This window comes from Emydura macquarii, unplaced genomic scaffold (genome assembly GCF_026122565.2).
Source record: "Emydura macquarii macquarii isolate MOO-44397 ecotype Brisbane River unplaced genomic scaffold, CSIRO-AGI_Emac_v2 contig_705, whole genome shotgun sequence".
Lineage (NCBI taxonomy): Eukaryota > Metazoa > Chordata > Testudines > Chelidae > Emydura > Emydura macquarii.
The window spans coordinates 17,432,390-17,504,478 of NW_027130842.1; the positions used below are offsets into that span (position 1 = coordinate 17,432,390).

The 72,089-nt window shown below is 41.7% G+C and overlaps 1 long non-coding RNA gene across 1 annotated transcript; it reads left to right on the forward strand.

Moving 5' to 3' along the window:
- The first annotated feature begins 6,016 nt into the window (after window positions 1-6,016).
- LOC137149009 (uncharacterized) lies at window positions 6,017-27,529 on the forward strand. The gene is made up of 3 exons (XR_010918647.1): window positions 6,017-6,106; window positions 13,525-13,552; window positions 27,425-27,529. It is a non-coding gene; the product is annotated as an uncharacterized lncRNA (long non-coding RNA).
- Window positions 27,530-72,089: the final 44,560 nt, after the last annotated feature.

Genomic DNA, 72,089 nt, shown 5'->3' on the forward strand with positions numbered 1-72,089 from the left:
AGGCCAATATGTCAGTTTTGAAAGTCATTACTGCTGTGTTACATGCCCGTCAGCACCACATCAAGATGGCAAGGGTTCGCCGTGCAGTCACCTCAATGCCTGACCCTGGCCCCTGCACTCCATCTCTCACTCAGAGTAGAATTCTGAAGACCCAGACCAGGAAGGGACCTCCCTCCCCCATTAGGAAAAAAACCTTGGGATCATTCTGGCAGCCCCTTTGAAAGGTATGATAGTATTATTAAGTCAATGGGAAGAAGGCTCCAGTTAAAGGTCTCTCAGCAAGATCATTAAAAGCCCTGATTTTCAGTGGTTTATAACACAGCCATTTCAAATCTTATGGGTAGAAACATGTTTTTAACATCGTGAATCATTGCAAATGGTCTGAATGACACAGAGAAGCAGTTTCAGATGTTTTAGAAGAAAATTTGGAAACAGACAACGTAAGAATATTCAGTCATAATCCACTGGTATTTTCATAGTTTTTTTGGTTGTTTTTTATCATTCATAATCTTAGTAGGCAACTACGATTTTAATGGACCATTTCTACTTCTTGTTTTCTGGGGGTTGATATTTATGTCATGTTAAAGCATTTTAGGTTGAAACTAGATCTGAATTTGGCAGAAGCTAGAGCTGAATGATTATTTCTGTAAATGTGGCCTATTCTAAATCAAATTTGATTGTATTACATTTGCCAATTTTTTTATCCATTTTGATCCATTTTCCACATATATTTTCCATATATATTCTTGTGATTATTTATTTATTTACAATTTGCAAGCCAGCCATAGACAGAAGTTTGTTTGCACAAAATAGTCAATTAACTTCAAATAGTGAGTAGTTTTGTAAAAATCACAGTCTGTTCAAAGGGAATTTCTGATAAGCAAAAAATGGTTACACTCTGATAAGCAAGAAAGGGTTACATTCATTAAATAAAATGTTCACTTGGAATTCATCACCAACTCTAGTTGAAACCATGAGAAAATTGCTAGTCTTCTAGTATTTTTATACAAAAAAAGTAACCCATAAGCCTACTACAGATTAATTAATAATTGTGCATGAGGCTGTCTAATTTTGTAATGACACATATGGGTGTATGCAATGTTGTTGTAACGTGTGGGTCCCAAGATATTAGAGAGACTAGGTGGATGAGGTAATATCTTTTGCTGGACCAATTTCTGTTGGTGAGAGAGACACTATGGGTGTGGTAAGAATGCTACTTTTGTTGCTCTAAACTTCTGTCCTTGCTGTCAGCTTTTTGGTGAAGTCTCTGATCCTGCCATTTAAAAACAGAGAAAATTAACTGATACAGGAAATTACAGTATGTGCAAAGAATGCTAGTGTTCTGGCATAAGCTCATCAAATTAAGGAAGTTCACAGCTGGGAACGAAGTGGTACTTTGTCAGACATGCCTTGGACAAGGGATGATTTTATTCTGTTCTAAACTCACCCTGTTGCATTTACCTGTTGGCTGATTCAGTTTAGAGATTGAGGGAGAGGAGTTTTATAGCTAATCAAAGGTTTTCATCACCCCTATTGTTCCTAACTGACAGCTCTATAGGCTGGGACCCACATAGGCAGGGAGACCATATATCCCCTGGCATCACTACCCCAAAGTTGCCAGGGCTGTTGTTTGTGTGAGCTACATTAAATAAAGGATCCAGTTTGATCCTACTGACTGCTTGTCAAGATGCAACAAGAGGGACTACTGAGAAATGTTTTACAGTGTTCCCTCATTTCAGTAAAGCACGCAACAGAATAGTGACTGGCAGCCAATTCCCACAGCAAGCTGCTTGCTCACAAATTTTCTGAAGCATTGTGAGTTTGGGGTGGTTTTGTTTCCTGTCATCAAAACCCAACCATCGTATTATTCAAATGTACTGTCATTTGAATAAATTACATTTTTATACAGTGCTCATAGTCCAACTTACAGTAGGCCAAGACTATAAGCACTGTATAAAAATGTAAATTAGATGGTTAAATATATTTGATTGTGACTATGGATACAATTTGCTAAAGAATGAGCTAAAATGGTTTACAGTCAGAGTTTAACACAGAAAGTATATATGTGCTACACAGTTAATCTGGACTCTTACCTGGTTTTAGCCTTAACCCCCTTCCCATCCACACTGAAACTCTGACCCAAGTTTGGATGTGCTTTAAGCCAGGCTGGTTTACCCAGATAGGCCGGTAAATTACAACCCACCTTCTGCTTTAACTCAGGCTGGAACCCGCCAGTGAGGATGCAGGCTAAATCATTTGAGAACTGACAGCCTTCCATGCCCTTCCCACAATTCCCTCTGAAGGACAGACAAGTTCTCCTTCAATAGACACAACTGCCTGGGAAATAATCCTGGAGTGTCTCAGCACAAAGAACCATGGGATATGCCCCCAGACACACCTGGGTGAGTGCAGGAACAGTGAAGACACAGCAACGCAGATAGGACTTTGCAGTGGAGATGCTTAGACCCAGGCTAGGCTTTCCCAGGTGCCGCCACCTGGCTTTACTGTGCAGTATGGATATAGCCAGAGTGTGAGGCTGAATCTCAATTACTCTTTTGGTTTATTTAGTATTACAAACTGGGAAGGAGAAGAGTGGAGATACCAAAAGTAAATGTAGCCATCAACCCTAATATTTTCCTTTCAGAGCACACACAGCTAGGCTCCCGTGCATGTCAGTTCTGTTCCATAGCTGTCTGAAGATGATCTATTTTTCAGTCTGTAGAGAGGTAGGATGGTCCAGAGGTCAAAGTGCCCACCTTGGAGCCCCAAATTCAATTGCCTCCTTGAACACAGAGTCTGTGTGTGTCCTTGGGTAAGTCACGTCAGTTCCCAATGCCTCAATTTCCCATCTGCAAAATGGGGCTAGAAGCACTGCCCTACCTCACCAGAGTGTTGTGAGGATAACTGTGTTACAGACGGTGAATTGCTCAGATATATGGTAATGCAGGGTGAGTAGCAGGGCATAGAACAACCATAGCTAGATCTCTTGTTATTTTGTTGGTGGTTGCACTCATGATATGTTCTGCACCTTCCAGACATACAAGAATAGATGGTCTTTGCTACAAGGATCTAACATTTCTGTTCTGAAATAACACCATCAGCCATTTTGTGTCTGTAGTAGGAATGAGATGCACTATCATTTGGTTTTACTGATGTTCTTAGCAACCGGGGAAATATATTCAGAATGCTCCATTACTAAATACCAAATGTTACAGTTCATTTCTAATCAAGATCATTGTTTCAACCTGTATTTTATATCGGAGTGAACAAGACATTTGAAAACTGCCACATTTAATTGCAGTTTATATAATCTTTGGAAGCATCAACACTAAAAAAAAAAAAAATCCAAATGTTAAAAGTTTAAATGCATGTAGAACCAGAGAGACAGTGACTGGAGCCAAGCAAGAAAAATAGCATTTCCACTACGAGAGGATTAAACTCATTTGGGAATCTGGGGTGTTGACCAGACAGTAAAGAGCACTGGAACATTAGAGTTTGATGTGTTTTTGTACAGCCATGAACGCTCTAACATCTTATACAATAAAAATTAATTGGTGTTCTCTTTATGGGTAAATTTATTACTGGAATGTTGGAAATGTCTTCTTCTTTCATTTTAATAGAAGAAGTAACACGCAGTGAATTAAAGAGATTTGCCTGGACATAGACCTTGCTATGAACTAGATTAAGGAACACACTTTGTGTGAACTTTATTCAGGGTTGCTGTTGCACTAATGAAAAAAATATGAGAGCCTTCTAGTGGCCAGTATAACACACATATAAACTTCCACAGACAATTCCCTCTGCTTCACAGAGTGAAGTAACAGAGATCAAACTTAGTGCTATTAATTCTCTTGATTTTATTATGAGTCTTGCAATATTTGGTGTAATTTCCTAAATGCCTAGCTCCTGAAATCCTGGGATGAGGTGAGAATTTTAGCTTTTGTTTGTTTTGTTTTGTTTTAAGTTTCTAGCTCGCCTGGCTGTGGAGAAGATTTGAAAACATGAGCCGCTAAAGGCTCAAAAACCAGAAGGCAAATAAAGTGAATCAAACATTTGTTGTTTTTAAAATCCCATGACTTCATAAACTAATCTGATTTATGATTTTTGAACATTTGGGTTTGGAACAAAAACTACAAACTGTGAAAAGCCACAAACTATTTGCGGAGAGGGAGAGAAACCAAATGCCTGGTCCAGTCAAAGCCAGTAAAATCCATTTGCTGACAATGGGTATCACCAGGAGTGCAGCTGAGCTGGCGCTGACTATAGTGCAAGTGAGGACGGAAGAGTGTGTTTGTTCCTCTTTGTTCCTGAACCTGTGGCAGCTCAGTGGAAGTTGTGGCTTTGTGAGGTCAGGTGCACATGGCTGGGTGGAGAGTAAAGTTGTCATTTCCATGCAGCCGCAATATAGAATTTTCACTGGAAAATCTTGCAAGAGTCTGTCAGCCTTAACAGACTGGGGGTAGGACACCACCATGGGCAGGGACAAATGGAGCCTGTGCAGACTTCCGCTCCAATCCAGCAGTGAGATGCAGGCAGGTAACACTCTGCACCCACACAGAGCCCCAGTGAATCTCACTGCAGGATTGGGGTCTCATACATATATTAATCAGACATCAACATCATCCCTATGTATTGGTTCATGTAGCCATCAGAACAGTCAGGTGATATATAGGTTATGTCTACACTAGAGCTGGCGCTGGAATTTCCAGCTCAGGTGGACATACCTACACTAGCTTTGATCAAACTAGTGTGCTAAAAATAATAGTGTAGCGGCAGCAGGATGGGTTAGCGTCACTGAGTTCAATCCCATCTGAGACCCTACGTATGTACTCAGGACGGCTAGCCCACCTTTCCAGCTGTGCAGCTGCAACTATACTGCTATCTATAGCACACTATCTCAATCAGACCTAGTGCGGATAGTTCTCCTCGAGCTGGAAATTGCACCTCCAGCTCCAGGGTAGACATCCCCATGCACAGACAGTATGACTTAGCCAATTTGAAAGCAGTTCCAGGAGAGGCAGTTCCCAGCTAAGAGAGAAGAATGAAACGTCAGCACTTGGAAAACAGATTAACATTTTTCAGTCTGTCCACAAGCCTCTGAAACAAAAAGTCCCCAGTCAAAATTCCGACAAACAATAGCATCTAAATGATATAAAATAATTGAGAGAATGGAGACTCGTGCCAAACGTGTAGCTGCACAGAGCTGTTTCCCAGACAGTTGGAATAGTGTGTGCGGGTATGTTATATGCTTTCATCCTCTTTACTGCCCAGCACCTGCTTCCGTCTCCATGTCTTTAGGGAGAAGAGAAAAGGAGTGAGCTGCACTCATGGTACATTCCGTACCCTTAAAGAGACATACAGCAACTGTACATTCCATGGGAGAGTGTTCATAAATGCAGCACGTCCCATGTGCGCTCCCATTTGGCACTGAAGTCCTTCATTAGTTTGAGTGACGGGGGCAATACTGCCAAAAAGAGATTATTTAATTATTCCCCCCCCCCCCCACAACATGGCTGTGAAGCGACTCATTGCAGTTGCTAAAACCAAGCCATCCCAAGAAACTGAGTGACTTAAATATTAAAGACAGTTATTTACTTAGGCATCAGTCCCAGTATGCTTTCTTCATGCATATCTTCACAGCTATGGAGTCAGCAAAGATTTATGTACATAGTTGGGAGAAAGTACCAGGATTATTCAGATCATTTTTGTTCTCTGTCTGTCTGAACCTTGTCAAATCATTATTATATCTCAAATCCCCCTTTTCCAGTTGATGCATCCAGAACGCCAAGTAGAACCAAAAACAAAACCACAGGGACAGATTCAACTCAAGGGACTAGAATGCATATCTTCCTATAATAGGAAGGCATTTAGATTAGAAGTTCTGGTTTTTGCCCATCTCTAATGTAGCAACCTACATGGAACTTGGAGGGAGGAGCACAGATTGCAGGAGGGAGGAGTTTGGAGGAATCACCAGGAAGTCAGTCTGCATGCACATAGCTAGAATGCTAGCAAGTACTAGAGACCTCTTGTGGTTTGTTCCTGAGTCTGTGGGAGCTCAGTGGTAATCGCGCTCTGGGAGTTCAGGTACACATGGCTGGGTGGAGAGGTGAGTGTGGCTTTTCTGTGCAGCACTAATGTAGAATGTATAAATGCAGCATCTCTAAATAGTTCTCTTAATAAAGGGACAGTTTAGTTTTACAGGCTTGGAGTCCTTTCATGTTCTTACCCAGCAAATGTTACATGAACTATCTAATATTAATATTTATTACAGCTGGATCAGTTAAGGTTCTCTAATCTTTTTCCATTCTAATCAGCTTTATTTGGTTGCTTATAATTTTCTCAAGTGATCATCTTTCAGGATGAGAAGTTGCAGGTCTGCACTATCACAAAGCGTGAACTTTTGGGGACATGTTTAAGCAAAAACAGGTCAACTGTTTTTGAGGACCAGAGCAGTGAAAAAAGGGCATTTCCACTGCTATAAAAGCACTAGGGGCCCTTTTTGACCAGATCTAGCACCTCAGTGGGAAGAAGTAGATTCTTAAAATTTGTCAGGAAGATGGGCCTTAGGTGAAAATCCATTTTTATTTGGCTAAATTACCATGTACATATGCTCTTATTTTTAATTAGCATTGAGGGTGGTTTTATTTTAAAGAACAATTTCCCAACATTCCAGTAGCATGGTGCACACGTGTAAGTACTACATTGCTCAAAGCATCTTTTGGAACTCTTGTTTCCTTTCCTTCAGAAGTCTGCTGGAGTCAGCTGAGCCCATATGTGTTTAAAATTGTGAACGTTCGGTTTTGAGTTTGTACTGTGACCAAACAAATTTCATGCAGTTTAGTTTCTACTCTTACTGGCTCCTAAATAGAAATATTAGCAAGAGTTAATGAACTTCATCTGGGGCATGTTTCTACCCTTATATAGAACAAGGAATAGAAACGTATTGGCTGGTTCTTCTCTGAATAGTTTCTGCACATAACTGAATTGTGCTTGCTGCTAAAAGATTACAGAGAGTGTTTAAAGTGATTGGGGTCTCTGGGCCCAGACACGTTTTTTCCAGAAAGATCAGCACACCCAAGAAGTTCAAATAAAAACTGCTTTCACTTGAACAAGAAGAAAATGGTGCAACAGTTGAAACAATAAAATGGATGGCTGGATAAAATAAAACTTTGAAAAGAGAGAGAGAGAGAGAGCATGTTGACAGAGCAGCCCTTGTCCCCTGTTCTATAATGGTCATGCTGATTTTACTATGCCAGAACAGTGCTTAAGCATCATTGGCCTGATCTAATGCCAACTGAAATCAATGAAAAGATCTCACAGATTTCAGTGGGTTTTGGATCAGGCCTCAGAGAAATATAAGAATTCATTCATATGTCTTTTCTTATCTGAGCACTGGTTCCAGATGTAATCTGATTCATTATTGGTAGAGTCTGATTCCTTCCCATGTGCTTAAATTTTTTAATCCTCTTAGAAAGTTCCAAATGGACTTGTTTGTTTCAGGTTTATTTAAAATTGCTCTAAAACTAAGGGGCAGAAATTTCTGTCTATCAATGTGCATCCTGCATGGAACTTTTGCCTTCAAAGCGTTTACAACCCAAATCCCTAGATTTTTTCCCATGGAAAATAACTCAGTAGAGGTTTCCCTAATTTTGGTGACTGAATTGTGGGTCAGATGGTTCCTCCCACATTCAAAGTAGGATGCTCCCTGGGAGGGCAATCTCAATGAGTCCCTCTTCACCGAACACCCTCTAGCAACACCACTGCCACCACATCATGTCTGTCAAAACCCAGAGGAGCCCGTTTGAGCCCCTACAGAAGGGTCTGGCACCCATTGCCATACTTGATGCTTCCCCTATGGTCTGCAGGAAGGAAGTATGGAAGGCATCAGTATGGATGCCTTGTGCCACCAAATTGGCTATGGCCTCAGGTAAGGCTTCCCTTTATATGAGCGCCATATCGAAAGTGGTATGTGTAAGTATGTGGGTGTGTAGATAGCAAAGCCATACAAAGAGCACCGTCTACTGGCAAATGAGAGTAAGGTAATAAAGTTATTACCCTGCAAGTGGCTCCCTAGCTGAGCAGCATTTAACATCCCCCAGCTCCTATCAGTGCAAATCCACTATACCTGCCCCGGTTCTCTGTTGTGCCTGGGTTATAACAGTAAGAGATCAGAGAGATACTTAAGTACTGCACGAAGTTTGGGTCATTTTCAAGTGTTAATAAGGTGCTTTATGAGTGTTACACACTGAAGGAACAAATGTGCTAGTCAAGAGGGCAGGAACCGTGGTGTGCAGGACCAAAATGGAGACGGTCACTGAACAGCATGGCACATACAAAGGGAAAGGGTATTCCAGGCAGCGGGACGGTGTGGAGGAAAGGTGCTGCGTCACTTATGGGACAAGAAGACTGAGCTACAATACAGCACACCAAGATGGCAGAGTTCAGGGTACAAGAAGAGGAAGTAAAATGTCTTGTTTTGCGGCCTAGGATGCAGGAAACCTGGGTTCTGTTCCTGGCTCTGCCAGACTTGCTGTGGGACCTTGGTCAAGTCACTTTGGGTATGGCTACACTGCAATGTAAGCTCAGGGCAAGGAGAACACCCGTGAGCAGACCTTGGCTTTAATTGAAGGATTGAGCATATACACAGGCCTGAGTCCAACCACCCCTATCCCAGACTTCCTAGCACACTCCCAAAATGTGGCCACTCTAGCCTTTTGTTCACGGTGAATATGGGAAAACCTGACTGTGCCCCAATCTTGAATGTGCAGAGGACAAAAGTCAGCTTTTGGCAGATTCCCAGAGCACTAGTCTAGTGGGGCTGCATCTACACTACAATAGGGCTTGGACCCTGGGTCCCAGCTTGCCTCAGGCTTGGCCCCTCCACCATCACCCTGGGGTCCTGGGACCAAGCCCTGGGTTAGTGTGAGTGGTGTGTAAACAGAAGGGGGGGTTAGGCTTGAGCCTGAGTTCAAAACCTGGGCTGACAGTGGTGATATACCCATATGCTCTCCGTGCCTTAGTTCCAAGAGAAATCCACAGGCGTTCCTAACAGATTTATCAGCATTTGAATCTTAAGCTCAACCTACAAAAATCTTGTGATTTGATACCCCCGAGGTTCTGAATGACCTCAACTTCTATGGACGTCAATGGGAAGGGAAAGACACTCAACACCTCAAGGCACTGAGCCATTCCAGACGCTAGTCTATAGAAATAGGCTAATATCACATTAGTTTGCGAGCCCCCTAGTGGCACTCACTGCATTCTATGATGTCGAAGCCTCCCACAGCTGTTGTATGTATATGTACAGAGGAGAAAACACAGTAATTTGGACACCGCTCTACTTATGTGGTTTCTACACGTTACTTTGTTGTGTAAAGTGCTGCTGATATCACAGAAAAATCCAGCTTTATTTAGTTTAGCAGACAAAAATTTCTAACCCAATGGGTAGGAAGAAAAATATTAGCTTAGGATCCCGTCACTGATGGGCAGCAACTCTCAGCCTAGCCTGTAATTCCTTGACATCTGATAATGTGAGTTAGGCAATGGTTTTCTAGATGACTTCACTTCGTTAAAATGAAAATAGTTATGGAATGGTGGTTGTTGGTTTTGGTAATAGTCTGTCTCATGATAAAAGGAAGCTCCACTTAATGCTCCTGCTTCATTACTTTCAAATAATCATGCCCCTAGGTAGCCAGCAAAGTGCAGAAAGGTTTTCAGCAATCAGCATGCAAGATGCACGCTAGTGTACAGTCTATTGTTAACTCCATACAGTCTGTGGTTATCTCCGTAGTACTGTAAAGACTTCCCAAGCAGATGTGAAGCCATCTCACTGAAGCAGGCATGTGCATAAAAGAGGGGGCTCTGAATGAGAGATCTGAGCTTTTCCCTTTTATAAACTATGATGTTCCACCCACTGTTTGGGGTTTCTTTGTTTTCACATCTTTGTGACAAAACCACACATGATGAAACTTAGAGACACGCAAAATTAGGCCCCCTAGGTCCAGGAGACATTGCCGTGAATCATTTGCCAATGATTTGTTGAAGGAACCTTGTGGGTAGTATGAAGCATTCAGAGCAGCATATCAGCTTTCCACCTCTTGGCTCCAGATGTAGGCATGTAACCCATCCCCCAAGCTGTAGCTGAAGCCTCACCCGTGGTGCTTGCTACTTGAAGTGGCTTCTCCCCATGTGGGTGGGGGCCTGGGTTCTTTTTTTGTGACACCTAGTGTTTCCACCCAAGACCCAGAGGGTGCTGTCCCTTGGAAAAATGACTCATACTACCACTACTGACAAGGCGTATGAAATCCAATACACAAGAAATAATAAAGTGAATCAGCACAAAAAGTGACACACCCAAAAACAACAATATAACAAAGGGGGACTTTATTGGGAGCAGGAAAATAGGCTCTGGGGAAGGAAAAGGTTAGGGCTAACAAATATAAATGCCTCAACACATTTTCCACATCCCAACACTTCATTTATACCCCCCCTCCCAGCTCCCTCGCTTGCATCTTCCCAGGCAGTACAGACAGGCTGAATCTGGAGATAAGTGCTGTGAATGTTGGCAGTTTAAACAAGAAGGAGTCCTCTTACAGTATCTTTACCTCTGGGTGGCATGGGATAGTGCCCTGGAGTCTTGTGAGGGTCATGTTTGTCTCTCAGTAGCCAGTACCAGATGAGGTCTCTGCCTCCCTGGATGCTGGCCTCCACAAGGGTGGAGCTGCCTGACCCATACACTAGATCCTACAGCAGATCAAAGACTCCCTTTGGGGAGAGGGAGAGTTAATGAGAGAGTCCTTGCACTGCTCTGCTCTGCTTCTCTCTCAGCTCCCACATTCAGAACAGAAACTAAAACGAGTCTTTGTGTTCTTGAGTCAGGCTGCCCTCTCCCATTGAAGGCCCGGCTCATCAGTGACCCAGCAAAATACCTGTCTATATCACCCCAGGTGGACGCCTCCCTGCTGGCCTCAGCAGTAACAAGCCCTCTGCTCACTGCAGCTCCAATTACATATTGCAGAACAGAGGTGGTTAAGAAGGGCTGAGCCTAATTGGGGGGTGAAGGAGAGCTGGAAGGCTAATTAAGCCATTAGGCAGAGGCTACAAAAGGCACAGGAGGAAAGTGGGATGAGTGTGAATGATTGCATTAGGAACTTCCCTCTGGAACTAGGTACCATAAAACAATAGGAGTAAGGCTGTACAGCATGCAAGGGTGGTGGGAACCAACACTGTAAATAAACTGGACCCGGTGTTTTAACAGCATAAAGGTATCTGAGCTGTTTGTGGACCTGGGCAGAGGCAGGAGTGAGTGGGCCCTCCCAGACCACCACTAAAGGTTCAATCCAGAGTTCCAGGGCCTGGCAAACTCCACCCATCTCTCTCACACATTATGAAGTAGGATTTTTTTTTAAGATGCTATGTGTGTAATGAGTGATCCTGTCACCTGGTGCAGTTACAGCAGTGCAACCAATGAGAAGAGCCTATGTCAGTGCAAAAGGATTTGCTACTCTACTACCATGAGTAGTAGAAGTCAGTGGAACTATTTGCAGTGTGTAAGTGGGACCCAAGTCCATATTTAAGCATTTAAATAAGGAACTCCACCCAGGGGGTTGTATAAATCCTAGCAGAAGACCAGATTGCTTTGATTTAGTTTATCTCTATGCTCAGAGAAAAGCCTAATTGCATTTTCTCATCAGCCATAATAGCTGGAGTATAAAGTTGGCTCCCAAGAGGGATGAATGAAAACACATTTTTATTATCACATGGACATACTGTCCTTTTAATTAATAAATGCATATATGGTATCACCCATTCATTGTTTTGAGTACATTTTATGTTAGTTCCCCTTTCAGAGGGGATCAATTATCAGTGATAATATTTTGAGTTGAGATGGGCCAGTTTTTGAGAGAGAGGTTTTTTAACTCTGGATTGTGTTTAGGATAGGCTCCAGGGATTGGAGCTGAGGTTGAACTAGGCCTACTGCTCTCATTTAAATCACATGAGATGGGGCAGTGAGATCTTTAGCCCAAAACAGAAGAAATTGCAAAAGGTGAGTGACAACCATTAACAGTTCATCTTAAAACCAGAGTTATCTCTAGAGACTTCCTCCATTTTGCTTTGAAATCTCACTAGAATGGCTGCTGTTCTGAGGTTTCAGCTGCACCTCAGCCAGAATGGAGGATCAAGCATCTTTGATTTTAGATCCAACCCAAAACCAGAACTATAGGGGTAGGGTTGGATCTGGGGATTTGAATATGACCCCCACAGACCATGAATATGGTTTCAGAATGGAAAGTCATTTTAGTACATCTTTAGTCTTGTGGTATATGCTTGGGACCAAGCATACTCTAATTTTGACATTGTCTGCTATTCTCTGTAACCTGTATCTGTAGTGCTTGGGCTATGCAAGATGCATGCCTTACTCTTCCTATACCATCCACAGTAGTCTAATTCACAACAAACAGCCTGTCTGTAATAAAGTACTGCAGCATCTCCCTCTGTTTTACCCCAGGATCACAGAAAATCATGCACCTTTCTTGTTGTTTTTAATTCAAACGTTTCCAGTTGTGCAAATTATGACTAAAATTACTCCACCAGCAAAAGCTTTGACACTTGTCAGACCATGTGGCTGCTCTGACCACATTAACCATCCTGGCTGCTTTACATGGGAAAAGAAGGCTACGCAAGATAGGTACAAATAGGGGGTGCAATCCAGGCCCTCTTGAAGTCAATGGGAATTTTGCCATTGACTTGAATGGGGCCAGGATTTCACCCAGCTACTCTTCGCAGCCTCCCTGACTTCAGTGGAAATGCAGGAGATGTAAATTCGCACAGAAGACAGCCCTTGTTTTCCAAAATAATATGTAAACTTTGCGCAAGAAGTCTGGTTTGCAACATCCCATCACTGTGGAACTGTGAACATGTTGTTTACGTACGTTTACAAGACAGCTATAAACTCTAACACTACATTTGCAGCTGGAACCACAATTGTTTGGGGGCAGTGTCTACTATCAATATTATGCCAGCCAACAGTTACCATCCGGGCTGTGTGAGTTGTGTTGGAATTAGTGGGCATCTTGCCAGTTGCAAATGTTATAGCCTCTACTAACATGACTTTTTAAATTTTTAAATAAATCTATAAACATCTTCCCCAAATATTTACTGTAGCATGTTTTACGAGATGTGTTTTTTAAATATTAATTAATCCCCAAGTCTATTTCACGAATAGTAAAGTTCATCGAGCTATTTGTTTTCATGAAAAGCACACAGGCAACAGGCACAAATGCTTTGCTGATTCAAACAAGGCTTAACGCTCTGAGAACCTTTTAAACGCCATGACCAATGGCTCAAAACCAGGCACTTACAGATGCTTCTGATTGAGAGGAAAGAAGGAAGCGAGACCCAAGTCGTATGCCAGGGTCTATTTCTATTAAACCTCTGTTAAACAACTGCATGGTTTGGCTATTGGAAACTAGACACAAACTGAGGAATGTAGTTTACAATACATATAATTCTCTTGTTTTTCAGGAAAATATGCAGCTACTTATGGAAAGGAGTAAGTATAGCAAGCGTTCACTCTAGTGATTTTGTAAATTAAGTTCCAGCATGCTTTTAGGTAAAAGTTATTAAAATTTGAATTCTTCTGTGCAGCATATTCGCAAATTATCTTGTACCTGAAATGACACTGTTTAGTTTTCCATTCTTCTGTGTTTACAAGTTTACAAAGCTTAGATTTTAAAGTGGCTGTGAATAACAAGGGGCAGGGACTGTGTGTATGTTACAGTTGGGCACAGGAGTGGCAGGGGGCAAGCTGCACATTTACAGAAACATGTTGGGGTTGGCATTTGTTTAAAAGAATTACCATTTTTTGCAAGTTATGATGAAGGGTCCTCATAACATACAGCACGTGAGGTGTAAATTAAGACTCAGGGACCCTGATTAATGAAGCAGAGCTGCACTGAATTCTGTGAAAGACTGAGACTAATGTGGCAGTGAAAAAATTATTACAAAACCTTCAGCCAAATTTTTCAAAAATGGATGCTAAAAGTTGGACTCCTAAGGCCCCGATCCTGCAAAGACATACACACGTGCTTCAGCACTCAGGAGTAGGAGAAGCCAATGGAACTATTTACAGTGAGTAAGCGGGAACCAAGTCCATATTTAAGCATCTAAATAAGGAACTCCTTTTCATAAGTGCTAAGTATTCCACAGCTTCTGTTGTACTCACTGAGTCCTAGCATTGCCTTCAGTAATGCAGGACTTACAGGAACATAGGACTCTGAGTCCAGTCTCCTGCTATTATAGACAGCCCTATCACGTGATGCCATTCATAAATGTATCAAGATACATCTTAAGACCAAGTTAGGTTGTCTTTCCACACTACTCCTACTGGAAGGCTCTTCCAGAACCTCACGCCTTGGATGGTTGGAAATCTTCTAATTTCATGATCAGTTTGTTCTAGGGTCAGTAGGAAGAGTGCTGCAGAGGTGGAATTCCCTCCTTATACAGACACAGACAAAGAGAGGAGCCTGAGACCATTATTAATTTCATTGGGCACAGGGAGCACATACTATAATTAATGTTTTGTGCCAAATTCCATTTCCTTTTCCGAGAACTTTCTCAGACAAATTCCTTTGGGATGAAATTTTCCATGCTTGGAGTTGGCTCAGAGAGAGGCCATTTTTTTCCCTCCTGAAAAGTTTGAGCAAAATTGCTGGAGATGATTTTGAGTAATGCATGCATGAAAAAAACCAGTCTCCCTCCAATGTTGAAATCAAGAGTTTTGCACATTGATCATTCAAAACCATCTAGAGGAAGATAAAAGAACCATCATATTTGGCTAGGGTTGTATATTTCATTGAGATTCAGAAATGAACCAAGTTTGGAGAAAATAGGCTCAAAAAGTTAAAGATATGAATATGCAAAACAGGAATTTTCTAGCATGCAGGTAAAATTTGCTATATGTTGGGGATGAGGTGTTAAATTGATCTTGTAATATAACAGGTATCTAATGAACAACCATAAACTAATTTTCACTTGTAATCTACAATGGATTTTAACATAAGCCTCCCTGGAAGTGAAAGGCTAGTGTGCTAATGCCAATGCACTACGCAACCAAGTCCTCCAAATTGAGACTCCTACTGTTTCAAAGAGTGCTTCTGAGCAACGACATATATAAGTGGGACAGGAGCGATAGAGGCAGGCGATGCATGCAGATTTCTTTCTCAGCACCCAAGGCATGCTAGAGTGGTTAAGCTTCTTCACAACTGATACCACCCTGTTTGTGCCTTGGAAATGCCTATATAACAAATCTCTGATTTGAAGGAGGAAAAGAAGTTTCCAGACTGGTCTAAATTTCTTTTTCTTCAGTTCTCCTGAAGATACATTTGTGCTGGACTGAAAGTAGAAGACTGACAAGACTAACACGGTTCATTTAATTTTGTACGTTTTTCTGTTTGGTTGGTTGGTTGTTTTGCGGGAGGAGGATGGGGAAGATATTTGTTTGGGTTTTGGGGGAGTTATTTTGGTTAATTGGACACCTTTACATTTTTCAGGCTTGTTCTTTGAACTGTTTAAAAATAATTCGAAATGAGCTCAAGGAAAAAGTCCAGATAAACAACTTTGTGTAAAATAGCCATGTCACAGCATGACTGGTCCCTGTAGAAGGGACCAGGGCCAGTATGCCTGGGGGTGGTCAGTTGATCCCAATTAGGTTTAAAAGATGGCAACTGGGTGATAGGGGAAGGAGTAGGAGTAGTCAGAGTTACAAGAAGTTCCCTACGAGGGGAGGCAGTGAGAACCTGCTGGGGAAGAAGAGCCTCAGGGAAATCCCTGAGTGATGGTGCTCAGAGAATGGAAGACTCCTGTGGGAAGCCCTGAAGCAGGAAGGACTGAGAGGTAAAGGGGAAAACTCCCTGGGAGCTGTAGCCCAGGGTGAGCTGAGGAACTGGATGTTTTAAATTTTGCCTATATGTAGAGAATAAAACTGCCTGGAAAGACGCTCTGGATATGGCAGAGAGTCCTTTATGAACTGGGGAGAAGGCCAATTTATTACAAGCTGTAATTCAAGAAAGAAAATTTCTTGATTTAAAAATTCACTAATATTAACAGCTAGTATTTATTTGATGGTTCAAATATTTGGGTTTGACACTCAGGTAATCAGTTGGATAAAACCTATATGCTGATACCTCTATTTTAAAGAATTGAATTCTTTTAGGTGAGATGTAAATCCAAGTTGCTTATCCTACTTGTGGTTATTTAAATTCCCCTGGCAGTTTTCATAAGAATGTTTGATTAAATCAAGTCACATCTTTAACTAGCAATTGACGAAAGGAAGTCCACTGTGGACAAATGGAAAGTTACCTCTTATTATCTCTCTAGGACAAGGTCAGTCTAATACAAATGAAAATTCCTCCTGGAATCTTATGAACATTAAGTTCTACACCAATTAGAATCCTAATGTCAAATTTTACTAAAATGAGCATGTTATTTTTCAAATTGTAGCTGAAAGCTTGTGTTGTCGCATGGCTGTAATTCATATGTGTGTGGGGAGGGGAAAGGAAAACCAAAATTAACTGAGAACTTAAACATTAACTGGTAATAGACCTCAATTCCACTATTGACAAAACCTACTGATATTCTAAACAAAAAGAGCTTTCAGACATTCTTGTAGTGGTTTCCATTGTTTCATACTGACTCAAAAAACATTCTAGGCTTCACAGTGATGTTTGGAGTTCCTCTGTGTGGGTGACTTTGAAAAGATGTAGCAGTTGGGCCATGTAATCCACCATCTGTGCAGACAACTTTATACAGCCAATGACATTTTTGTATGCAAATTAGCTTTATTGTGAGGTGGTGATTGGTTGTGTTACCTCTCACAATGGTCTAGATTCTTGGCACAGCCTAGATACATGCCTTTTTGATGCACAGGTGTAATTTGTAAAGTCAAAGTCTCTGAAAATTGAAATTGGACAGTAACAGACTGTGAATCAGGTGATAAATCAACCTGATCATATTCTGGACAAAATGATCTCTCATCTGTTTGTAGCTGTTCCCATTGCTTCACACTAACTCAGCATTCAGTCTAGGCTTCTGAGGGAGATACATAGTGACAGCTCTAGAATTTTATTATGTAGATGAGTGTTGTGTGTATGTGACGTGGGGGATAATGAAGCAGCCCCAAATATCCTAAAAATATTCTATCTAACAACCACATCAAAATCAAAAGGTTTCAAGGCTGTTATGATGATATGGATCCTTTTCCTTCCCTCCAGAAGAGTGTAGGTTGAAAAGAGTGACATAAATTTTCAGTTGCTCAGGACGCATGTCACACAAGTCTAAGTAGCTTCTATTTCTCTCTGATTAAGAATATGAATTCCAGACCTGTGCAACACAAATAAAATATATTGCACCACAGCTTGCTTTGGATTTGCAGAACCAGAATCTGATAAGGCTTGACAAACCAAAAATCCAAACCACTTGGCTTGATCATTATAGATATAGAACAAAACCAAAATCTTTTATCCAAACGCCGTGAATTTTGGTGTTTCATGTGAATTAAAATATGCATCCAAATTGCCCAAGAGCTGGATTTTGCAAAGCCAAAGCATGGCTGAGTTTTTGCAAAAATTTCACATAGGGCCCTTGGCCCATCTCACAGTTCAGGGGTGAGCTGTAGTTTTGGCCTTTTTCTCTGTGGGCACCCTTTTCACCAGACAGGCCCACACCTGCACTTCACTCAGAGTGTAATCCTATGATTCATCCCACTTTTAGACTGGATCACCCGGCTACAGCATCCTCTGCTTACTAACAGTCTCCCCTTAGCATGTCCTATTGGGTTTGGGCCCTGCTATAGATTTCTCTCTGGGAGCTTGTGACCAGGGTGAAAAATACAGTGACACAGGGCAGCTTCTTCAAAACAAGTTAGTTATTTGTCCACAGGAACATAAAGAGTGAAAGGGGTTAAAATAACAAAAGCCTACACGCACATTGTCTTACCTAAATTTTGTCTTTAACGATTTTAAGTAGATTCCCAAGAATCCCTGGCATTGGAGGATTTTGAAAGACAAAGCTGCACCCCGACAGCTGAAACTTCTCTGATCCCTCCTGTCAATGTGTGTCAGCATCCCTGAGGTTGCATGCTGTCTTATTTAAAAGTCCCTTTGTTCAAGAATTCTCAACCAAAGACCTTCTGAGGTTTCAAGCGGGGGCTTCTACACCTGAGCAAACTGGTTTATGCATCTCTCCAGGTACATATGAGGCAGGCTTTCAGCAGAGGATTCATTGTATCATATATTTGAGAGCCAGGCAATTTAATTCAAATTTATGCTGAGTTTTTGGGGAGATCTGCAGCTGGATTTGGCCCTTCAGCTTCCATTGAACCAACCACCACCACAATAACCAAGTTCACAGATAACATTCATACAATTAATACAGATATCTCCAAGAGGTGGTGTTAGATTCTCCCAGTTCTGTTTTGTATTGTTAAGAGGAAATCCTAAATATTGAACCTGGCGCTGTTGCTGCCAACTCTACCTGGCAGAAAGGTTAAATTTTGGGGGGGAGGGAGAGGTTTGTCAATCTTCTGTTGCTGCACGCTACTGTCTGTAGTATTTTAACAAGAGGTGACCTACTACTTGGACTGGCAAGGAAGAGTGATATGTTGCTCTCTCTCTATACCCACTTGCTCCACCCAGCAGGCAGTGCTGAGTGTGAAGATATGACATAATCACATAGAACCTCTCTAGCCAGCACTTAAGTATGTGCTTATTGGTATGCACGTGGGAGTCAGTGGGATCATTCACTTGGTTAAAAGTAAGAATGTGCTTAAGTGCTTTGCTGGACCTAAGCCTTGCACCCCTCCCACCCTCTAATTTAAGCACAGAGATGACTACAGAGAATTGCAGTAATCAACAGCTGTTGTACTCTACAGAGAGTATCAGCTTTATAAATGGATAGTCCCCTTTGGCAGGTGCAGCTGGGTGCAGTCCCTGGACTAAATACATCTTGCCTGGTTAAGAGGCCATTGCATTGCCACTGTGCCTCCAGAACCATTTGGCAGGACACTCAGTGAAATTTCCATTAAGAATAACATTCACCATGAAACACTCCTAATTTATCTGACTGCCTTTAAGCCAGTGGTTCCCAAACTCTACCATGTTGCATACCACCAACATAAAATGCCACCACCTGTAGTGCCACCCCCCTTTTTGGGGGGGGCAGGGGCCAGCACCAGAGCGGCGCCTGGCCAGCCATTGTGAGTGTGTTCAGGGAGGGATGGGGGGCAGAACGGCCAGGCCGTCATGCTGCTTGGGGGCAGGGCCAGTGCCAGAGTGGCTCCTAGCCAGCTGTTGTGAGTGTGTCTGGGGAGGAGTAGGGGGGCAGAATGGCCGGGCCATCATGGGCGCTGGGGGCCGCTGCACTCTGCCCCTGCACAGCCGAGTGCCACTGGAGGCTCCGCGGTCAGCCCCTCCAGCAGCAGGTGGATGCATACCATTGGGAGGTGGCCTGTGTATCACCAGTGGTATGAGTATCTCAGTTTGGGAACCACTGCTTTAAGCCATACGGTTGTCTTGATGCTCCCCCCAGTTGCAATACCACTGTATCTCTTTGCAGTAAAACTGTACATGTGATCTAACCCACTGTGGTGTTTGCCTTTGTTCACCCTCTTTTAATGAAAAGCCGAACACATAGGTTATTCACTCGGGATGAAAGCCTCTTTCAGTCTTCTATTATTTAGTAATACAATGCTAAAGACAGAAATTAACTGCTTTTTAGCCCACACAAATGCGCTTTGCACTGCTGTGTTGCAGAAAAGCCAAATTCATCACAGTGATCTCATTGTTGCCGATAGCACCCTCCTGGGGCCTTTCACTTGGGGTGGTAGCTATTATCCTACATAAACATGCAGTAGTTCAGCAAATTTAATAATGCCTTAACGTGTCTGGAAAGAATTGGGGAAACATAAGACACATAGCTCAATCATTGAAGACACACATCCAACCTGATCAGTCAGACTAAGCAAATAAAAATGACACCAGACATGTCAAAAATGCAAGGAATAATTACAATACCTTTAGACTTTTGTTAGTAAAATGTCACTCTGGTCTACTTGCCACCAAGGCAAGCCTGCCTTTGTGATAGATCGTCCTTTATACCAAAAACCACAGTAATGTTTGTTACTCCTAGTCCCAAAGGACCAGTTGCTTACCCCAGTTGCACTTCAAATCACACACCAAAGACAATGCTTGTAGCCAATCATGTAATAAACCAACTAAATATTTATTAACTAAGAAAAGGAAACGAGTTTTATGTACAAAGTTAAAGCAGGTAAACAGACACATACAGTCTTAGGTTTCAAAAAGTAGTAGTAACTTCTGTAATGTTAAAGCTCTATATGTCCATTAGTGCTAACCAAAGCTAAGTAGCTTGGGGATCCCTTGCTTATGCTTAGAAATATTGCCCTTTCCAAATTTGAAACAAAATAGTGATATAGTTCCTTCTGGTCAGGGATTTTTATTCCCTTTCCCCAGTGTTCAAGCTGTGATGGGATGAGCGTTTGTGGATTGTCCCCTCTGCAGGGGTGTGGGAAAAACAACCAATGAAGCCTTTGTCCACTGATGGTTTTTCTGGTGCCTATAGGCCTTTTTTTGTTGGTCAGGAGATGACAAGTCTTGTGGTAAACTAGTATTTCACACTTGGTAATACTTTTCTCCTAACTGGGGGTGTTACATTTTCACAACAAACACTTTTGTAGTTACAGAGCAAACGCTTAAACATTATAACATGAGACACAAATATTATAAATGAGATAAATGCATGCAGTAACTCACAAGCATTTCATAAAGTCCAAACACTAAACACACCTCTATAAATATAATACATATTTTAACACAGGGGAGGCAGACTGGTTTCCAGCTATGCATTTGTCAGTATTCAGTGAGACCTACGGCCCTAGGCATGAGCTGACACCTGGTCTGCCAGTGTCACAAATATTTTCAGACTTTTGTTAATAAAATGTTCCGTGGATACCCATCAAAGAGATGGAGTAGATATATGCATTCTTAAGTCAGTCTTTATTTCCAGGATACGTATTCTCATGCCCTTCACTAAAAACAGATTGTCAGACTGGTATGTGCCGAATCAGAGCCAAAGATGGGTGGAGGGAGGCATCGTGTTTCAGGGAGAGGAGGAGGAGGCTGTTTCAATGCAGTGATGTAATTTGGTACAGAGTAGGAATGAGCAAACCTATTTAGAAAAAATTAGAGCCCCTTCAGTCCCCAGAGACTTGACCCAAGTTCAGTCAACCCTTTTATGTGTACTGATCTTTGATAAAGGAAACCTTGGGCTAGATCTTCAGCTGATGTAAATCAGCGTAGCTCCATAGACTTTATTAAGATCCACAGATTTACATTAGCTGAGAATCTGGCTGTCTGTAGCTAAGCCAACGTTGTGCAGGCACATAGCATGTACAACAGAGATACGTGTATTAAATAGCTATAGAAATCCTCAAGCAAAAGTTTAAAGGAGAGTCCCAATGTTTTTTCCCAGTAATTCAGAACTAATCTTTCTTTAACTTTTAAATAGAAAAAAAACTCCATTATCCTAATTTGCCAATATCTGTTGAGGCAATTCACGTGCTTACACAACTCACATTGTTGAGACACTGAAGGGTTTTAATCCCACAAAGAGTGGGACACACTCAGATATGTCTGTGTAAATTAGACTTCCATACATAAAGACACCTTTAAACAGAGACTCTCTGGGCCCCATCCATATTTTAATTACATGATATTTAATTTACACATTTGGTAAGTGGATGTGAGCATTAAGGGCCAAACTCAGAAGTAAGGTGTAAAGTAGAGAAAAATTGGGCTCCCTTATGCCCGCTCAGACCTACTTATATGCATTCTACTGAGGTGTAAGGGAGTCAAGCTGTTGTAACCTACGTACAGTAAGGATAGAAGGTGAAAGTCCCATTAATTTAGAGGCAGCAGAATTTGGCCCAGAGTATTTTATAGTGCCCTCCTAAATTGTTATGCATAAAACAAATGGGACTATGACAATTTACATGAGTTGAGGATCTGCTCCATAATGATTTGCACTTCTGTACCACCTTCTATCAGAGCACCTTAAAGCACATTATAAACCTGCCTATAATAAGCTGTGAGAGATGCTGCGTTTTTTTTAAATGTTTGTATGTTTTTACAAATAAGACTGTGATGTATCCAAGGTTATACATGCAGTCAGTGTCAGAACCTGGAATAGGAAAATAAATCTTCTTATTTCCACTCCTGTTTTATTCACAAGACTATCTCCCTCCACACCCCATGAATAGTTGATGCTAGTCAATGACACATTTGGCCCAGCTGTTCATACATTAAAGGCACATTGAGTTTAATCTCAAATGACATTTATTCTCTGTACTTTGTCTTACTTTCCATCTGTCTCCTTTTTTTCTCCCCTCCTACTTTTCTCCCTCTTTTTTATTCACTTTTTGTTTTCCCACTGAAAATATGAAAATCAGAAAAAAGTTGGAGTTTCATTTTTCAATGAAAAATGACAGAAATCGTCAAAACTTTCCTGAAGTTTCAAAGAAATTCACAAAACGTAACGTTTTCAACTAGATCTATCATTAATAAAATATTTACATAGCTATGAAGTGTTACTTTGAATTTATTTTTTATTGAATAAGGTTCAATTATAAAAGAAGCCTACCCACATTTGCTCTCTTCTTGGCATGTGACAAATTACACCAGCTGATTGTATTAATAGAGCAGATGATCAGTACCATGATGTATCATCTGACTTTAATGCTCATTCTATCTGGATCCAGTCAGCTTTTTTAGACCAGGAACCTTTATGATTTTGTGTGTGTGCATGTGCATGTGTGAAGAGGAGCAAGGGAGCACCCCTGATGGGTTCCTCAGGGTACAGTTAGTTGATAATGCCCCTCACAAAAGTTATGGAGCATTTGTGGTTGCATGAAAAAAAAAGTTGTTTAATTTGCCTGTTGTACTGCAGCTTTCCCCATGTCTAAGACTTAGAGTAATTGTTGCACTATGACTTTATGAAGGAAAGAGCCAACTGCTGCGCAAACAAGCGCTTAGTGAGAGTTAACTTCACACTAACTGATAACGATCCCAGAAATCAGAGAAATGTAGGGCTGGAAGGGACCTCAAGAAGATAGCAAATCCAGCTCCCTGCATTGTGTGCAGGACCAAGTAAATCTAGACCATCTCTGATAGGTGTTTGTCCAACCGGGTTTTTAAAAACCTCCAATAAGGGTGATGCCACAACCTCCCTATTCCAGACCTTAACTCTCTTATAGATAGTTTTTTCTAATATCTAACTTAAATTGCCTTTGCTGCAGATTAAGCCCATTACTTCTTGCCCAACCTTTGGTGGACATGGAGAACAATTAATCACCATCTGCTTTATAACAGCCCTTAATATATTTGAAGACTGTTACCTGGTCCCCTTCACTTTCCTTTTTCAAGGCTAAACATACCCAGGTTTTTTTTTAATGTTTCCTGATAGGTCAGGCCTTCTAAAAAGTTTATCCTTTCTGTTGCTCTCTTTTGGACACTCTCCAATTTGTCCACATCTTTTCTAAACTGTGGTGCCCAGTTCACCAGCTGAGGCCTCACCAGTGCTGAGTAGAGTGGGACAGTTACCTCCCATGTCTTACATATGACCCTAACCCCTGTCTGCCTACTATAACAGCAAACCTTTGATAATTATTTTCTGAGTATGGTCTTTCAACCAGTTGTGCACACCTACCTTATAGTAATTTCACCTAGATCACATTCACCTAGTTTGCTTATAAGAATGTCATGTGGGGCTGTGTGAAAGACCTTGCTAAAATTAAGATATATATATCACATCTACTGCTTCCCCACATCCGCTAGGCCAGTAACCCTTTCAAAGGAGGAAATTAGGTTGGTTTGATATGATTTGATCAAGACAAATCAATACAGGTTGGTACTTAACACTATTATCCTCCAGGTGTTTACAAATCGATTGTTTAATAACTTGTTCCAGTATCTTTCCAGATATCAAAGTTAGGCTGACTGGTCTATAATTCCCTGGGCCCTCTTTCTTCCCTTTTTAAAGATAGGTGCTACATTTGCCCTTCTCCAGTCTTCTGGGCCATCATCCATCCTCCATGAATTCTCAAAGATAATTGCTAACTGTTCCGAGATTGCTTCAGCTAGTTCCTTAAGTACCCTAGGATAAATTTCATTAGGCCCTGCTGACTTAAATACATCTAACCTTAAATACTCCTTAACCTGATCTTTCCCTGTTTTGACTTGCATTCCTTTCCCCTTGTTAATAGTAATTATGCTGAATATCTAGTCACCATTAACTTGTTTAGTGAAGATGGAAGCAAAATAGACATTAAACACCTCAGCCTTCTTGATGTGAACAGTTTAGTTCTTCTTCCCCACTAAGTAGTGTATTTACACTGTCCTTCATCTTTCTCTTGCTCATAATGTAGTTTAAAAATCTCTTCTTATTGCCTTTTATGTCCCTTGCTAGGTGTAACTCATTTTGTGATTTAGCCTTTATGATTTCATTCCACATGCTTGTGCTAATCTTTTGTACTCCTCCTTCAAAATTTGTCCATGTTTCCAATTTCTGTGGGATTCTTTTTTGATTTTCAGGTCACTAAAGAGCTCCTGATGGAGTCATATTGGCCTCTTACTATCCTTCCTATCCTTTCTTCACATCAGGATAGTTTGCAGTTGTACCTTTAATATTGTCTCTAAGAAACTGCTAGCTCTCCTGAGCTCCTCTAGCCCTTAGATTTTCTTCCCATGGAACCTTACTTACCAGTTCTCTGAGTTTGTTTAAGTCTGCTTTTTGGAAGTCCATTGTCCTTATTCTGCTGCTCTGACTCCTCCCTTTTCCTAGAATTGTGAAATCTGTCATTTGGGTGAACATGATTATGAAATTGCTTTCCACCTTCAGATTTGCTATCAATTCCTCCCTGTTGGTCAAAGTCAAGTCTAAAATGGCTACCCCCTGGCTACTTTAACTGGGAGCTGTGCCACTAGTGAAGGTTAAATGAGACCAGGGGCTTCAGAGAGGCAGGGAGCTATGCCGAAAGCAGGACTATGGAAGCGCAAGAGATGCTAGAGCCACAACCATTGAATTCCATTAAGAAGGGGTAGAGGGTGTCAGTATAGACATCACCTTGTCTAAGCACACAAGTTTTGCTTTATTTTGTTTTTAAAGGTAAGGTTGTGTGATTTTTCTTAGATTCGTCGTAATAGGATAGTGCAGTGGTTCCCACTCTGGGGATCTCAGTCCCTGACAGGTGTCAGGGAGTCACAATTATAGCTGGGCATATAACAAATTTTACAGTTGCTGGCAATTCCAATAAATTAGAGGGGAGGGGAGGATGGGAGGAATTGTCTTGAATCAACCTGAACATGATTTTTTTTCCTTTACATTTTTCGTGACTCAACGTTTGAAAATTTTTTTGTTCAAACAAGACATTTCATTTTACTCCGCCAAAACAAGTTGTTTTGATTTTGACCATTTTAAAATAAAATTAAAGTAAATTTTTGTTCAAAATGACTGTTTAAAAATTTTAACCTTTTGTTAAAAAAATATGAAAATGAAACCGGGGGTGGGGGGGGGGGGTTGACAAACAATTCCATGAAATAGACACATTTGGGAAATGTTTCAGTGTCACTCAATCTGCATTTTTTTGCCCAAAAAAAAGGTTGTGGGGAAAAATGTTGTCCAGCTCTCAGTGTGACCAGCCCGGCCTTCCCATATTCTTGAATGGAACAGGTTTCCAAGCTAGATCCCAGGTAGATGTGATGGAGAGTTCAAGGAAAGGGAGGGCAGGTCTCACTTTTTGGAAATGGGGGACCTCTGGGGGTGTGTGAATCAATGGACTAAATGCCAAGCGTTAATGATGACTTTGTAACATAAGTAAACACATATTCAGTTCTTTTGATTGTCAATCTGTTTGACTTTTTCCTCATAAATTAATCAAAATTCTAGGCGTGAACCTCGTTAAGCAGTAACTTTTAAATTTATTTACGCAGACTATACCTGCTCCTCACAAGTCAGTAGAGCTGCTTATCTGTCTGTCTAGGAATAGACACAGATTTTTGTAAAATAATCCTTCGCTCCATGCAGACTTCTGTTTTGCTATTTCTTGATTTTTTATTTTTTTTTTTTGAGAGGCCTAATTTAAATTTGAGCACAATATTTTAAGTACTGCCTCCTTTGGAGTAATAATAATATGGTCGCTAACCTATTTGTAGTTGAAGCCAGAAAGCTACATATAGTTTTAAAAACTGGCTCTTGGGATATGTGGGCTTTGCCACTGCTCTAGGGCCTAATCCAAAACCCACTGAAATCAGTGGAAAGCCTCCCTCTGACTTTAATGAGCTTTGAATTAGGCCACTGGAGAGACAGGTGTGAAGCAAAGCTTTGAAGTCCTCATTCAATTTGACAGTCTTTGGCACAGCAAATCTCTCCCTGATGTCAGTGACTGGCAGGGCATCGGTTGTCTCCATGCCATCATCCCTCCACTCCCCTCATCCCTGTAAAGAGCCCTTCCTCTGTTTGAGGATCCAAAAGGGAAAGGAGGTTGTAGCCAGCCTCAACGCTGCCCACTAGGTACATCATCCCTCCAGCATTTAACAGACACGCTTCTGAAAAGGCAATATACCCTCAGGACTTACCAGGATTTTCTATGGAGTCTCTCTGTGCCATGAAATTCCCTACCCTCTTTAAGGAAGGTTGCAGGGTTGGCATCCAGAAAGAGAAATCTTATTAGTCTAGCTGCATTAGAGCATCGCTGTTTGGGAACCAGAAGGGGACAGGAGGCCAAATGCCTATGCAGCATTACAGAGAATCCCTGCCGTTGATTCATGCCTCTGGAAGACCTGATGGGACCCACAGGCTGTAAAAGCAGAATGCTCCGTGACAAAAGGATCTGGGGAAAGCTCTGGGAGGAGGACCATGTCAAGGTTATTGTTCCCTTTACATTCCAACTTGGTAGCTCTAGGATGATGAACTTTGGAGCTTCCAGTAATAGACAGGCCAGCCTCAATGTGCTTTGCTCCAACAGCCCAGGCTGTTTTTGAATCGATACCTTATCTCAACTCCATGTCTTAATTTTGATGAACTGCCCCAGCTATTATGGCTTGATTTCCCTGTGGTAACAAGTGTTTGCTATGAGAATCATTCATCTTGGCTAGATTTAAAAATGAGTAGCAAATAGACCCCTACGATACATGGATTTCTACTCCTTACGTGCAGTTTACACACAATAAAGTTAGCTTGACCCTTGCAGTAAAAATATTGTTTCTTTTTTATATATATATATATATATATATATACCTTTTAACTTACTGAAGCTGAGTTTATTATGAAACTGTTCATACATATGTCTCATCAGTAACATCTGCTGCCTCGTGGGGCCTGGCTTAGACGCTACTACTGTCTGATGGCCTCCCAGTTAAATCTTCTGTTGATAATCCTCCAAGTCCAACATCCCTCTGGCAGATTGACACCTCTTTTGTTCCTATTGCGTCCCGTGGTCATATGACCATGGAAGGTGACAAGGGTCATTGGAAACATTCACAAAGCATGCAAACCACTTGGCAAGAAGGTGAGTTTCACACTTAGTGATTACCATTTGTCTTTGTCTTGGAAAGCGAATATGCTTTGCAAAAACAGTGGCCCTATTTTTTTAACTGGCTTTTGGAAGGAATAAAAATGACAGCATCTGTAGCAGTTTGGCACTTTCAAGTTCCAGTGTCGGAGATCACTTTTCAGACACACAGGCTGTGGAAACACTCCATAGCACCACAGTAGCCTGTGTCGCTCTACACTGATTCTCAGTGGCATGGATTCACTTGCCATCTAGTCACAGTTTTGTCTCACTTGGGATTAAAGTTTGGCAGGTGTAATTGTGATTACAAATTAGTTAATACTGAAACTGGAGTCTGTCATGCCACACAGAATAATAAATGTTCTTCTCCACTTGAGGAGAGTTGGGGGCTGGGAGAAGGCCATGACTGTTTTACTGTAGTGATGTCTGCTTAAATCAAGGTGAAATTTCTGTTGAGATCTGCTTGGACAGTAATTGTCAGTCAGCTGATACGATGAATCTCAGGCAGTCCATTAAAGAAATAATATCATCACAATGTACTGAGAATGTATGTTGTTGTGGGATGTTACACTAGAGAAACCTGATAACATTTTTAAGGAATAGGCCAATGAAGAGAAGCCAAGTACAGTATAAATTAAATCATTATATAAAGGAACAATGATAACCATATGGATTTAGCTGATAATGCAGCACATGTAGATTTCTTTTAACTGGACCCAAAACAACACAGTGGCCTCTGTTCCCTTTTCCATTGTAAAACCCTGTTTTCCAGGGGTTCATATTTGACTGTGTCATTTTTTATAAGTCCACCCAGAAGTGAATGTTGATTTCACCATTTATAAATTATGGAAGATAATAATATTGGCTAGAGCCTTTACTTAGGCAAAGTTTTTATCGGGAGTCTTGCCTGAATGAGGGTTGAGGCTATAGGAGTTGGGCACTTTAAGAGAGATGGTAAGAACTTGAGGGGAAAGTGGAAATGAACCATCTGTCCTCATTGGCTAAACCCGGAATCGCCCCCATTAGAAGCATGGAATACTAGTGCTAGTTTTTAAGGAGGGGATGGGTTAGAAGTCTGGGAGTACCTTTACCATGGGAAGATGAAGACTGAAAACCTTTAAAAGGCAATTTTTTAAGGCTTCTGACCAGAGTTGTGAAATGCAAGGAAATATCAAATAATTGCTCCTTATTTCAAATACCCTCTCTGGAAACAGAACACCTCAGTGCATTGAATAAGTGAGCCCAGCATTGTCTCTTTGTGAGTGGAAACATGCCTCGAGCAGCACCAGTGGGAGTATTTGCGAAGACTAGAAAAATCACATTATAGTTTGAGAAAAGAAATCCTTCAGAGCCAGTGTAGTGAGATTCCGCCCCACCCCACTATAGGGGCTTGAGGCTGTTGTCTACAGAGCATAGAAGAAGTCTGTATGCCAGAAGCCCAGAGTTCTAGTCCCTGCTTTGCCCAACTTGTGTGACCTGGGACAAGACAGGTCATTTCTCTTTGTTGGCATATACTCATCAGGAAAATAGGGATGATCATGTGCACCATATTAATTGTAATAAACAATATTTGCTTCACAGGGGAGCTGTATGGCTTAAATAACACTTGTGAGACATATTGAGATCCTTAAATGAAAGGTACAATATATACACTGTAGATGAAAAATAATCATAAAGTCACTAGCTAGAACTGAAGTCTGCATGTTGCACGCAATGTTTGAGTTTTTTTATTCCACTATAAACAGATCTTCACCATAAGAGTTCATTACAAGGGGGGTTCCACTCTGGATCTATGAATCAGGGTAACCAAGAAGCTTTCTTCCGTAGAGAAGGCACAAATCCTAAGAGTTGGCTTATTGTAAAAAGCTCATGTCCCTTTAATAAAGGCAGTGCCAAAGGTTTTTCTGAAATTCACTGCTCTGTCCTATGTATGTATGTAGCATGTGGTTGTACCAGTAGGTAATAACAGTGGGAAATGGTAAGGTTTAACAATCAAAGACTTCAGATTCCTCAGAAGGTTACTACACAGGTGTTAATCTTACTACACATGGGTACACCAATGCATAAGTTATGCATAGCCTTGCGCAACAGACCTGAGTTATGGAGGAGCTAAGCTCCTTTATTAATGCCTCACACCTGCTTTACTATGAGGCTGTGCAGCTGTTCTGAAGCTCCGTGCTGATGGTCAGCAAGTAACTTCTTTTTCTTCAGCTGGAATTCTGATTAACAAATCCAGAGTATCCTCCTCACCCCTTGTGAGTTGATTTGTGATTCCTGAGTATATATTTATTTTTTCTTTACTGTTTTTAAAAGGTGCTGATAAAAAAAATCTGAGTGAATTTGCACATTAATTTATTCTCTCTCATGTCTACTACTAAAGTCAGTGGGAGTCTTTTCATTAACTCCAATGGGCTTTGAATTGGGCCCTCGAAGAGGTACAAGCTGCTATCCTTCCTTTCAGCTAGCTACGAAACCTAATTACAGCATTTTAACTGTCAATATCATTAATTATTTCACTGCTGATCATTTTAGCAGATCATCCAGTTGACGTGCTTGTGGGATACAGCCCATAAACAGCAAAGCTGCCAGTCTCTCTGCAGAAGTGTAAGCAAATCCTGAAGGAAGCAGACACATATATTGAATGTGGCCTATGAACCCTGTAGCCTCTGACGTCATTCCTGTCTTGCATGGGACTGTCGGGGAAGTGGAGGATGAAATAACTGCACTCTCAGGTACTAATACATATCAGTAAGGGATTGCTGAAACCCTTGCAATTTGTAACACAAGGGAGGAATTGGTCTTCGGTATATAGTTATTCCTGCCTGCTTCTTAGAGAAACTAAAAAGCTTTTGTTATAAAAATGCTTTAAAACCCACTTAGAGTCCCTGTTGCCTCTTTGGTCTAAGCAATTACCCCATATTCAGGGCCTTGCAAGGTTATTTCCGTTCGGAAGAGGAATCACTAATACAAGTCTGCAATATTCTTGGTGTTGTCTTGTTTATTTACAAAAAAATGTACACACACTTCTGTTTCACTCATCAGCCTATGTGCAATGTGCCCAGCCATTCGATGGCATCAGCAGCCAGGTGGAGAGCTGGGAGCCCACCGTCAAAATAAGTCAGTGGGCGCTCATCAAGGATGTGCGACATAGTCTTAAGTTGACCGCAGCCGCATCATGTGCCATTAGAAAAACCCCATTTCAAAAGATTGGCTGCACCGTTGCCCAGTCCTGTTCAAAGCCGGTTCTGTTTCACTGAACACCGTAGAAACAAAAAGCAGGGAGTTCCCTTACCCAGCAATCCCCATGTTTGCCACTCTAGCAAGCTCTCTGCACAAGAAGCTCCATCTCTCTGCTTCCTCTCAGAGTCCTTACTTACAACTGCTTCTCCAGACTTTGTGCTTAGGAGGCTGAGGCGAGGCTGCTCCCGCTTCAATTCCTGCACACACACACACCCCGCGTGTCATGGAGGGCCTGCCCGGCCTCTCAGGCCAGAGGGAGAAGATATGAGGCAGCCCCATCTGAGCCAGGGCCGGGCTGGAGCAGCGGATAAGTGCGCTCCAGGTCGGCCCTTCATGATGGGTGGAGGACAAGGGACGCAGGAGGCTCTGCGCCCCTCATAGCCTCTTGTGCCCCCCACACATCATGAAGAGCCAGCCCGGTGCCCCCCCACTGCTTCTCCTGTCCACAGCCTACAAACCCAAACTACTAGCTTCTGCATTTTCCACCAGGCCACCTCAGCCCACCTGACTTTATCCTGCCACATGCTGTCCTTCCATTGTTTCCAGCTGCTTTTATTACATAGAAGGGGGCCAAACTGCTCCTTCCATTGAGCCGGAAAGAGTACTGGGCACACCTATTGGCTTTAAGGGACATCTGGGATTGTGTTAGGATCAAAGAAGCACTTGATGGCAGCCATTAGCACCTTCCAGCAGAACAGCCCCCAAATCAGTGACAGAAGAGGGCTTGATCCTACACCCCTGAGGTCACTGGAAGATTGCCATTGATCCCAATGGGCTTGATACAAAGCTTATTGAAGTCAATAGGCGCCTTCCCATTGAATTCAGTAGGGTTTTGATGAGCCTCAAAGGGAACAAGCGTGATCACAAAAATTAAAAACACATTTCCTGTCCATTTAAAAGCGGTGGGTGTTTTTACAATCGAGTACTTAACTCACAATGCAGGATTTGGTAAGCCAATGAAGAAAGTGTTTCTCCAGCTGCTAGCACAAGCACCTAAAGCAGTGCCAGGAGAACCATTTACTTGTTTCTGCAGTGCTATGAAGCCCCTCTTTGATGGAAGCAAACTCAGACATAGTTGCCATTATACACATCTTTTCTCTGACATGACTTTTCTGTTGAAAAAAAGACCAAAAACTGGCATTGCTTTTTGTGGTACTCCTGAATAAAGTTTGTTTATTTTTAAAAGAAACTGCCTTTGCTCTGTTTCCCACATGACTATCCTCTGCTCAGTCTTATCTTGGAGTGACTCACACCATGGGTCAAATGGTGAAGAGAAACTTTACAGTAACCTTTTTTTAACCCCTTTGTAAACTCTGTTTTCTTTGGACTCTCCACTTGTGTTTGCTGCTCATAGGCAATTTCCCCCTCTTCCAGCTTGAGCTTGAACTTTTCCACTACCCTGCTGAAATGTATATGCAGTGTTTTACCTACACAGCTTGGTTTACTTTTGTACCCAAAGACACCACCCAGGCCTTTTACATTTGACCAGCATCTCCAGCTGTATCCTCGGCGGCTGTAAATTTCCACAGCTTCACTGGCTACCAAAGAATGTTCATTGATTTTAATGGATACATTCCCATGGATACCCGCTGAGCATCTAACCCCTTGTACAGATCAGTGATGTTCTGGAGGAAGTTTGCAGGAGCCCTTTGTTAAAAGGTGCCACCAATCTGAAAATACCATTCGGGTGATTTCCCTGTGCCCACTGGCATTCACCACTGGTGTGCATACTGCAAAATCCTTCCTGCTAGTGATGACTTACTCTGGGAAGCACTGGGAATACTTTTGATGGGTAACTTTTTTGCCTTGGGAATGGAGCAGGTTGCACAAATATTTCCTTGGAGAGGCTACCTCCAGGACTTCTACAAGGTTTTTACCTCCAGCCCGGCTACAAATTACATAAACTGAGCACTGTACTACACCAACGGTTCCCAACCTGGGTGTAAGACCCCGTTGGGGGGCATCAAAGATTACAGGGGGTCCATTAGACTCCTGTGATATTGAGGTCATTTAGCCCCTCTAGCTCTGTGCCGGCCAGGTGCAGTCTCCGTCCCCCGAACCCTACACCTGCTAGAGCAGAGGAGCAGCTCCCACTAGCCCCATGCCGACTGGGTGCTCAGATGGAGCGGAGAAGTGGACCCTCAGGGAGCCACAGCCCCGGGCCCTGCACGGGCCAGAGCAGAGGAGCAGCCCTACGTCTGCTGAACGCCTAGCTAGAGCAGAGAAGCAGCACCCCTTGAAGGAGCAGCCCCCTCCGAACCCCGTGCCCGACCCTGAGCTCTCTGCAGGCCAGAGCAGCCCGGGGCCATCAGGCACCCAACTCGAGCAGTAAAGCAGCCCCCGCGAAGGAGGCACAGCCTTGAGCCCTGCGCTTGCTGGGCGCACACCGAGCCCCACACCAGCCGGAGTGGAGAAGCAGCCCCAAGCTCCACAGCAGCCGGAGCGGAGGAGCACCTCCCCGCCCCCCCCCGAGTCCTTATTATTAATTATTATGTATGTAAGTTAGTAGTATCATCATCATCATCATCATATGTACTTATAGGGGTTATATGTGTTTATGGCTGGTAATGGAGTGTGTTGGAGGGGATGGGGGAACATATGCTTTACCAAGTGGGGCTTTCACTCAAAAAAGTTGGGAATCACTGTACTACACCATCAATTTACTTCATATATTTTTCAGAAACAAAGTATAAACATTTGCCCTTACTATACATGTGGAATAGATTTCCCTTCTTGTTTATAGTTACGACTTTTAAAAGCATTTCTGCTGAAATGAGAAAACAAATTAATCAGTGACCCAATCAGCCCTACTCTTTGTAGTCCTGACTGAAATAATCCCTGTTCAGCAAAACACATAAGCATGCACTTACATATTTAAGCACACATTTCAAGTTAAGTTCCCTCGACTCTAATGTACGTGATAAAAGTTAAGAATACGCTTCAGCACTTTCCTGAACAGACCTGTGAACACACAGGCCCCCCATCGTTATCACAGGCTAAGGAGGAAGTTTTTATGCAGGTCCTTATTTAACTATTGAAAGCACATCACTGTTATATGTAAATCTATCTAGGTACTGTAATAGCTACATACAAAGGTGCAAAAGTGATGTGAAGAGGGAGAGCGCAGCCAAGAAACAATCATAGTGGTCATAATTATTTGCTTGAATTTGCTCAGCAGTCAAACAAATAAGGACACTCACAGTTCTATTCCACAAAGTTCAGAAAAAAGAGGGGAAAGTGGAATAATGGCAGAATAGCAATAGTCTTGTCCTTTTATGTTGTATGCAACAATATACCTTCAGTGTTAGCAACGTGAACTTTTCCATTCCTCATTTGCTAGTGTTCAGTTTCATTCCTACAGTAGTGCAGCATGGAAAAACTGGGGTCATAAATTCCTCTTTTTTTCTTAACTCCTTTGTTTCGCTTTTCACTCACGAAGGAAATGTTTGTTTCTACAGTATATTCATTTCCAGTGGCTTGTTTTCCTTAACACTCCCCCCCCCCGAAAACCCTAGAGATTTTTTTCTGCAGCCCTAATGTCTGATTCACACTCATGAACAGTTTGCAGTACATTTCACTTCAGGACTGTACCTTATTCCAAATGGCATCAGTGCTGATTCAGTGCAGACAGTTTTCTTTTGGGGCCAGTCCGAGGAAACCAAGACGTTAGTTACAAAACAAAAAACAATTCTTTTTGTGTTCTACACACACAACTGCAGCCCTCAACCTACAGACAAACCTTTTGTCAAACTTCTCATTTGTAAAGAAGGTGCTGGACTTAGGAGTAAATCTATGGTAGTTAATTATTTGTTATAAACAATATTTTTGTCAGTTTAGACCTTCTGATTCAGGAAATCCTGGCTATTCAGGATAGTTCTGAAGCTGGGATTTAAGTGGAAGGTTAATGATAAGCCTGCATTAAGTGCTTTTCATGTAGTCTCTGGGTTTTGTTTTGGTTTTTTTCCTATTCGTGAGCTAACGTTTTTTAACAAAATGATTTTCACAAATCTTTCTCTGTGTGTTTATTCAAAGAATTTGTGTGAACAATTTCAAAATATCGATCATCACAAACTGCTCACTTAGGCTATTTATTAGTATGATCATGGTTCGTACTACAGTTTTCAGCAGAGATTGGAGCCCCATTGTTTCAGGCAGTGTATGAACACTTTGTAAGAAATAGGCTGTGTCCCAAAGAGCAGATGCAGGTTTGTCCAATTGCACAGTCTTGCCATGTCAATTTCAAAGCCCCCCACCCCCCGAAAAGATCTAATCAAAGACGGCCATGCATTATGGAGCAGCTTGTAAAGAACCCTGCACTAGCTCCTAAGGGCCACCAGGCGTCTGGACAACAGCCAAGCAGAACATATGCAACAGGTCTCTCCAATAGAAGAAAAGGAGAAAGAACCCGATTTTCCTGTCACCAGGTCCTGATCTCACCAGTCTCACCAGCGGTCCTGTCTCACCTCTGCACTGCTCTATGCTTCGCAGACCTGAAAAGAGCAGTTGGATTTCTCAGTGACATATGGGTCTCCAAAACATTGTCCAGCTAGTTTTAAAATGTGCATTTTCCTGATTTCTTCTTCTTCTTCCCCTTGCCCTATTTTATCTGATTTCCAGATTAATATTCTACACATGGTCCCCATTCACCCTGTAGTTTCAATTGGATAATTTATTCTCTGAAAACTGATCTATTTTCTAGTGCTGCTGTGTGCTCTTCATTTGATGCGATGTTCCATTCAAGAAGCAGCTACTATTTGGTAGTGGATAAAGTGCTCCTTGTATATATGCAGCAGTCTGTATGGCACTTTGGGCTCATTTGGAATGAAAGTTGTTATATAAAATGTAAATGATATTTTAATCGTGCAGAATTAATTCGGTTTGCCTTCACCTAGATCCAGTCTGTTTACCCAAGACAAACATCTAACATCCAGCTTCATTCCACATATTTTTCCTCTGTGGGAGTTGCTACTTTCAATAATTAATAACAAACATAGGTGAGGCGTATCTTTAAAATGCTTTGTGGCACTTCACAAAGAAACAGACATGCTGAAACTTTGTGACCAAGTTTAAGCTCCATAAAAAGCTAGATTCTCCTAAATTATTACACATTTCTAACATGTGTAAACAACAAATAGCCTTTTCAAAAGTATTCGAAGAGCACACTGATCTACAGAGTCAATACATCTGCTGGGTAAATGGAGCTTAAGACCACACAGTGTCTTAGAAATCAAACAAATTAAACAATTTCTTCATCATCACTCATTACCATACCCAGCTGAAGTAATGTGATCTGAACATCTAATCTGGGACAGATCTCTGGGAGCTGAGCTCTGAATCCTTTGGAGCTTGTTTATAAGATGACCAGAGCGAGCAGTAAGTGAAGTCTTGCAAGTATCCATGCAGAAAGACTAAAATGGATGAGACAAACAGGATTTTGGCATCATGGAACAACATGAGCAAATTATGGCATTGTTTGTACAACAATGATCTAAATAGGCTAGTTGACTAAATAATGCATTGTGGTAAAAGGGTAAGCCACACAGATGACAATGAAACTTTTCCACCCCAAGTGGAAGGCATATTTCTTTAACCCATCCTTCACTAATAAAAACAAATAGTACAATATACAAGATATTTTATAATTCTTTTTAACCCTCCAGATCCCCTCATTTTTCCCTTGGAAGGGGAAGGGAAAAAGAAGGAAAGAACCAAATGTGATAGACGCATGTCATATCACTTAAGGTACTTTTAGAAGAGACTCAAGGCTTGCCTCCAGGGTTGAGTAGTGTGGCTCTGTGGGGATGTGATTTCTAACTAGTATATTCTGCATAGACCCTGCTTGTGCACACGAGAAGTTCCCTAGAGCACTTTGAAGGAGAACTGTGTTAAGCGGCACTACATTAACGCACCCCAGCAGGGTCTATACGGACCAACTGGTGAGCAATACATGAGTGTGCTTTAGAAATCATACCCCTTTAGCACACACTATCCCACCATGTAGATAAGCCTTCAGGTACCGTGGTGGTGGTTGTGGCATCTGAATCTGAACAGAATACAAGTCTAGATTCTAACCTTCAGTATTACACTGACGTAAATTGTGAGTAACTATTGACTTCAATAGTGTCACCTCAGATTTAACCTCGTGTACTTTAGGTCTGAATCTTTGAGTAGACATGATAAAATGCCAGACTTGGCAATACCTATAGAAATAGGGAAAAGTTTTTGTAAGCTAATGTTGAGAGCTAATGTTAACAAAGCAGTCCTGGCCTTCCCGGCAATGGCATGACCAATTTTCCAAACATCTAGTTGCTGAAATCCAAAAGAAAGAAAGGAGAAGGAGGATGACAAATCCTAAAGGAGTTGAGACTCAGACTTGAAATGTAATTTGTATAGTGTTGGCATGTGCCTCGGCCCCTATTTCTAAGCATCTTTTCCTTGTACTCCAGCTCTTCTCTGCCAGTCCTAGTGGGATACACTTCCACCAGTACAGTGCATAATGTAATGGAAACAAAGGCTAGAATCTGTAGCAATAAAACATCCTGCACTCAGCAGATGATTATGCACTTGGCAGCATGCGGCAGTGAAGTAATTACAGTAAATATGACGGGAGTGAGCTGGCTCGTATGTATGCATACCGATGCCCTCTAGTGGAGAGAACTGGAGCTGCTCATTACAGCTAGCATACTGGAGCTCACAAGATAGGGTGTGCACTCAGGTGGCAAATGGAATGGAATTTAATCCCTTCTAGTTTTGGGAAACTGCAAGTGGCCGTGACATCTTATGGAGTGATAAATGAGAAGTGTTAGGTGACCACAACTGTGTGACATTATATTTGAGGGGAGGGAGGAGAAGAGGATCATTATATGTGTGAATTAAAATGCATTTATTTCATGATGAATTGAAATACTTGAAATAAAATAATGAATCTCATCCTTTTATAGTCATATAGATCTGATGTCAATGGAGCTATGCTGATATGCACCAGCTGAGGATATGATCCACAGAGTTTACAAGGGTGACCCAGCAGCCCCAGTTATATTATTCACAGCTTTATATATAGTTTTATGTGGATTCTAAAAGTATTTCTCTTTAGTTTTGCCCCACAAGACATTATGAAAACATGTGGGCCACTTATTACACAAGTATCAAAGATCTCACTTGTAAGGAACAGTTGCTCCCTCACTTGAGTATGTGCAGTCTTTCTTACTTTGAAGAATGTGGGCTGGAGAATATGCATAGCTGCACAGGTAAGAAAAAAGAAAAACTACATGTAGGTATATGTTTCTCAAAGAAATAGTCAACACACCCAGGATGGCAGGATGTTATTTTCTGTACTCATAGGCTCTCTCCAAAAGAGAGGCAGGAGAGCATTGTGGTTAAGGCACTGGAATGGAACAGAGGAGATCTGAGTTCAGTTTCTGGCTCTGCTATAGACTTCTTGTGTGGCCTTAGAAAAGTCACTTAATCTCTTTGTCTCAGTTCATCTGTGAAATGGCGATAATAGCCCTTCCTTTCACCTATCCTTCATTTTCTTGTCTCTTTAGATTGTAACTTGTTCAGGACAGGGGCTATCTTACTGTGTGTTTGCACTGTGCTCAACATTATGCATCTCCCAGTCTTGGTTAGGGCCTTCAGGTAGAGCCCTGCAAATCCAGCGCTATCCACTTCATATCCAGGGATCGTTTTTGCAGATCGCGGATCGGATGCGGGTACAAATTTTGTATCCATGCAGGGCTCTACCTTTTAGGCACAATTACAATATAAATAATTATTCATAAAAAATAACCTACCAGGCCCGATCTTCAGAAGGAATTCAATCAGCAGATGTCAGTATGCATGAATTGAGGATTTGGCCAACAGTATTTGCAGTAAGAAGAATACAAATAAAAATGAATTTTATAAACTAGTCCTGTTATACCTGTCCACATGAAATATTTATATGCCACCACATATGGGGACAGGTTAGCCATCACATAAATGCCTACATTTCCCAAACCCCAGTGTAAATTCCAAACTATTATATAAATTGATTTTATACTGCACTTGTAAATGTCACTTTCAGTCTGCTCATACCAAGGACACTGTTATTCAGTGTAAGTGTAAATCAAAGGGGGGAAGCAAAAAGATGTTTAAAAGGATAAAGAGAAAAAGAAAACACATATGTGGCATAAATAAAGTAGGCCAAATACAACCATGGTGTAACTGCAGGAAATATAATTACAGCGTGGATGAATTTGACCCAAAATATGATGATGTGGGATATTATAAGGTTTTTATTGCCACCTGTTTACAAAGATCTGTATAAAACTTTCCTAGCATGGCCATTCATTGGTAGAACTGAGCAAAACTCAACAACTTCTGTTAACAGGGGTTTGTGTCAGCATATAAGCACATACTGAGTGTCTGTGTGGTAAGCAGCCCTGTTTCAGAACTGTGACTCCAGCAGCCTTCTTGTTACATCACAGCCTCAATCTGGTCTCCACCAGCCTTGGTTGCTGCTAGCCAAGTGACCTCAACACACCCTCAGTCTCAAATTTCCCTAAATCCATGTTCCCTGAAATGTCCAGCCCTTTCCTGGACCACTCAGATAAATAATAAGGTTTGTTTGCTCCTTCAAAGAGTCAATACCCATCAGCTTGCCATATTAACTGCAGTTAATTATTTCAATTCAAACACAGCACTGGCATGGCTTAGATTAAAAATAAAACAATTGTATTAACAACGGAACATCGGCTAAGTCATGCCAAGTAAGAGAAAGAGATATAGATGGTTACAAGCAAATAATAATGAAAATATGCATCAAAAAGTCAAACTAAATCTAGAAAGGTAGTTGTCTAAGGTGGTTCCTCTTACCAATTATTCTTTGTCCAGCAGGGCTGATGTTCTCTGTCAGGACCTTCCACAGAAGTATGAGGTGCTGGTTTCCCTTGTCATCTTAGTTGAAAGATAAATATGGAGTCTCTCTCTCCCTTATATTCTCAAAGAATTGTCTTTGTTCTCCAAGTTAGGAAGGTTTCCTGGAGATTTAGTCTCCTGCATAACTCTGGAGTGCAGGAACAAGGTCAATTCTCTGTCTTGAGCCTGCTTGAGACAAAATCCCCACTGGTTTGCTTGATAGCTTTGTTTACAGCTAATATGAAAACCAAGGTAAACCCACATTCCTATGTCTAGAATAGAACTGTTTATCATCTTTGCTTAGGCTAGGTCATCTTCTTAGAGTCATAGAATATTAGGGTTGGAAGGGACCTCAGGAAGTCATCTAGTCCAACCTCATGCTCAAAGCAGGACCAACTCCAACTAAATCATCCTAGCCAGGGCTTTATAAAACTGGGCCTTAAAGACCTCTAAGGATGGAGATTCTACCACGTCCCTAGGTAACCCATTCCAGTGCTTCACCACCCTCCTAGTGAAAATTTTTTCCCCCTAATATCCAACCTACACCTCCCCCACTGCAACTTGAGACCATTGCTCCTTGTTCTGGCATCTGCCACCACTGAGGACAACTTAGCTTCAACCTCCCTGGAATCCCCCTTCAGGTAGTTTAAGGCCATTATCAAATCTCCCCTCATTCTTCTCTTCTGCAGATCAAACTAGCCTAGTTCCCTCAGCCTCTCCTCATAAGTCATGTGCTCCAGCCCCCTAATAATTTTTGTTGCCCTCCGCTGGACTCTCTCCAATGTGTTCACATCCTTCCTGTAGTGGGGGGCCCAAAACAGGACACAATATTTTAAATGAGGCCTCACCAATGCCCAGTAGAGGGGAATAATCACTTCCCTTGATCTGCTGGCAATGCTCCCACTAATGCAGCCCAATATGCCATTAGCCTTCTTGGCAATAAGGGCTCACTATTGACTCATATCTATCTTCTTGTCCACTGTAACCCCCAGGTCCTTTTCTGCCTAGCCAGTTGATCTCCAATCTGCAGCAGTGCATGGGATTCTTCCGTCCTAAGTGCTAGTCCTAAATTCTAGTGACATACAGAGAGAATGCATAACTTCACATATAAGAACAACACATGCATTTTACAATGATGTTAGTCAGTGGGCTATTAGTTTTCAAATGATATCTTACAAGGCATATTTTGTACAATCATCACTGCAGTATTGTGTGGAGTGTGAATATTGGAGTGTTTAGGGTTATACAGGGATTCCACAACCTCTCCTAGAAGCCTTTTCCTCTGCATAATTATCTTCATAGTTAGGTTTTCCTAATATCTAACCTAAATTTCCCATGGCAGATATCTGGAGGTCAAAATAATGGTCTGTATTTAGCCCTGGAATCAATAGATTCAACTCACCTATTGATTTCAATGGGTGATTAGATTTAGTCCAATATCTATACAGTCCCATCAATGATAAGGAGAGATTATCTACCCAAGTGGATATATTGCCTTATGCAGTAAAACCTGCCAAGAGCGATCACTCATGGGAGTTAGCAAAGGTGGTCGCTTGTAAGAGGTGGTCTCTCTTCACAGGTTTGCATGCCCGAGCACCGTGGTGTTCCGTGGCCTCCGCAAGTAGTCGCTTGTGACAGGGGGTCACAAAGGCAGGTGTTACCGTATTTCAGAAGCACTCAGTAGATCTGGTTGGAATTTTTTGAACAAAATGTTTTTATCAAAAAGATAGCTGTGTTCAAAAACAAAGATTTTCCATGAAAAATTCCATGTTTATTTCCTCCCCTCCAAAAAAAAAAAAAAAAAAATCATAATAAAACCATGATTAGCAAATGGTTTCATTTTTGATTAGTGAACAGTGTTGAATTTCAATGGTGTCTGTGATAAAAATGTTGGAAAAATTCTTAGAAGTGGGTCAGCTTTGAAACAAAAAACACTTTCAATTGCTTTGCTAAAATAGGTTTACATTTTTTGATACGCTGTAGAAAGGAATTTAAATGGAGGTGGGATGATGGGCTCAATGCTGCAGACACCTGAGTGAGCACAGGGCTTATGACTGACTAGTAAGTGAGCACTATGCCCAATAGTAAGTCTTTACACCACCAGGCTCTTTATTTTTATGAGAAATTCTTTACCTCTTTTATTTGATGTATGTTAAATGGATTTTTGATAATTAGGGCAGGCAATATTGGCCCTTTAGATGGGTATGGGAGTGACTCTCCTTCAAGTCATTGCACATCCATGCATCCAGAAGCAGAAATTGGTTTAATCAAAAATACTCTAAAATGAACAAAAATATGTCAATTACCCTTTTTGTTCAACGAGCAAAACATATACAGTGTTAAATCTCATTTTTGTGAAAAATTTGCGCACATGTAGATTGGAAACATACTTTCTTTGAACTTTACACGCCACATATTGAGTTTTTTCCTTGTAGTACTGAATGTCATTAACGGGAAAAATATGAGAGCTATAAGTGAATAAAATCATACCACTAAACTCAGGGATGCCAACAAAAGACTGTAGCCTGCTGGATAAATATCTGCATCATATTTCCAAGGCTGTTTGTTTAGATCCTGTTAAGGTTATATTTTTGTTTAACTCTTCTCCTGGTTCTCACCTCTCCCTCTTCTTCTTGCACCTTGGCCAACTTGCCAAAACTATTTGACTAGATGTAGAGATCAGTGAGTAAGCTCTCATTTGTGCCTATGCAAGGAGTAGTTTGAACAGACCTAAGCTTCAGAGGGTCTGGTTCCACCAGGAAACATCAGCATCCGAGATATTTAACGAGTTTCAAATTCCTCAAAAACACGCCTATCGCCTCTGGGACAATGCATTGTAATGTGCCATCAGACACACAAATCAACCGGCAATTCAAAAGTTGGGTCAAATGAAAATTTAATCTGTTTGGGGGGAGAAGTTGGCATATGCGTTTGCAGGGCCACAGCTGCCTAGCCCTTTGCAACAAATGGCTCCAGTTTCTATTATTCTTGCAATAGTGCCTTGAGGCCCCAGTCAGTATTGGTACCCTTTTTGTAGGGCTCTATACAAACATCTAGTGAATGACAGTCCCTGTGCTGAAGAGCTTATGATGGATATGAAATAAATAATGATACAGTTACCCTTTGCCAAGCAGTAGCAGAATTTGGAACCTTGTAGGCCAGTTTCCTTTTTGGAGCAGAAGTCGGTGACACAGGGCTAGGCACCTTCTTCCTGTAATGTGCTTATTTACAAAACATACACAAGTTCTGCTCCTTAGAACAGAAGTGCTAACACACTGTGTACAGGCAACTGCCTGTTCAGGTCAGGCACTGCTACCCTTCTCTCCGAAACAACTGTCTTGCTTCCGATGCTCTGTAGGGCCTCACACAAGTCTCACTGCTTAACACCAGTGTTACCCCGCCCCTTCCTGCCCCAGTCCTGAGTTTTTCCATCTTGGAAACCCATAGTCCAGGATGGCTCGCCAAGAATGCAAGGCCTGGAAAGGTGAACCTGAGCATCTCCCTCCTCCTGTGCTGCACAGCAGCTAAACGAAGGTTTTAACTATCAAACAAAGGAAAGTAGGTAAACCAACACAATAATGACTCTGGATGCGATTACTGTATGGAGACTTCAATGCTTTCTATAGAGAGTTTTATTCCAGGTTCTTCTAAAATCAACAAACCCTCACAGCCAAGCCATAACAATAATAATACATTTTGTTGCTGTAGTGCCCTCCATCTGAGCATCTCAAAGTGCTTTACAAATGTTATAGTTTGCAAACAGTCAAATAAACTTTATTCATTGTGAAATATAGGACTTAATTTTTAAATATGGACACAATACTAAGATTCATCCTTCTGAAATAAATTAGATTAGATTGATCTTCTCTAGGTTTCCTTTGGTGATGAGTTTGTGCCCAAACCAGAGGTCCTGGCTGAGGTAGGATTTTAATGGGGAAAAGCCTGCTGCCGGCAGGGAGGAAAAGTGAAAAATTGTAGCAGAACAATAGGTGGGCATTACCCTGCAACAGCAAGGCCCCTTTATACTTCCAGAGGTAAAGGGACCTTAGTGTAAATGAGAATCAGGGCTAAAACAGACAAACCCTTCAAGAGAACTTTTTTTTATTTACCAGAACTAAATAACTAAAGCTTTAGAGGGTAAGTAACTCTGCGCCCCCATCTGTTAATTTAATACATTTAACACATTTATTTTTCATAACAACACTAAAGGCCCACCCACCAATGAATTCCCAAGATTTAAATAGCTTCCCCAGGGTGGATCTGGATGACGTGTAGGAATCATGACATGAACATCTGAAATTTACACAGATGTTAATAATGCAAAACTGATGGCTCCATCACTTTCCACCCCGGAAGGTCCCTGAATAGTGAGAGAGGAGCAATCAATCAACCACACCAGGATGTTTGGGAAGACCTGCAATGCTCTAGGAATCATCTCTCCTCCTTTAACATTTGTTGTGGCTTGTGTGTTTTCCCCACAAAGCACTACGCTGCAGCAGTTCTCCAAGAATAGCAGATGAAACCAGGATTTCTCTTAAAGATCCACACTCAGACCTGGAAAACTGTAAACAGTATTTCATCAGTAGCCCCATTCACTATCATATTCTGTGCCTGCATTTCCTTCTGAGCCATGGCAGATTGCCAAGATATTTGTGAAGAAACATCTCAAGCCAGATTCACTTTCAGGTCTATTCTGGCTTCAGATGACAGACTCCAATGTGCAGCCCCATGGGGACCACTGGGCATATAAAAGAAGCTGCAATCGCTCGTCCCCCAGAGGGTTCAGGCATGGCATCTTCTACCCAAAAAGTGAGTAGTACTGGCTAGAGGAGTGGGGCTAGGACATCTGGAAAATGACGGAATCTAGTGCATCCTTGGTGTAACATCCATCAGTGGGGCCTTTGCCTGAAAGGAAAGCTGCTGTTCCTAGAAGAACTCCTGAGGGAGCCTGGCAGTGGGTTATGAGAAGAAAAGGGAGCGGGTAACAGGAGATAGAGATGGAGGGGCAAAGAGGTTGAGAGGGAAAGGAGAGAGGGCAGGGGTAGGAGGCTGAGAAGCACAACGGGCAAGGAGAGGGACGTTGTGGAGCTGGGGAGTTGCAGAGGAAGAAGATGGGCAGGATTAAGGGGGATTGGCAACCAATAGCGCAAATGAGGAAAAAAATCCAGCATCAAAGTTTCAGAGCTGAGCGAAAGATGAGGCCAGCAAGACCCCACACAGCTGCTGTTCTCTTCGTGGAGAGGGAGATGAAAGGGCTCTGGGCTTATCCTTTGGGATGGAAAGCTCTGATTTATGGCCTCTGTTACCTGCTGTTGCAGAGCTGGGTGCTTTGGGGATGGAACCTTAAATGCATGGGCGTTCTCCTGGTCCATTTCTGCAAGTTTCTTCCAACTATTGACATTTGCAATGTGGAAGGGAAAGTGAGGGCAGACCACTGGGCCCAGTGCCCTGAACAATCCCGATGGGGCCAAAAGATGTGTTACCCCCTGCACTCTTGGCTGTAGCTGACGCTGGCTGCTCACGGCTTGCATTAGCAGTGGGATAGTGTTCTGGACCAATGGCTTAGACGCTGTTGTATCTTTTTAAAGGCAGGTCCCTCCAATTAAATGCAATTCTTAGCTGGAAAAGTGTGTGCTGCCGGAGCAGAGCCCTTCTGTTTTATTGATTTAAATGAATGCTCTGTATTACTGTCCAGACATGTGCAGCACTGAAGGCTTTCACGCGCTGAGTGCACTTCGTGCACGAGTCCAGCCAAGAAGCACATGTGTACAGAGATAGATTGTACACTCTCTTTAAATTCCTTTGTTGAAAATAACGGGACTTCATCAAATGACAGCCCTGAAAATGTGCTGTAGGCTGGGTTGTGGCCACGACAGTGTTAATGTTTTGTTTATTTCTACTGGCAATTCGGTCTTTTGAAGACGCCAAATGTATTAAAGAAGGGCTATTGTTAGCATTCATAGTTAGTGGTCTGTGCTTTACAAACAAGCCCATAAGCCACCTCCTCCAAGCTCCGGATGCTCTGACAGCCCAGCTCCTACTACCCTTGCAGAGAAAAACACCCAAGAACAACACTCTCATTCATACTGGACTCCATTTCCTGACTTGTGCATCCTCCCTGAAGATGCTCTGACGTCCCTGCATGACAAACGAGTCCTTGCCAGGATAGTAAAGTCTTTATAGGGCTGTGAAAAGCTTACACGTTGACTCCCCAAACAAAGCATGGTTGGTGTGGTTTCAGCGTGAACCCAAAACTTGCTGAGGTTCAGCAAATCTCAGATAATATAAGAATGGCCATGCTGGGTCAGACCAATGGTCCATTCAGCCCAGTAGCCTGTCTTCCAACAGTGACCAATGCCAGGTGCTTCAGAGGGAATGAATAGAACAGGTAACCATCAAGTGATCCAGCCCTGTCACCCATTCCCAGTTTCTGGCAAAAGGAGAAGACTTGCATTTCCCCTTCTATCCCAGGACACCCCTCTTTCATTAGACTGGCATCAGGGAGTCTTCAAGTCCCCTCTCCTTCATCCGCTATTTTCAGGAGGCAGCTAACTGGCTACCTTCCACATCTTCAGCTGGCAGCTAGCTGGCTTGTTCCTGTCAAACTCTATGGGGCAAGCAAGGTAAGGCTGCTCTCCCCAGATCTAAAGGCAGTATTTTTCAGGGCAGTGCCCAGCCTACCTGACACCCGTTCATCGACAGAAGAGAAGTTGGGAAATGGTCTCTTGCTCTCACTGCACATGCTCGAAGGGTCTATTTACCTCATTTAGGGGTTGAATATACCCAGAATATACCTCACTGGAAGGGAATCTCCAGCCTAGAGAACACCCATATAAATGATATTTACACCAGCACAGAAAGAACGTAGGACAGATGTGAGACTAGGACCCAGAACCCCTAATTCCAAGTCTTTTGTCTTAAATACTAGATGTTACTTTGCTCTCATTTTTATATTTTTTCTGGTTTAAATTAGGGTAGATACCAGGTATCAACTCAAAAAAAATCAGTGAATGAGCCCATTTTTGGAGGTAGAAATGCAGATAGTCAGTGATGTAATCAGTCATTCTTTACACACTGTTTACTGCCTGTATTTATTTGCACTCATAAATGGGCATTTCTGATTAAAATAAATCTGACTGTGCATTGTTCTTTTTGGTGCCTAATGTTAACACAGTATAAGAAAATAATTGTTTTTCTTTTCTGTTTGTTTCTTTTTCTGTTGGCTATAAATTAGCTCAGTTGAGACCAAATTACATTAAGCTTCCTCTTTATAGCATAGCCCTAAAGGGCACCATTGGAACATGGAACTGACATTCAAACTATTTTTCCACCCAAATTTCAACTCTTTGGCTCAAACAAATGTGTGTATGTGCGCACACACACATACACCAGATATAGTATGCTTTTTCTGCTGTTGATATGGAGTTAGTCCTCCATGTTTCTCATCAAGAGAAAGCTACTGATCTTGGGAGATTTTGATCATAGGATTTACAGTAATAAATCCAGATGCAGTTTTGAAACACATCTTCACCATCTACCAATATGACTTTCTTGGACTTCAGCATCTAACTGTAATAAAACATTTTTAGATGGCATAAATCACAGGCCAGTAAGCCAAAGTTAGCAAAGCAAAGATGATGGAACTAAAAATTCCTTTGCAGGAGAAAAGTATGAAAACATAAACCAAAATAGATCTAGCTTCTGCATCTCCAGAACACAACAGACAGCTCTATCTATGGTATATCCAGAATCCTATCCTGTCTCTTTTAACCCAGATGACATGCATGCCAGTGATATGTTCAGTTCTAACATTCATTACAATGAAAATGCCTTTCCAAAATGAACTGTTAAACCTCTAACGATATGGCTCTGCTGCATTTAGGAGCAAATCTCCCAGGTTGATAAGCATGGGTTAGCAGGGCTCACGATAGTACTCTAAAAATAGCTGTATGGACAGAGCTTTCAAGTTGCAGCCTAGGGAGCAGGATGGGCTTGCTACAACTTCAAAGCGCTCTCTATCCCGCTATATTTAGAGCGCTTACATGAGCCCCACTAGCCAATGTCTGTTGACTTAGCCAGGGAGGCTTGGTCCAACATGCTTTGTAGTCATACCCTAAGTGCCACATATCCCACTCTCTCAGAGCCACAACTTTTATGGACAGCAGCAGAGCAACTGAGGAACCTTTCAGCGCCTTTATTACTGCTGATGTAACTCTATTCATGCTGTGCTGGACATCCAGAGGCAGCAAGGAGTTAAAAAAATCTCATGTCTTAATTTTGGAGGCCAAAAATTACTTCACATTCTTGGGAGTAAACTCATCGCCAGATGCACATATGAATAGATCCATGTGTAAAAACAAAGCACAAAAACAAATTCTTAACTAGTGAAGGGTGGTCACACAGTCAAAACACCCATCCTTTCTGAGGGTTTCTGCAGGACCTACACTAATACCCAGGGGATGCAGATTACCCAGCCTGCTTAATAGGATTGTGATTTGGACTCAGCTTATATATAAATTCACCCCCACATAAGATTTATCCTCTGCAGTGAATATTGAGGTTGATTTATATTCATTTTCTAGCAGAAGTAGAAGAAATAATCAGGCAGGGAGAGGGAATTTGCCCTGATAAATCATCTGTCCGCACAGCCAGAGAGACTAAGTGAGGATCAGTTTTGGCATAGCCCAGGGGAGATCAGGATTGAACAGAACAAATTAATCAAAGAACTCTGTGGCCCTTTCAGAGTCAAAATTCAGAAACATCCTGCCACTCCTCCCATATACCTCCCTGCCATGCAAACAACAGAAAGGGGTAGGAATGGGAAACGAGTGGAGTCTGGGCCCAGTGAGAGAACTTGGCCCAGTTACGAAGATCCCCAGCCATCGATACATCTTTGCACTTCTTCTGACCTCCTTCCTAACTATGGCAACATGGCTAGCTCAGGCCACGCTGCTTATTGGCTCCCTGCCAGCGCCTGCACTCTGATCTCTTTCTGGGGGGAAGTCATGAAGGGTGACTTAATACTGCTTGAGGTAACGTTAGCTTTAGTAACTTTTAACTGGTGACCATTCCTAGGTACTTACCTCCCTCTCCCAGACCAGATTTCTTTATTTGTGTACCCATCCAGCCACGCCTGTTATGCGGCGAGGGGATATTGGTGGCTATAGGAGAGGCGAGGCAAGGAGATATCTTCTCATGTAGCCACCTTCCCTCTCGGTGAAAGTTTTGCTCTCCTGTGCATCCTACAGTAGCATCAAAGAGGCCTCCAAGATTGTCAGAAGATCATAGCACCATGTCCACCTCACTGAGCTCCAATTGACATTGTAACCTACTGAGCCGTCAGGCATAAAGCGCACCTGAGAGGCTATACAGACAGAGCGGTGCACTTGGTGGGGGGCGGAATCCTTTTCATTCTGACATCTGAACTGATGTGACTGGCCTATCACAGACGTCAATCAAACAAAACAAACACCAACCACTGGTATTAGGGTGGCTGTGTTGGCAGCTTTTAATCCTATCGTAAAACTGGAAACCCATGCCCACTGTACCCAGATCCTGTCAGTAGTGCTGATATTCCATTACCCACACTCAGAGATGACCCATACTGGCCGATAGTACGGAGACAGAGTGAGGGCAGCTGGCTTCAGTGGTGTTACTGAGCATGCTCAGTCCTTGTGAGCATGCTCAGTACAAGCCAAGCAGCAGATCGGGGGAGGGAGGGCATGTGACCTTGCATGCTTCCCTGCCCCCCCCCCAATGCATCACCTCGGCCCACAGTCCTTAGCTGAACTCACAAATGGAGTCTGGGAGGAAACCTCATTGGCTGTATCCCACTCTCAGTTCCTGGACAACAATAGTCCCAAAAGAAAATGTCCTTGAACTGGATGGGATTAAAAGGGTAGAATAAGGTTAGCTAGTTTTTTGTGGAGTCACCATTGGTTTACAGAGAATTCAATACAAGGCTGTTGGCTTTCATTGGCACAGGGAGATGCTGGCAGTAGAATGCCCCGCATTTTAAAATGTAAAGACAAAGCCCCTCTTAACAAATGGGAAGAAATAAAATTAATTTTAAAAAGTTTTCAATGTCCTCTCTTACATAATCTCTTCCCCCTTTGCCAGTGAGGTCGAGGTGAAGACATAGTCTTATCTCCAAACACAACATTCCTTTTCTTCTTTTAAAAGAATAAAAATTCAACCAAGTTTATTTTACAAAATCCCATTCCTCATACTTTGTATATTGCTATCAGTACTTTTATTATTATTATTTGTAATGGGTTATTTTTAGGCTTGGAAGGATTAGATTTTTATTGGTAAATGTGAGTAAATGTCTTTCATGGCACACCCACAAACAGATGAATCAATATTTCTATTGATAATAGACATTTAAAGATGGGCAAAGAAAGAAGAATGCTGTTTAACAAATTAGAGTTTGATGTAAGGATGTTTACTTTGTATATTTTGACATGTGATGTTGACAATTTGTGTTTTGTTATAAAGCTTTAATTTTTATTGAATCTCAGTATCTACTGTCATTAAACACTTGCCTGACCCACCTAATTGCCTGACCCCTCTCCCATAATTTCCCACAACTCTGAAGTAAAAAGATAAAAATAGAAAAAATGCTTAATAATCATTGATATTATCATCAAAATTATGCAAAAATAAAAATCAAATTTGCCAAACCTAGTTATTTTCACATGATGAGAGATAAATATTCAGGGCCAGTCTTTGGCAAAGTCATGGTAATCTAGGTGTGAGGAAATGACACTATTTTAGATGATTACTCTTCAATCAGGACCACTGGATTTACACAGGATTTACACCAGTACAATTGAGCGCAGAATTAGGCTCTTAATATTTTATTACTATGTCACTGATGGATTGTACGCCAGTATCCGCTCAAGACTGAACATTCAACTGAAATACTGTCCCTTCACTGGTTCTATGTTACCTCGTATACACGGAACAATACTGGATAAAACAACAGTGCATTATATCCAGTGTCATGGACAACACTGCACAGCACCGAAGTAGTTACATGTTTTTTGTGATTTCATTCATATTAAAATGGGATTTCTAATAACCTTTGTCTTACTGCTTTGAATTTACACTTCATCAACATTTATAACACTAGTCAGAAATGACACTACAGCACTTTATTACAGCAACTTTAAGATTTTGGCTTTGTTTCTAACAGAGTTGGATCCACTAAGCTGGGGGGAGTGGTAGATACCCTGGAAGGTAGGAATAGGATACAGAGTGACCTAAACAAACTGGAGGATTGGGCCAAAAGAAATCTAATGAGGTTCAACAAAGAAAAGTGCAGAGTCCTCCACTTAGGAAGGAAGAATCCCATGCACAGCTATAGACTGGGGACCGATGAGCTAGGCAGCAGTTCTGCAGAAAAGGACCTGGGGGTTACAGTGGATAAAAAGCTGGATATGAGTCAGCAGTGTGCCCTGGTTGTCAAGAAGGCTAATAGCATATTGGGCTGCATTAGGAGGAGCATTGCCAGCAGGTCACGGGAAGTGATTATTCCCCTCTATTCGGCATTGGTGAGGCCACATTTAGAATATTGTGTCCAGTTTTGGGCCCCCCACTACAAAAAGGATGTGGACAAGTTGGAGAGAGTCCAGCGGAGGGCAACCAAAATGATTAGGGGGCTGGAGCACAGGACTTATGAGGAGAGGCTGAGGGAACTGGGCTTGTTTTGTCTGCAAAAGAGAAGAATGAGGGGGGATTTGATAGCTGCCTTTAACTACCCGAAAGGGGGTTCCAGGGAGGATGGGGGTAGGCTGTTCTCAGTGGTGGCAGATGCCAGAACAAGGAGCAATGGTCTCAAGTTGCAGGGCGGGAGGTCTAGGTTGGACATTAGGAAAAAGTTTTTCACTAGGAGGGTGGTGAAGCACTGGAATGGGTTACCTAAGGAGGTGATGGAATCTCCATCTTTAGAGGTTTTTAAGCTGAGGCTTGACAAAGCCCTGGCTGGGATGATATAGCTGAAGTTAGTCCTGCTTTGAGCAGGGGTTGGACTAGATGACCTCCTGATGTCCCTTCCAACTCCAATATTCTATGATTCAAACTGCAACATTCAAGTCCAGGGTTTTGACTGAAGACACCTTTGGTTTTCTAACATGACATTTAGTCCCTTGTCACTCCTGAGGCATAGCCTTTTTAACTTAAGACTTTGTAAACATGACAAAAAGCATTACAAAAGCTACCCTTTTAAAAATCATGATGTTTGCAGCTGAGTGGGTGCTTGGTGATGTGATTATGTGTTGTCACGTATTAAGCTGGGCAAAAAAAAAATTCATCCAAATTTTTTCAGCAGACAAATGACTTCTAAATAAAACAATGTTTGTCATGGGGAAATGTTTGGATTTTGTCAAAAATGTTCAGGTTTTTACTGAAAATCCAAACATCCCAAATGAAGTTTCTGGTTTTAGACAACTGAAAATTATTTTTTGTTTGTTTGGTTTAAACTGAAAAACGTCAGCTGCCAAAACCTTAAATATTTTTGGTTTGCAGATTTTCAATGAAAATCTGAAGAAGAAAAAAAATGAAAAAAATGTTGAGGAAAATTAAATTTTTGTTTTGTTTTGTTGAAAATTTTCTTGGGACAAAATCTTTTCCCAATAAAGTTCTACTGAGCAATAACGGGGAAGGAAATGAAGAAACCAGAAATGATGATGCTGGGTGAGCAAGAGGATGTCTACACTGCAATAAAAGACAAGTAGCATGGCTGCAGCTAGCTCAGGTATGTATTCAAATTTGCTTGTAGGATCATTGGATCACTTCTGCCAGTCACGTAAGCCTGAGGTACAGATAGGTGACCAGACATCTTGGTAGCAATTCACCCTAGGTTCAGGGCTCAATGGCATTCCCAAAAACCAAAGATAAACATATAAACCAGAGAGCTAAGCATTGACTACTGCACACCAATGAGAAATGGTTAGTGATAAATAGTAAGCAGTATCTAAAGAATATGCACAAACTGTACCTAACTGTTTGCTCATGGAAAATCTTAACCTCCATCTTATCTATAAGCAAATCCTCAGTTTAATATCCTGTTATAAATCTGCCAGATGGAGGACTGGCAGGCTCCTGAGAGGTCTTCACTATTCCCAAAATGCAGCTGATTCATCATCCTTTTTTTTTATTTAACTACAAACAAACAGCAGGCTCACAGAGGTGCCTAGAAGTGGAGTCGAACATTAGTACAAGCTCAGCAACCACATTCCAAAATTGGGGAGATTTGGGCCAACCATTTTCCAGAACTCCTATGCTTCTCTCTTTTTTTTTTTTTTTTTTAAAGACAATTAAATAGTTTTAAACAAGTGGACTCTTCAGTTTATTATTTGTACTGCAGTGGCACTCAAAATAACCAGTCAGAATCACAGCTTCATTGTGGTAGGTGGTGTACAACCAACAAAGAACAGATAGTACTTGCCCCAGTAAATTCTCACTCTAGCTCCAGTTTTGCCTCTTAACAATCTAACTCCACGAGTGGATTCAGCATTTCAACCATTTGAATAGCCAAATCCACAATGTACTTTCATCTCATATCAGTGTTACCCAGCCACACAAATTACTTACTCTAAAATGATGGATTGAAGGGAATAAAAGGAAACCCTTTCCAATCTCTGCAACACAAACATCAGCTGATTTCATTGTGTATTAGTGGGAATTACCATTGGCTGTCACAAGATCAAACAAAAAATTCTATAAAAAAAAGAGACAGTGTTTTAAAATAATTCCTCCTAACCAAGCCTGTATGTGTAAATTCAACTTTAAAAAAACCCTCCTTCTACTTCAGAAGTTTCTGACGTCTAGAAACGCACACTCCCACACATACTACTTAATAGTTCCCCACCATCCCAAAGTTATTAAGTGATTTAGAGCAATGAGACCAGACACAATGTCATTCCAAATCTTATTCAGAAATGCCTGCTGTCCTTTGCAGTATGCAGTGTAGTTGTAGCTGTGCCACTCCCAGGATATTAGAGAGACAAGGTGGATGAGATAATATCTTTTATTGGACCAACTTCCGCTGGCGAGAGAGAAAAGCTTTGAAGCCACACACAGCTCTTCATCAGGTCTGAGAAAGGTACTCCAAGCATCACAGCAAAATGCAAGGTGAAACAGATTGTTTAGCGTAAGTAATTAGCACATACTGGAAGGGACCATTCAAGGTAGCGTGGCCCTTTAACCCCTGTGCAGTCATAGGACAAAAAAAGAGGGGTTTACAGATTGTTGTAATAAGCCATAAATCCAGTGTTACTGTTGAGTCCCTGATTTCTGGTATCTAACAGAGTAATGAATTTAAGCTCCCAGGCTCATCTTTTGAGGGTTTTGTGCAGCTTTTCTTTGATGATAAGACTGCTAGGTCAGACACAGAGTGATCGCTTTGTGAAAGGTTTTCACCCACTGGTGATATGGTATTTTTGTCTTCTTTCATTTTTCTGTGAGAGTTCATTTCAGAGCGTAGTGACTGTTTGGTTTCACCGACACAACTGTTATTGGGGCTGTTAGTGCACTGGGTGAGATACACCACACGTTATGATCAGCACGTGTAGGGATCAATTGATCTTGAAAGGTGTGTTGTAGGAAACAGAACGTGATTAGACTGCTGAGGGTCTCCCTTCTTGACCCCCTGGATACTTTGCTGTTTTTCCAAAACATTTAGAAATGCAGGTGTAGTGGCTGGGACAGAAACATTCTTGGGACAAAATGCCAGTCCCAAGAAAAATGGCATCTTAAGTATTTTAATTCCAAAACAATAAAGGCCAGGGTGAGAAAGACATCTCTGTAGTAATTATCTCGCAGACTCTCAGCATAGGTGCAGGTAACTCCTTGCTGAGGGGAAGATCAACTTTACAGCACAGGAAAAATGTGATGCTGTGGCTGCCCTAAATGAAAGCAAGCTGAATGTCAGCTTTGGCGTGTTCTGTTTTATCCATGGTGCATTGTCCTCTTTCAGCTATTAAAAAATACAACAAATAAGAGGACATAGTAATCCAGAAGTTCCATGGCCAGAAATTGACCAGAAAACCCCAAACCTCTTTTCATCCTGGACATTTAAAAAAACTGCAATGTTCTATGTCAACATTCTTCTGCTTGGTGGAACTTAAACATAATAATTTTGGCAGTATCAAGGATATATTCCAAGTATATTTACAGGCTGCCGTTCAAGATTTTGCACAAATTATGTCAGCCACTTTTGCATGATGGCTGAAGAGCGAAAAATCAAAAATGCTGACTGCCTGATGTTTGATATGGGTTCCTCCTGCCTCTAATATTTCAGTATGGCCTAATAAAGTGTGCGGAGTATACTGTTATATAGAAAGACAAAGTAGGTGAGGTAATGTATTAAGATAAAACCCACTGAACCTCCCCCCCACGCACACTGGAACTCATACAGGGTATCGTCAAATAATTACAATCCATACTCAATAGGGACCCCATCTTGAAAGCAATCTTTCCTGAACCCCTTCTTCTAGCCTTCAAACCACCACCCAACCTCGCCAAGCTCATCATCAGAGGCAAGCTCCCCACAGACCCAGACACACCAACTCAAAGCAGCACCAGATGCTGCCATCACAACAGATGTAAAACCTCCAGCCATATCTCCACTGCTAAAATATCAATAACCCACAAAACACACCTTTCAAGATCTATGGCTCCTACACAATGCCTGTCACAACATGTGGTGTACCTCATCTAGTGCTTCACATGCCCCAACAACAACGTGGGTGAAATCAGACAATCATTATGCTCCTGAATGAACTTACACAGAAAAATAATAAAAGACAAAAACACCCTATCACGTGTGGGCAAACACATTTCATGAAATAAGCACTCCATATTGGACCTCTCACTATTAGGCTATTTTAACTTATGCCGGGGCTGGAGGAGATGTGGCTTGTGATTCAGGGAGCCTTAACCAGCTCCCTGATAAGAAGATCTCAGCTGAGGAGAGAATCAAGGCCAATAAGAAGGAATCGGAATTAAGAAGGAAGATCACTATATGTGTTTGACCCTTCTTTTGGTTCTGTTACATTAAAAATAATCTGATAATGATCTTATTTTGAGAGAGAGAAGAATAGTGTTCTCTCTCAATCGTCATATACTTGTTAGCCTTGTGATTACTAATGCAAAAAAGAGCATTATAAACATCCCTGGCAAAAGGAAACAGTTTCATGTGTATGTATATATGTCTGAGGACATGTACTGAACCATATGGGCTCAGTACAAACTTTCAGTAATACATTTGGAGGGAATATAGTGCATCTTCCATGTGGAATTGTTAAATGTCATGTGGTTAGGATTATGTATTCCTAGTCTCAGAACAGTTTCTGCATGAGTGACCATTTAAAATAAATACTATGCATTCTCTTTACTGACTGTCCCACAAAGTGTGTCATTTCAAAGAAAGGAAGTGGACTGTGTCTGATTTAGCACTCTGGGGGTTAGCTTAGGGTTATGGCACTTCCAACTGTTTCTCTGTCCTTGGTGTGCGTGTGTAACGTGCAATGCTGGTGTTCCCATGTCTTGTCTGTTACTAAATGTCTGATGTGAGAACATAAAGTGTAGCTCCTCCCTGAATATGAATTAAAGGGTCCTTTTCCTATTCTTTTATGAATCTCTTATTGCTCTGGTAACTTTACACTTACATTTATTGCTCTCATGTTGTTCCTTAACTCTTAACTGCAGTGTGGAGCAAAACCTGTTTATTAGGGATTCAAGAAGGGCACTTATGAGACACACTGCAAAAACTAAGATTATTTTAAATGGGATGGAAAAGTGATACAGAGGTCCAGATTATGATAGTTAAGATTAGGAAGGGCATAGTGAAAACAGAATAGTTCCACCTTTTCTAAACTGTTCCATAGCATGAGGAATTTAATAGTGGAAAGAGCAAGGTCATGCACTTAACAACAAGAACTTTTGCTATAAACTGGGGACACATCAGTTGGAAGTGACAGAAGAAGAGAAGGACCTGGGCATACTGGTTGATCACAGGATGACTATGAGCCGCCAATATGATGTGGCCGTGAAAAAAGCTAATGTGTCCTAGATGCATCAGGTGAGGTATTTCCAGTACCTAGCTCCAGTGTTACAAAGCTGTGATCCTTGAAGGAATTACTCTCTGTGTTTTTGTTGGGCAGCCGATTAGCACAACAAATGTTATGATTGACTTCCAATTAATGTGATTGGGGTAGTTTGGGCATCTAAAGATTTCATTCTGATCTCACGGTAGTGTACATCAGGAGTAATCCCACTGATGTCAATGAAGTTATAGTAGCGAAAAACCAGTATGACTTCAGAACTAGCCCTTAAGAATGTATGTGTCTAATATCTTAATATTTATGTTGTGTTCTGGGGCTGTGAAGGCACCATTCTGCCCTGCCCATCACTTACCCTTGACTCAGCTATCCCACCATCCTCCAAAACAGCATTCAGAGTTTGGAACTGCTGCCATCACGGCACGATCCATAATGCTGCTTGCTGTGGGGAGAGGCATGTAGCCCTACATTCCTGGCTTTATAGACTCTGGGAGCAGAAAACACTTGGCTAGTCAACCCCATCCTCCTCCCACTGCTGATAGCTGCCATTGCCTGATCTTTCCATTGCGGAGGATGCTGAGGCCTTCAAGAAGGCATGCTCCCACTTAGGAAATCCCATGGTGGGTCCCAGCCCACAGGATGCTCTTGGGCAACAGTTGGCAGGGCTGCTACATTAAACAAATTACAGATCCTTTAAAGCAATAATTGAAAAGCCTGCGAGTCTAGTAAGGCCTATATTAGACTCTGGAAACTGGGGTTGTTTATACAAAGACATACATCACAGTTCTCCGTGTCTGCTGAGAGATGCTTGGAGAGGGATCTCCTCTCAACACAGCCCCGACCTAATCTAAAGTACAACAGATGCTCTGTCTCGAGCTTCGTGTAAACAAGGTGAAATGATTTATGTCCCTCTACTGATATTGGCAACAGCTGTAAGTGTAGGCAGGCGTGAGAGCTGTATGATGTGTTTACAAGATGTATACATCTCCACTGTTATATTTTGTACAGCGCACCCAGTTCCAGCTGTGTGTAATTTTTCCTGCATTTGAGCGAGTTCAGTAAAAAAAACCAAAAAAAAAAAAAACCCAAACAAACAAAAAACAAAGCACCATGTTCTGTACAATTCACAAGAGTCTACAAACTCAGCCCCGGCCCAATACATATCCTTTTGCCTGGGTTAACAGGTGTCTGTTTGGAGAGTTGATTAATTGCCTGTGAACACCCTATCTATTATGGAGTTTATCAAGGAAGCATAAGAGATCCATACCTCACCCTGGCAGGAACAGGAGAAGGAGATGCCGGAGTAAAATAATCCCCATAATCCATAACACTTGAACGTATTTGTTTTGGCATATCTGACATTTGATTGAAAAGGAGCAATTTTACAATGTATAAAAATAAGATGATGTCCTCACCCGCTTGTGAAAATTCACTGCTTTTGAATGGGTGGGGGATGCTGGTTTATGCCAAGGCTTCCCCTGGTTCATTTAGATACTGACAAACACATGGCTGGAATCAGTCCATTTCACTTGTGTGTTAGTATTGGTAAAATAGGGGTTAGAGTAATAAAAATGTGCTTCATGTTTAGGCTTTACAGAATGCTGGCAAATTGCTGCATGCACTAATTTCGCTTCTAACAAGTTACATGGGAATAGTTGAGCATTTGCATTGTAAGCCTCTACCTATGTAAATCAACAGCCCTGAAAGCAGCATGAACTAATGGGAAATACTAGTTACGTCCTGTGGGACAAAGGCGACCCATCGACACCACCTGAACTATTGTGGAACATCAGAGGACAAAAGATTTTGTGGATTGCTTCCCTGATCCCCCCCAAGAGGAGACATGCACGTGAATTGCTCCCATATGCTGAGTTTGCAACTGGAAACAGAATGGAGGGAAGGAATAAAAAGTCCTAACAAGTAGCCGGTTACGCTGCTCAGACTCTGAGGGGCAAGGACTACTGAGCATAATCAAGAGATCCCAATGCTTAGCCTGGATTAGTGACATATAGAGCTTGCTGATCATAGATGCTTCTATTACTTTTTGAAATTTAAGATTGGAACTCCTCTGTGTGTGTGTGTGTATACATTTACTTTCTCTAACCATGTAAATAATTCATTTTCTTTTCCTGTAAAATAAATACATAGATAGTTTCTTATAGGATTGGCTGCAAGCATTGTCTTTGATTGGATATCTAAGGTGCAACTGACCTGGGGTAAGTCACTGGTCCTTTGGGACTGTGAGGAAACTGAATATTATTGTGATTTTTGGTGTAAAGGACCATCTATCACAAAGGCAAGCTGGCCTGGGTGGCAAGACAGTTCGGAGCACCTAAGGGGACTGTCTGTGACTCCGTGTTAAGGCTGTTATAGTGTCTGAGGTATGCACACTTGATGATTGGTCGGTGAAATCTAAGCATGGAACTCTCAATCAATTTGGGGTTTGTGCCCTATTTTCTAACAGTCTGCCCTGAGTTGGTATCTATGCTCTTGAGACACAGCAGGACAGCCTGACAGGATGTATTACCCTCTCCAGGTTACATAAGAGAGAGATGGATAGACAGACAGAGCAAACAGTCCATCAGATACATAAAAGTTGCTACCTAAACAACCCAGGAGTTTGGAAATGTTTGCAGGGAGGGGAGTTTGGATTTGCCTGCCATGGGGAAATGGCATTTCAGATCTCAGCCTTTCCCAAAAGGCAATGTAAATCTACAAGAAATTTTTCAGCCAAAAGACTCAGCAACTTAGAATAGCTCTTGATCAAGTCTGTTTATTGTATTTCTTGCAGTACTACTGTAGCAATACCAAAACCATGGCAAAATAGTTATTCAAGATCTCTAACAGTTGCTGAACAGTTTTTCTTTTTAATTTCCTATTACAGCGTAATAATGTTTTTAAATATTTATGTAGTCACCTTGTACTTCACAGTGGTGTAAGCACTCAGAGCTTGCTTACACTTAAACTCAACATCCCAGCCACTTGGAAGTTCACTGTAGCAGCAATATAGAAGTCCGATTCCCCTGCATGTCACCGCTAAGCGCCTTCACAGACATACATCATCAGTCATTGTGCACCAGCCAGCGTCTTTGCACCTACAGTTTTGCTCTCCGGGACACAGCCTGTGCAAGTGAGAGAAAATGGCAACTTGCTGCTGCTGCTGGGGAAGGCTAAATAACCAAATACCCCAATGACTTGTAGATGGACAGATATCTCCTTATTAATAATCATGTTTATTACTAGCACCATGGGGCCAACCAAGAGCGGGGCCCCAGTGTGCTTGGCACTATACAAGCAGTAGTAGACGGTCCCTGCCCCGAAGAGCTTACATACAAACAAAATAGACTGGGGGACAAAGGAGGGGGAGAACACAGAAGCAGACTGAAAAATGGAATGGCAGCAAACGGCATGTTAGTCCCATGATTTATTTTGGGGAGGCAGGTTTAGTTAGGAGGGAATCAGCTAAATGGAAAGAGAAGAGGAAGGATGAGCTGGACAGGTGAGAAGAGGTTAAGAGAGGTAGGTGTGGAATGAAGCTGAGGTGAAGAGACTGTGAGGGAAGGGGAGGGTTGGAGAAAACAGCCAGCCAGTCAGCACAGGCCATAGAAAGTCCAGTCACAAGTGTAGAAAGTTCTCTGAATATCCAAAGTTGGCTGCTTCTGTCCCTACTAGCCGGAGTCTGTGGCTGGCTCCTCTCTGCAGCTTTCTCCCAAGTCCACAAGCAGGGGGGAGATTACCTAGGTCATAGCTGCTAATTGCTAATACAGAGAAAGAACAGGATATCATACAACAGGATCTGGATGACCTTGTAAACTGGAGTAATAGCAATAGGATGAAATTTAATAGTGGAAAGTGCAAGGTCATGCACTTAGGGACTAATAAAAACTTTTGCTATAAGCTGGGGACGCATCAGTTGGAAGTGACAGAGGAAGAGAAGGACCTGGGCATATTAGTTGATTACAGGATGACTATGAGCCACCAATATGATGTGGCCATGAAAAAAGCTAATGCTAATGGTAACAAAATCCACGTAAGAAAAACCATCAATAATCATCCAATAGAAGGATTAAATTGTCTGTCTGCCTCTCTTCCCACCCCTAGCAAAAAATCTGCTGAAGGTTTTCCCTTACATTTAAATTAAAACACCAGCTTGCAAGCGCAAAGTGGGAAGAAAGGGCGGTTTCTAGTTTACAATAGTACATTTTAAAAGAAGGATCCCAAGGCACTTGTAACAGGGGGCAGCATTCTCCTGATGCCTCACCTTGTTAGTAGGTGCTGGAGCTCAGTCAGGAACAGAAAGTTAATAATAATTGACCCACCCAGTGCAACAAGAGTGGCTCATTAGTCTCCACCCTGATGAAAGGGGAAGGGGAGCAGTCCCTCCTCCAGCAAAGAGAGAGCGACATGTTAGGGTCTGGCGCAGGCATATCCAAATCAAAGGAACTTTAGGAGCAGCCCTGCCAAGGGAAAAGGCTTAAGCCCGTGCAATTGCTATTTGTTTTGAAATTACCCTTTTTGTTGATAAAACCAAATCACAAGAGAAGGCGACTTTCGGAGTACGTCTACACTGCAATTAAGCACCTGCGGCTGGCCCATGTCAGCTGACTCAGACTCCCGGGGCTGTAAAATTGTGATGTAAATATTCAGGCTTGGGCTGGAGCGTGGGGTCCCCAAACTTGGGCCTGAGTGACTCCTCAGAATGCGTGTGTACTTTGTGTGGAGCTGGATGGGGACTTCATCAGTTTACAGCACCTTACTGACTTTACACACACAGTAATCGCTTGGCCAATCACTGGGACACAGTTCTCTCTGCAGCGAAGCATGGGAGCTGTGTCACAGTATACCACAGTAACAATTATTGCTGCTACTGTTCTTTGCTGCATCTCAAAGTTTAGTGCAGCAGGCAAAGATGGTAGTTGTGTCCACTGGCACTTCAAGCTCTATTTAGATAGGCAAAATGAAATTGTCCAATGTATATATTCGCTAATCCCCCAGTACAATTACTTAGATCACAAAATGTAATTGGGCCTATTCCCTGGACCAGATCCTCAGCAGGGATAAATTAATGTAGTTGCCTTGACCTTAGCGGAGTTATGCCAGTGTACTCCAGCTCATGATCTCACCCTCTGTCTGAAATCTCTTAACATTGCATGAAAAATTGTACACAATCTCATTAAGTTGAAGACATAAATGTAGATCACCCACCAGAGTAGCCCTTCAAGGGGGCAGTTTTCCAGCCCCTTCAGGCATGTCCAGTTTGTCCTGGTGCACAAACAATACAAATGACCCTGCTTAACCCAAAGAGTGATTTTTTCCTCTCCTTCCTCCCCAGCATGACTGTATGATATCTTGGACAGGTTCCAACAAATCATTTATTACCAAAAGGCAATAAGGAAAATTTTTAAACCAAACTTTTTCCAAATGTTTTTTGGCATTATTCCAACATTCTACCTTTGTGCAGAGGGTATTTATCATCCGCTAACACAGCAGAGCACTTGCTTTCTGAAACCCAGCACGGAAAACATAGGCAGAGATCCTTGCTTGAACACAAACTGCAGCCTTAATTTGCCAGTCCCTGCAATCATTAAACAAACATCTCACATCCTTTGGAGGGCAGCTTTGTTTTTAGTGGCTAGAATAAACCTTCTAATCTGTCGTTAGCAAGTTGGAACATTCACCACTGTAAAAGTCTGGGATTCTTTCTGAAAACCAAGTACAGGGAGGGATTATTAAGCACATCAGTAGAGGCACCCATCCAAGGAACAATTATACTGAGAATCCCCAAATTTAATGTAGCAGAAACCATAGATCAAATCTAAGACTTTACGGTAAATCTAAGGAAAGTTAACTTTCTAATGATGGATACAACAACCCGCTCATAATTCACCAACAGGAGTTTGTTGCTCCTAGTATGTTTTAATAATTGACTGCAGACTAGCGAAAGAAGCTGAGACCAGACTGACCTAGATATGACACATTTATTTAAAGGAAACATGTATCAGAGTGAATCAGTTGATAGTAACTATGTGCTGCGGAGGTGGAACAAGTGCAGAAGCTCTAACAATAGATACACTGTGCAGAGAAAGTCTGATCCAAACCCACAGAAGCCAATGAGAGTCTTTCCAGTGACTTCAATAGGCTTTGGATCAGGTCCTTACTCATTGCTCCAGCATTTAGAGGGGAACAGGTGCATTGTTTGCTGAATGCCAAGCTTTACTATTAATGCATCTCTTTAATTCAGTCTCTTACAGCTGCTTTCCTTTTGCTCCCAGAATACATTGATGCTCAGAAACGACCTGTACCTGATGATAGTGGGGGGCAAAGGGAGGGCAGTGGTTTTAGCAGATGTTACTGAGCATGCTCATGTTTGCTTCAGCATAAGCCAGGAAGCAATTCTGGCGGGGGAGCACATGACCCTGCTTGCTCCCCTCTCCCCCCCCCCCCCCAGACAGACATTGCCTCTGATTCTATCCATCTCAAAACTACATCAATATGTTTTGATATAGCTTGGACATAGGATGCCTCTGCTGTCATTAAACTGACTTAAGCTAAAGACCTCATGCTCCCGCTGAAGCTAGTGGAAGTTCAGCCATTGACTTCTGAGGAAAAAGGATGAGGCCTTACGCTTGCTTACTTTTCCTTTTGCATAAGATGAACCTTCAGTCCACCACGATTAGTTCTTTGACAACTCAGTGAGAATGTCACGCAGTTGAATGGTGGTGGTTTACTTGTCTATTCTTCCAAACAAGTGGTATCACATTTACAGCAACACCAGTTTAAGCAATGTAGGTTTAGGGTTCTTTGACAGTGGGTTCTCTCTTTTGTTTTAATGGTTAACGTTTGTCCAAGGTGCCACAACATCAACCTTGATGGATGAAGTTCTTTGTTTGTCCCCAGGACAGACAAGAAAGGGATACAGTAGTGCAATCTTCCCCACCTCTGATCCAACAATGTGGTTCAAGTTACCTGCAGAGACATCCTCTAATGGGGAGAGGATAGATCAAGCTCCATGCCAGTTGAAGGCTTGGAATCAAATTTCAGTTGAACTATGGAGATCTGAATGCTAGAAATGGGACTAATCACTAATTTAGGCTACTAAATTACCATCAGGTGGCAGTGGCTTTGGTAACTTTTAATCAATCCATATCAAAATCTGAAGTAGCTACCTATAAGCGGAAAGACGTTGTTTTTAATCCCTGAGCAATCTAGCCTTGCATTTCATATTGCTTGGCACTGGCATACATGCACTCTGAGTGCTTACTTGAGGGGATGTTGTTCCCATCTACATTTACTAGTACTGTTATGTTGACAAATTTCTATTTCCTACATACAATTAAACAGATGATTGAGAAGAAGAAGAAGAAGAAGAACAAAAAGAGATGAATTTACAAGGCTACTGTAGCCATTAAAACCAAAGGTGTTCCGCTCCCCACCCAAAAAATGTTGGTCTGCGAGGACCCATTTACCTTGGAAACACCAGTTTGACAAGCACAATTTCCCACTGTTGTGTGTTCCAACTGCAAGATGCCAAAACAGATGTTTTCTGTTATATATATTCAGTTCCAAAGTTTTACTCCTATGTTGATCACAGACCAATAATCCTTGCAAAGATGTCTAGGGTGAATACACATTATTTTTGCAACTGCAGGTGAAAATATTTGAAGTCATTCATGCAAAAGAAAGATTCTTGGACCATATTTTTTCCAAAATGTTGGCACAGATTTTCTTCCCTGTATAACCTCCATACCATCGTTTTCTTTTATTTCTATTTGATACATTTCTTATGTTAGGCAATTCTAGGATAGGCCTCTGTTGTGTGGCCTTCTATGTCAAAGCTCATTTTAACTAGTAAACATGGTGCTTGACATTTAGCAGACAAAACACTTCATAAATAGTGAGAGGCATGAGCTTCAAAGTTCTCAACACAAATATGAACTTCTTCAAAGTTGGAGGTTGGTTGGCTCTAAGGCTTTTGTCCAGTCTCATATTATGGAGAGGCACTGGCCTCTCTATCATTAAGATTGCAACCAGCTTTTCTTATCAAGACCTTTTTGACTCCCATCTCTCTCTAGTTTGGCCTGAAAATTGCCACATTTACTCTCTGAAAGTGAAGAACTCAGCAAAATCTGTTTTTCAGTCACAAGTCCTTTAAAAACATACCCTGCTTTGAAATTTATGACATTTCAGTTTCATGCATGTGTGCGTACACCAGGGACTGACAGAGCAGAGAAAAATTGAAGGAGGAGGAATCCTGAGGACTCTGAAAGGGACAAAGAGCAGCTCCCAGGGGAAATAATTGAGATTGTAGGTATTTATAGATGACATAGTATTTGATTGTGAGGTTCTGTGTAAATATAACCACAATCATCATTTAAAATCAGGTCCATTTCATCTCGAGATTCTTGTCCAATGCTTGGACATTGCTGTCTTCACTCAAGATAATCAGAACGACATGATTCAGGGTGCAGGTTCCTTACTGTTCTAGCATAAAGAATTAGAATAGAAGCTTCCCTTCTTTTGCTGGTTTTACACAGACAAACCCAACATACCTTCTCTCCTCCCAGTATTCCAATCCTCACCTTCTACAATATGTATTCCAAAAGCTGTGACCGCAATACGATACTTTTTGCCCCCCCCCTCTCTCCCCAAAAGGCAGCACCATGGCACAATCACCTGCTGGTCATTATCTCCAGGAAGAAGAAACACAGCATTACGCTATATTGAACGACAAAAGGTCCCTAAGCATCTTGCGTAGAGTAAATACAAATCGGCTACAAAGAAAATAAATCCCAGAGAAGGCACAAAGCAATAAAAAGTGAGTTAATTAAAATCTGTCTATTTTCAAAGTTTCCAAAAATTTCAAAAATCTCCAGGAAAATGTAATGGGACAGATTGCATTCGTTCCAGTGAATAACAAGCCGCCTGAAACACCACAAAATAGCACAGGATATAGACTTTCCTTCCCAAGAAAAATAAATAGTTGGTTGACAAAAGAAGTCATAAAACTAACTCCATACAGTGCTCCAATTGATTTTTTTTTTTAAAGCTTATTTGTTAATAGGGGGAAAAAGCCAAACTGCATACCAGATTACTCATTGCTGGCAACAAAACATGCCAGTGTTTGCAAATTTACCGTATGTTGGAAGGAGACATTTATTGAACTAAAACAAAAGGTTAAACTGCCATGGACAAAGATTTCTTCATACTGAACTATGTGGTAACCTAGGTTTTAGTCTGGATTTTGTCACACATTAAATGAATTTGGTAGTTCTCAGCTAATATTGTTGGGTTGTGGACTCGTGCTGATTATTCACAGATTTGGTTAAAAAACCAAATCCAACCTGATTTTAGACACACCTAATTACAGGTCAGGAATTAGGTAAATTGGCAGACTTGTGTGGAGAAATGGGTACAGAGGATCATTCTCAAGTATTCTTGGATCTTCTCGGTGTCATGCCCTTGTTTTCTCCAGATTTTCCTAAAAATATAGGGCCAGGTCCTCAGTTGCAGGTCTGGCTGCCTTGTGCTTCCCGTAAGTGGCAGAGAGGTTGGAAAGGGAGTGTGAGATGGGTGGGAGGGAAAATCTCATTCTATATAATGAAAAAGGATAAGCAGAAGTAGGAGGGGAGAAAAAAGGGAAGGCAGGCATAGTTGCTGCCGCAGGTCTTTTTGAAATAGGATCTGCATGTTTTGTTAATAGAATAAACCAAAATTAAGTTTATACTGATGTATCCAGCAAAGCATCACTCCTGAGTAGCTGATGTCAGTGCCTGCTGCCAAGTGCAGAAGAACAAGGATATTACAGTACTGGAGCTGGTCAAAAAATGGGGTGGAGGAAAAACAAAAAAACCAAAAAAAAAAAAACACACACACAATTGCAAATGTTCAAGTCATTTTCCAGCCGAAGGTTTCAGAAAGGAATGAAAGATTTTGAATAACCAAAAATTCCAGGAAGTGTTTATAGAAAAATTATTATTCTGAAAATGGAAAAGTGAAAAATATTTATTTCCATCCCCCTTTCTTCCCCAGTAGCAGAATGGAAAAAGGAAAAGGAGGGAGCCAAAAAGAGCAGCAGCAAAGACAAAAAAGTGACAAAAAGTAATTAACTGAAATTGCAAAAACAAAACGGCTTACATTTTCATCCTCCAGTTTCAATGAAAGACCAGAAATTTTTGAGAACACATTTTTCTAAAAATTTTCAATTTCAAGAACAGGCCACTTTTCAATTTGAAAAATTTCTGCTAGCTCTACGTTGTATTACTATAAAGAGGTGGCATAAGAAACCCATATATTAATTACTAATGTTTACTTTGATTTCTCTCTATGTAAAAATTGTACCCCATTTTAAGAGTTGCTGGATTTTCCCATTCACTAAAAAAGAAAAAACAAAAAAACAACTTTACAGTGTGGAGCTTGGGGACTAGATGAAAGCTAATGTGCCTAAATCCCATCAATAAAAATGTATCTTTCAATCTTTCTTCATTTATTCAAAAATACTCAACACTGACTGGTTTCTTTGCAGTGTGTTCAAGCCAAAAAAGGAGCTGAGGCCTCAAACATATTTTTCTTTCTTCTCGCAACATCATATTTTCCACCTTGAAAGAAAAAAAATCCATCCATTTGGACACACTTCCAAAAAGAGGAAGGATTTAAATTATGGCTACCAGGGAGCTGTTGTAATAGTTGGGCCTACAGATTTACCCTAACTATGATATCAACTGTTAAAAAAAAAAAAAAAAAAAAGTCATAAAATGTCACAACAACATAAAATACCAAATGTTGGTGGAAATTATATGAAAGGGAGAGAAAAGGATTAAGTTAGTCCAAACAGAAAGGCCTACTAATATAACTCAAGAACTGTTAAGATCATGCGTGATAAACAAGAGAAATTAAGGACTGAAAATTAATAAACCAAAATCGGTATGTCAAGTATTAGGCCTAATTGGTGGACAAAATAATGAGGGGATGGCCTATTTCACCCATCACTCCCTTTGGGTCCTTCAGAAAGATTTTGGGGAGGAAAAACTGGCTACCGGAGCCAGCATCACCATCATAGCTACCACCCCCACAGTCTCCCTGGGCGTATGTCATCCTGATCCTAAAAGATGTCCCGACCAAACCAGACCAGAGAGAGGGACCCAGATGACATGGGGCAAAGGGAGGTCATACAATTGCATGAAGAAGTGAATTGGCTGACTGGAATAGTAAGACCAGGGAATTCTGAGTTTATGGAGGTGTTCTCTGAATGGTCCCTAAAATGTTGAGTCTTCCGGTGCTTCTTTATGTCTGCTTGGCCCAAAGTGGAAGTAGAAGACTGAGAGCCAAAGTTCTCAATCATTCTGAGAGCTATGACTTTTTAATGTGTAATAAATACACATATACTTTCATATGTATCATGCAGAATACCTAATGAAATGATGATATAATGGTTCTATCAGCAAGAGTTTGGCCTGGACAGATTCCTCATAGCTGGGATCATTGTAAAACAGGCCATCTCAAGGGAGCATCCTTAGCACGTCAATGTCAGAGACAGAAATAAAACGCTTCCATTTCCTTACCCTACCCCCTAGATCACACTGCCTCCTGAGATCATGCCACCTTTTATTGGTTAACTCACACCATGACATGAAAGACCCTATCCTCTTACAAATAAGACAAAGGCTCTTACAGATTCCAAGTTGATGTGTCTTTCTGGTGGGATTTCATTCCATGACGTTACCATTCACCCAATCCAGACATAACCGAGGATTTACTTTGCAATGAAATATGCTTTGGTGACCAAAGGGGACCAGGGGGAGGAGTGTAAATACAGTGTGACCTTAGAGGCCCCCTTGGGAACATTGTCAGAATTAGACCTTTTATTTTCAGATGACATACTATGTTGCTCCAAATAAAAAGAGATATTTTAAAAGCCATGTCTTTGGAAGCATTACTGTACATACTTATTCTGATAATGAAAGACACATCGTCAACTTGGCATTTAACTTGCTGTGGATGCTGAGAGTCACTATTTCATGAACCTTTGGCTCAGCCCAACTTCCAGCTGCCTTTGGAAAAATTACCTCATGCTCTTGGATGAAAAGGGCCAGCACACTATCTGCAAGCAGGGAAAATGGAACTCTGCTAAGACTGGGAGCAACTGCCTTGCTTCTAAACCGAGGCTTGATCTACCGGTGTGCATTATCTGACACGTCAAGGGCTGTCTCACAGTGCAACAAGTGAGCATCGGAGCACAAGGAAAGTCTTCCTGAAAATAAAATCCCAGCTCCTCAGCTCCCCCAGAACTCTGCTCAGTGCAGTTTGGGGGGGGGGGGGGGGGGGGGGGGAGGCTGAGAGAGCAGCTGTGGAGATGGGGAGGACAAAAGATAGTTTTAAAGCTGCTCTAGTTGTAATGGCTCCCAAGGGACCATTCTACAAGCTAGGGACTGCCTGAATGCAGCAGTAGGAGCCATGTCCCACAGCACTCCCAGTGCACCTCCTATGCCAGGGGAGCGGTGCTGATTCTACACCAGTCAGAGATTTCCCCACACTGGGGACTCCTGAGGTGTGCAGTTAGGGCAGCTTTACAGTCCCCAAAGTGACCCTAGAATGAGCCAGAGTCTTGCCCAAAAAATCTTCCAACTGCCCTTTCACATCCACATATTGCAGTTCTTGTGCACACATCTGAATGGTGCCTACGCGTCCCCACAGACTAGAGAACAACATGCTCAAAATATAAGCAAACAAGGTCATGCAAAGCAAGCCCAGATTGTGATGCTAGGCAAATGGACATTGGCCCCTGAACTGTTCATTTTTTTGAACCACATGGCTAATTTACTCCCTTTTACATGTGTGCTTCCAAGTCTCCTCCCAAGTCTCTGAGTTGCACCTGCCAACCACCACCTATGCACCCTATGTTTCTTCACTTTGAATGTCTTAGGGCTTGTCCACACTCCCAAGGTGAGGGAGCGTTACAAGTAGAAGAGACTCTAAATGAGTTGAGGAGATTTGCTAGTAAACAGATTCAGAATGTGGATGGGGTTGTTTTGGGGGTAGAAGAGTAAGTGGACGAGTGCTTTTGCATATGACAATTAGATTAGGTGGATGAGTTAGTTTTTAGCTGATGTGGGTATAAGGGGTGAAGAGAGCGAATGAAATGTGGGATGAGAATGGGGTGGATAGAGGAACTGAAAGGGTGGTGTAGCAAAGAGAAAGTGAGGAAGAACAGAAGAAGGGAGAAATTGACAGAAGAGTGAGATTAAGGGGGCAGAGGGGAAGGAAGAAGGGATGATTGTTCAGGATTAAAGAGAGAAGAAATAAAAGATTGTGAAGGGGAAAATTACAAGACGTTAGGGATGCAGGTAGCAAATGGAGTGTAAAAAAGAAAAAGAGGAGGATAAAATCTGAAAGGAAAGGGGGAACAACAAATGGAAATGGATGTAAAGATATTGTACACTGAAATAGGGAATACAAGAGATACATTAACCTGCACTTTTTAAATATACAAGATAAACCTGGATACTAAAATGTTACAAATACACAATATTAAGTAACATGCACTACACCTGCCAGTGTTTGAACTGACAGGGGTGTGGGTGTAGCTGGATTTCTCTACCATGGGTGGAATTCATCCCCATTCTACAAAACTGCTAAATCGTTTCAGATTATGGCTGGCTTTTATTCCTGACACATTGTGATAGCCACGAAAGTTCAAATTTTGTGTACTTAGAATGCATCAGACTGCATCACATAGCATATATATTGTGCAGGGGAAAAACTTCCTTGAAGAATACTGCCTACTCCTTTCTAAGGACTTTATGCCTCCTCTGCAAACCTCACCATAGTCTTCTCACACCTACTGTGCCAGTCCAGCCCTAAACCAAAGCCTCAGGCATTTCAATAACCTCTGAGGCGGACTGGGAAGCAGCACAATTAAAAAATGAATATGTATTGACAGAGAAGAACAACAGTGTTACTGACACATGTTTGGAGTTGCTGTGCCACAGAATATAATCTGACAACAAGGAACAGTAGCGCAGTTAGCTGGTCACCCATCCGGAGCCAAAGAAACCCTCTCCTATTGGATAGCTCAGTGGAAAACACTTCAACATGGGAAAATTCTGCAAGGCCTCAACATGTCAAACAAAAATTTTCATTCAACTGAGCATCACAACTTCCTCTGCATTCAGCTCTTATTAAAAATATTTCAAAGTCTACTGTGACACTAACAATGCTTATTATAAACTGCGTCATCATAGGCCATTATTGCCCATGCTGAAGAATATTATGGAACCACCCTCGTGGCTCCATACTTGATGCTGAATAGCATTTTCCATTTAAAATAAGGTCTGAATCCCTTAAATAAACATAGCACCTCACACTGATCATTCTGCAAGTAATACCATGTCAGTAATAAGAAAAGAAAACTGGGATTTTCAAAATCACTGGCTGAATCCAACCAAGCTGTAGTTTTAAACTAAAGGAATTTTAAAAAATCAGTTCTGGAAATTTTTGAAGGTAGACTTACGCTTTTTCCCCTCCCCCATCTGCTGATGGTAGGTGGTCCCCAGCAGCATGATATCTGAGCACCTCACAAACATTGCAACACCTCTGTGAAGAAAGAAAATAACTCCATCTGGCGATGGGGAATTGAGACACAGATCAGGGCACTGATCCAGGAAGGTATGCCCATGTAGGATAGCTGTTAAGCTTAACTCACACAGAAATCAACAAAATCCCTATTCAGTCAATGAGAGTTAAGGACATGCTGAACTGAGATGGATTTATACACAAACTTAAGTGCTTTTTTGAATTGGGGTCTAAGCGAGCGGCACCAGGTCACAAAGGAATTCTGTGACAGAGTCAAGAAGTGCACTCAGATTTTTCAAGTCCCAGTTCAGGGTCTTAACCACAAGCCCATTCTTTCTCCCCAGTAATCAGTGAGGATACTCAGCACCTCACAGATCAAACTCACCACATTGCAGATCAGGTCCAAAGTGTCCAACACATTGGAACAAGACACAAAGGTATGTTAAATATACATATGTTATATATTGTTTTGGAACTATTGGGTGTGTCAAAACCTCTTGCTGAGTTGATGATCACTTCAATTTAAAATACATCATGTGATGAAAGCAACAGTCCTTTCTGGCTTCTCTAACGTAAAGATCTATTGTTAGCAAGTGCATATGATTTTAACCAACCCCAAAGGTCCTTTAGACAAGCAAGGAATTTACAGACGAATGTGTCCACGTGTTCGTTGCACCTGA